The sequence below is a fragment of the Teleopsis dalmanni genome, chromosome 2 (assembly GCF_002237135.1).
Source record: "Teleopsis dalmanni isolate 2A chromosome 2, ASM223713v2, whole genome shotgun sequence".
Taxonomy (NCBI): Eukaryota; Metazoa; Arthropoda; class Insecta; order Diptera; family Diopsidae; genus Teleopsis; species Teleopsis dalmanni.
The window spans coordinates 134838156-134910244 of NC_051847.1; the positions used below are offsets into that span (position 1 = coordinate 134838156).

The 72089-nt window shown below is 28.1% G+C and overlaps 1 protein-coding gene across 2 annotated transcripts; it reads left to right on the forward strand.

The window, feature by feature from the left end:
• The first annotated feature begins 25327 nt into the window (after nucleotides 1–25327).
• Nucleotides 25328–50282, forward strand: LOC119686019 (follicle-stimulating hormone receptor). 2 transcript variants are annotated; one of them, XM_038100468.1, is made up of 17 exons: nucleotides 25328–25915; nucleotides 37430–37581; nucleotides 37646–37720; nucleotides 37960–38037; nucleotides 38574–38648; nucleotides 40347–40412; nucleotides 41137–41205; nucleotides 41317–41388; nucleotides 43238–43355; nucleotides 43466–43719; nucleotides 43889–44074; nucleotides 46939–47091; nucleotides 47178–47323; nucleotides 49210–49438; nucleotides 49501–49696; nucleotides 49763–49959; nucleotides 50022–50282. In XM_038100468.1, exons 1-17 carry the CDS (start codon nucleotides 25526–25528, stop codon nucleotides 50215–50217), a joined length of 2652 nt encoding a protein of 883 aa, XP_037956396.1. In that variant the 5' UTR covers nucleotides 25328–25525; the 3' UTR covers nucleotides 50218–50282. The 2 variants fall into 2 exon arrangements, with proteins under 2 accessions (XP_037956396.1, XP_037956397.1); XM_038100469.1 differs by having other exon boundaries at nucleotides 25329–25915; nucleotides 50040–50282.
• The last annotated feature ends 21807 nt before the right edge of the window (nucleotides 50283–72089 follow it).

The following is a 72089-nucleotide window of genomic DNA, read 5'->3' on the forward strand; positions in this document are numbered from 1 at the left end:
ATTTTTTCGCGTTAGAAATATTTCTTAGAAATTAATAAGTATCACACATATGTGTAATATTATATACACTAGTATATTATAAATAATATTTATATTTGTGTAAAGTAAATTAAGTGTACATTGGGTTTGTGTGCTAACAGGCAGGCCCACGGTTAAAACTTGACAGGTTTAAATCCCTAACACTTATTGTCTAATATATGTTTTAAAAGACCAGTAATGCCGATACTGAAATATTGATATCATCATACCTAAAATTTACTTGTTTTAAAATCAAAAAATTTTTTGGAGTTGAATATCACTACTAACCCCTTTTTTATTTAAAATAGATTTCTTTTAATAGTATAGAAATAGTTTTGAATTTATAATAATATTATTTTATTATTTATTTTTATTTAAAAAATATGTTGGGGAAAAATCCATTTGTTGCATCATATTAGAATTAACTTAAGAACTAACAAATAATAATAATAATAAATATAATATACAATTTTTTTTAAAAAAGTTTATTCTGAATTTTAAATAAAAAATTTCTCTTATATTGAAAACATTTATCTATGAAATCAATTTAATTTTTATTTTTTTTTAAATATTTCAATATTGAAAATGCCTATACAGACCCCTACAGAGATTTATAAGTCTAATAGCTTTTTATTTGATTTCATGCTTCGACCCCTTTCACATGCTTCGCTACATTTTCTTTAACTGCTGGCGTTATTATTGTTGCTGTTTTATTGCTTTTATAATGTGTGCATTTGAAAGTTGAGTGAAGTGAAGGAGTTTATTTTACAATTGATGTCAATTTCTTAGTCTAATTCGTATTGTCTGTTTTAGAATTACTGTTGTTTGTTACTGCATATATTGGAGGTTTTTATTCTTATTATAATCTTTCGTAAAATGAAAATGTATCAAAATTTGGTAGAAAGAAATTTATTTCAATTTTTTTTATAGTATAAATTTTATATACCATTAACGTACATGATACGTTTCTTTTTTTCTTAATTGAGTATGAGGAAAAATATAAAATTGACATAAAAAATAAAATGAAATGCGTTGTCATTACATTTTTCTTAATTATTAGTTAAGATAAACGGCACATACAAATGTCTTTTTCGTCATATAATATTTTATTCGTATCCAATAAAAAAACTATAATAATATTAATTTAATTATATACATATACACTCAAAAGATTTACAATCTGTTAATTTAACTTTAAATTAAAAAATTAAAATAAACGTAATTAAATATTGAATTTTTTCTATCAGTGATTAACCCTTAACCAACTCTACCATTGCTCTTTTCTAAATTTTGCTGTTGAGTTCTTGTATTATATGGAAATGCAAGTATTTAATAAAAGAAGTGTTGATATGTAATAAAGATATTTTCAATAGCTGACTCAATTATATTAGTGATTTTTTTATCACTGCTTGTGATAAAATCACTAATTTTTTTAAACCAAGTGTTTTAAGCTTCAAATTTCAGCGCCCATAGCCCATAGACCAATTATTGCTAACTTTTGGGCTTTATCGCAGAAAATTCATCTGTTATGTTAAATAAGTATATGTTAATTATTACTTCAAGCACGGTTTAATTTCTGATTGCATTTCGAATATGTCTTAATGTTATTGTACTGTTTGTACATATATAAAACAGTAAATGCATACGTATAAAACAATATTAAAGTTGGACTTAATTATACAATTTTTAATTTAAATTTATAAATAAAATATTAATTAAATTTTAATTTCATTTAAGTATTTAAAACTACAAATAGTTTCTTCTGAGCTAGGATTCAACCTGCATCTCGTTCATTAGACCATTGCATTTAGCTCTTTGGTCAATATTATCGTTTAATTCAGCAAATAAATTATTGAATATCACGTTGAGGTAAAATACGAAGAATAGTTAATTTGTAATATGTACATTTTCAATAAAATTTTCATACCAAAGTACAAAAACTTTACGGGTTAGGGTCAGTTGGTTAAGGTGCGCTGACTCTGAGCCTTAAATTTGGCAGTCACGAGTTCGATTCCTGGTACTTGCAGTCTTAAAAAATTATTTACAAATAGTTAAATACAAGAATTATTTCCAAGACCACTGATGATTGGTATTTCGCAATACAGTTGCACGGTCAGCCTAAAATTCCATTAAATAAAATAATACAAAAATTAATTTTTGTTGTTGTAGTTTACTACTATTCGAAAAACCTCATTTTCAATATCTCACATTTTTAAGTAAAAATTTAATTATTTTTTTAATATCTAATAAAAAATATTATAAAATGAGTTTAAATTTCATATATTAAAATATTAACAAAATACTTTAAAGTTAACATATTCACGTGTTTCGTATCAAATAATATAAGAAATTAATTCAAAACAAATGAAATAACAAATAAAATAATTTGGTATTATTATATTAATAAATGAACGAAATCATATGAAATATTTTCAATCACAGATGTTTACTTCACGATATTTTATGATGTAAACGAATAAAATTTTCGTAATATTCGAACTTTGATTTTGTGGGCGCAAGGTAAAACCATTTTACATCATTGTGGGTTATAAAAACATCATAAATCTGTTTTTATACATTTTATATGTAATACAGAATATTATACCGCTATTTGTGGTATAAGTAATTCTTTGGAATAAGGTATTACAGCAAATATATAAAAGGAAAAAAATTTTAAGATAAATATTTAAAAGTATATAAAAAATGAGTTCGAAAGATTTTGCATGAGAAATATTTTAGTGAAAAAATACTAAATAAAGCCAGATGAAAAATTTACACACATTTATTAATAATTATTATTACTATTTGTATTAATATTGTTATGACATGTTCTCAGTTTACAAAATAAATCTTCAAGATTCAATCATGGTCGGTTACTGCTATTCCTTGAGGCTAGTTCTTTAAAATCAACAAAAGGTTGAATCTTGAACAAAATACTAAAAAAATTAAATTATTGCTGTCATAATATTTTTCTCTAAATGATAAAAATTTGATATGTTTTTTCTCCACTTAAGGCATTTCCAAAGACAACAATCCCACAAGAAATGAATTCGAAAAAGTCTATGAAATTTTTTTTGTTGTACAAGAACAAATTGGTGTACCTTACATAAATATTTTCTTTAATTTAATAAAAAAATTTCTAATAACATTGAAACGAATTTCTAATTTTTTCGTGAAAATCCGAAAACATTTATTGACTTCATTTTCTTAATACATCACAAAAACCTTGTCACTTTATGAACATAATTTCGGGTATATTGTTGTCTTTATCGATAAATGTTTAAAAGTCATTAAGCTGTGACATGAAACCTGTCAAAAATTATCATCACACACAATAATTTTATTATATTTCACTACGAGTGATGGATTAGGTGCAAATGTATGACCAATTGATTGCCTAGTAACCAGCAATCTTGAATCAGAATTTCGGAATATGTGAACATCAATTGTTTGGAATTGCTTATTAATGTTATTAACCTATCGGAAAGATAAACAAAACAATTGAGTTATTAAACGCATAGTGTAAAATATGAACTAAAATTAATATATTAATTAAATAAAAAAACGCAATTAAATTTACGACATTTAATTGCTGATTTTTAGATTTTCTGTGAAAAGCATGCAATGTATTTTGTTTTAAAATTCCCAAGCAATTAAAGTACATTTACGTGTGGCATATGAATAAAATGAAATAAATAAATAATTAAATAAATAAGTTTTTATTTAATAATATTACAAATTTTTAAACAAATGCACTTCTAGTTTTTTTATAACTACAGTTTATGAAAGAAAATACAAGCGGATAGACGAATAAAAGGACAGGAGTAAATTAACTCAGGTTGGAGAGTTGTTTAACCTTTATGTGCTCGGGATATTTTTCTTACGTTGACGGTCAAAAATTATTATACAAAATTTAGGTAAAAAAGTTTAAGTTGCTTTTGAGGAACAACATTTACCCAAAGTATATGTGGCTGCATATGCGTCACATACTGGTTTTTTGCACCAACTGCAAATATTTCGCGTTGTTTTTCTCTTTCCAATGTTACTCGACTTTTAGATGATATGAACTATATAGATATATGAACTTTAGAGATAAAATAAGCTTTTAAATGGAATATAATGGGTAAATCCGGTTCTATCACGATATGTAAATAGTTGCTTGTCTGCTGTTACTTCTCCGAAAGATTGATAATATAAGTTAACAATTGTTCTTGTACAATTGTTGTTTTATTTAATTTTCATGTCTTCTATGAAGACTTTATATACAAAATTAAACAAATTTAAGGGCCCCGCGTTGGGCGCCAGTTAACAATTGTCTTAGTACAATTGTTGTATAGTCAATTTTTCTGTCTTCTATGAAGACTTTACCCACAAAATTAAACAAAACACGTTAGCTTACTATAAAGCGCTTTTCTAAAACTGAAAACGCATTTATTGATTTTTTCGTTCGACACGTACTTCAGCATAAGAATGCAAAAAGATATATGATCTTATGCTGACGTAGTGTCTGGAAATTGGTTACATATCACATTTTTTATTATTAATATTTTACAATTGATATGTTAAATAATATGTGATAATATTATATGATAAATAAAATAAATAAATATGATAATATTTATTAAAAAATATATTATCCGCTGACACCAGTAAATCCGCAGTGCTTCAATGTTTACGTTGTTAACTTATATGCGGAGATCTATTCATCTGAGTCCATAACTCAGAGATGAGAGCAGCTTTGTCAATATCAAGTCGAGCAGCTCTAGTACATCGACTGTCAAACATAAAAAAACGTAAAATTTCTTCAAAATGGGTTTTTACATTGCTACACGGTAATAACAAACTTCTTCCCTACTCCACAACACAACACAACACATTCGTATCCTTGTCGTTTGATTTGGTTACACCAGGTAGCAATAGAAGCTCAATTAAAGCTTTTAATTCCATGCCGGTTACAGTATTCCACATTCACTCCTTAGCGTTTGGGTTTCTTTCATTCCACATTTGAAAAGTTTTCTTGATTTTTTCGTTTGGTCCTCTCAAGCATCGAAGGAGTGAATATATGATCGAATACGGCGTACTAAATGAGACCTTATATCGCTCGAATTGCAGCAATAGTAGTGCCATGAAACACATTGTGAGCACTAGTGCGACCTACTTGATTAGGTATAGTTCTGAACTAGATAGTATTATTTTTGCCACAAATGTATCACGATGCTGCACAACCACTGAATTTGAATAATACACCTTATTCTTGCTCATCGTTCTGAATTACCTTCTTCAATAATTATTTCATTCTTGGCGTCAGAGATTCTTCAAAATGGAAACCAATCGCAACACTTACAACACAGAGAATAAAATAAATTTCAAAGAAACATATTTGGAACCAAAAAATATTGAATTGCGTAGGTAGGTAATATGACTTTCCATACAAATTACTTGGTGTCTACAAATGTAGACTACCTGCCAGGAGATGATAATACAATTAATAACTATTGTTTTGATGGTGTTAACAGCAATATTAGACTACAAATTATTTTTAGGAAACTACTAAGAATCTTGCACCCTATCGTTGTGGAAAATTTGTTTTTATTAAACTTTTTCGCACAAAATGCTACAAATGTAGACTACCGAGCACAAAAGGTTAATAATAGTTATGTTTTACTTCTTACAAAATTTGATATATCAATATATATATATGCTATGCTTTACTTCTCGACAAATTTGATATATCAAATATATATATATACATTGTGACCGAAAAGTTTCCGGTAATAAATAAATAAAACGCAAAATTCTTAATCTTCATCAATATTTATTTTATCTCCTTCAAAATATGCTCCATTAGAAGCGATACACAAATGCCAACGTTTCTTCCAATCATCAAAACATTTTTTATAGGCGCTTTCCGGTATGGCTTTGAGTTCCCTCTGCGAATTCTGTTTTACGTCTTCTATGGATTCAAAACGCGTTCCTCTGAGTGGTAATTTGAGGTTGGGAAACAGGAAAAAGTCACACGGTGCAAGATCAGGTGAATACGGTGGCTGTTCGATGGTATTTATTGAATGTTTGGCCTTAAAATCGTTGATAATGTTGAACAAATTGAGGTGAATCGGAACAAGCCGGGCGTTGACACGTCGCATACACAAATTGTCCACCAAAATCAAACGAGCCATCTCACGACCGATGCCTAGCTCTCGTGCTATCTCTCTAACACTCACATGAGGATTTTGGAACACGATTTCCTTTGCCTTTTCAATGTTTTCGTCGGTGGTAGAGGTCGAAGGTCGTCCAGAACGCGGCATGTCTTCGACGGTCGTACGACAGTCCTGAAAGGCTTTGTACCACTCATAAACTTGAGTTTTCGATAAAACTGATTCCCCATAAGCCTTTTGTAGCATTCGCAACGATTCTGCACACGAAAATTCGTTCGAAACACAAAATTTGATGCAAACTCTTTGTTCAATATTTTTTTCCATTGTTTTTTTCGCAACGCACTACTGAGGTGAACTGGTTTCAACAGCTGCCGTAAACGAACTGTCTAACAGATCGCGCTCATTTTTGGCATAGTAATTAAGGACAGTGCTGCCAAACTACATAAACTTAAAATATCGAAAAATATACAGCGCGCGAATTTTAAATGAGAACCTCCGAAAACCTTTCGGTCACAATGTATATATTATCGCTTTTCTAATGACTTGTTTATTGTGGGAGTTTATGAAATTCATGTAATAGTGAAAAGATATTCTTGTTTTCAGACATATTGATATATGAATTATGAGGTAGATCGAAATATTTCAAAAATATATGTTAAAAAATTAATTTCATTTGCCCGTTAAAAGTAAATAATATATAATATATGAAAATAAATTAATTAATAAAAACAAATATTAAATGAGTAGTTAATATTTTGCCTTAAAGAAATATTTTTGGTATTTTTAATATAAATTTGATAATATATATAAATTTGTTTATATATATACTATAACATTTTTATATACTTTTTCAATGTAATAATGACCCTTGATATTTTAAAAACTATTTATCGTTCATATATTTAAACTTTCATTGATTTTGTTTTTTATATTTAAAAACCACATATACAAAACTTTTGATTTGATTTTATTCACGAATAAAATTTTTATATAAAGTTTAAAAAATCAATTAATAATGTAATACAAGTAAAATAATTAAAATAATAATAAAAAAAGCACTATTGTGCTTAATATGCATTAATATATGTTCTATATATATACCTAAGTATATTTAAAATAAATTCTTAAGTATTGTTTGTTAAATTCTCAACAATTTTGTTAAAATTTCATATATGGATTGTAGTGTTAAGAACTAGTCCAGAAAAACGAACGATATATTGATACATATATTGTATATTAAATATATCTATAAAAAGTTTTGAACTTACAAGCTTTTTGTAAATTTAAAAAGGTAAAAGAAGCGGTTTTGATATATATTATACCATCAGTACGAGCAGTCTTAAAAGAAATCATGTTAAAAACTTAAGGTGACAATTAGTAGGGTCTTACGATGAGTGTTGGAACAGATATGTAGAATATAAAAAAAAAAAATAGTTTAGGGCAATCTGTTATAGACTTCATGTAGATCGCTTCAGAAACCTTTCTGTTATTTTAAATTAATGTTTTCAACTTACTTAACGCTATGATTAGGGATGGGCAAAATATTAAATAATTTTTGTATTGAAAAAATATTTAGAAATTGATATGTTTGATAAATTTTTGAAAAAATTTCTTGATAAAACGCAGCACAAACAAAATTTTAAACAACTTTTTAAAATATTTCAATTATATATAAACATTAAATAAATTCATAAGTATTTTTATTTGTTTACACATAAATTATATATATAATATTTTTGCACTGCAGGCGTATGATTTACATTTAAACATTTTATACTCATATAGTATTATACTCGTATATTTAGTATATAGTTAGGTTAATAGAATGGTACAAAATGGTGCATAAGTTGGTTGTGATTTGGATATAGTTGTTATGTAAACCGATATTTGCCTCTAATGTGATGTTGAAGAAGTTAAAACAATAAATAGATTATAAAACATGTCAAGATATTGCTGCAACATAGCTCGATAATACGATTATGACTATTACTTCCTACTGTAAAGTTATAAACCTAATTACAAAAGCTGAGTTATCAACTAAAAACACTACATTCAAGTAGATTTTTTTATTTATTTCGTTTAACTAGAAATTTATTAAAAATTTTATGATAAAAGTTCATTTTGATTATCAATTTGCAGGTTGCATATTATTATAAGCTTTTATTCATGATTCGCTATGGTAGATACCGGTGGCAGGCCGTCTCATAAGAACACGTAACTCACTTATAGTATGTTTCTACTGGCTTCGTTAGACCAGTTAACTTACTTAAGATTGCTTGAATTACTTGAATCTTGAACTTGAGATTCAAGTAATTCAAACAATCTCAAGTAAGTTAACTGGTCTAACGAAGCGAATGGAAACATACTATTAGGCTTTTTATGTGGTCCATTAGTACAAAATCTCACTTTGGAATTTCAAATAGGATTTCGGTTGGTTAGTTGATTGTAGTGACTGAGCGGCAGATACTCTTCCACCTCAAAATTTTGCAATTATTTGCCTTTTTAATACCACATTCCTCGCAAGAAACTTCTGTAGATAAAATTAGATCAATTCAGTTGAATCAATTTTTTACTCATGAGCAGTCTGACAGACTGTTAAGAAAGAACTTCGCTAAAAATCTGTTCTTTCTGTTGGGCAAAGGTGAACAATCATAGAGAAAATGTATGAAAATTGAGAAAAGAGAAAATTGTTGAACGGAAAGCGCAGTTTCTCTACATGTACCTTTTAAGAAAGAGGTTCAGGTATCTTTAAGGAAGCGTTAAGGCAGAACAACTGTTTTCTTTTTCATTTTATTTAATGTTTCTATGACCGGGAATCTATATAGGAGTAATGTCTGAAGTTGATTAGCTCGACAATTTCTTTTCTACGTTCTTCTACTACTTTTAATTGAATGATAAAAGTTACAGTACTTTAATTGCCACTTGGCTGTTAATAAAAGCTGCAATACATAAATTATTTATAAATTTTGTGGTATGAAAATATTAAAACAATATCTTCATATTATAGGAAATTGATTTATCAAACTTTTTATTGGGATTTTCGGATACATCAACTTCAATAGCTCAATAGTTCCATTGTTTTAATTTATTATAAATAATTCATAAAAATTTTATTCGATTTTGAGTTTATTTTTTTTACTGCAAATATTTTCAATTTGTATTGTTGCTGACGAACATTTAGTATTTGTATTTGTATTAAACGTCTGCAAGTGTATTCTTTTAAAATTATTCACATTTGAGTATTTATAATAGAATTTTATTCTTATACGATTAAAATTGAGTAACCCAAATTCATTTTCCTTTCTTTGTGCAAACAAATATTGCTTCGTTTAGTTTGCACGTGATTAGAATAAATGAATTTAACATTGTTTTGATTAAAGCAAATTTTATTACTTTATCATTTATTAAATAATTTTTTTTTCTTGTCGAACACAATTATTGTTCAACAACAACTATTTTATTTAATTATTTGTTGTTGAAATAATTCAATCTAATATCGAAGTATGGTACTACAATTAATTGTATTAAATGTTACAAATGCATGCAGCTGTAAAAGTTTTTGTATTCAATTTATGTGAATTGATATATAAACAAGTGATAATAAATTAGAGATAATAATTATAAGAGACTAGAACAAATTAAAGAAGAAAAAAGTTAAGGTTGATTCGATTCATTCATTAAACACTTAATTGATATATTCACACTCTGCAGTACAGCTGTAATTAGTATTTTGTAATGGAATGTACATTAAGTTTAAATATATAATCAATTGATTCATGTATTGTTTTTTATTTCACAATAAAAATATCTGAATTGTTTTGTACACAAATAGGTTCCAAGGTAATTAGAATACACAGAGAGAGTTGTACGAGTAATACTACAGACTGACCTCAGTCAATGCCAAATGATTATTGTTGATTTTTTGTGGGTATTACTAAGCGAAAACTGAATTCTAACTAAATTAAATAGATTTTGGAATTTTTGTTTTAGATAAATATTATACCACTGTAACATAAATACCAATATGACATAACGGTAATATTACTAATAATGTTAGATTTTGTTTAACTTAACTGTAGTCAACACTTCTTTAAATCTATTTATTCAAATTGCGGATTCTAAAGACCCATCTGTTTACATAATACTAAAAATGATTTTATATAATGAATTTCGTAAAGTTTTCAAATATAGCGTACTTCTGATAATCCGTACACTCATTAATTTGGATATCGAGGCAATCCGTAAACCGTACGTATTTCCATTGTTACCTCATTAAGTACGTAAACCATATTCATTTCCATTGTAACCTTTATAATTCACCAATTTTAAACCTAGATATTATTGTCACCGCCGATAAGCAATTACGGCATTACAGGATCGTTTGAAAGCAGAAATTGTGAAAAAATGACCGCATATGGCGAAGAAAAAATTTTGTTTCGCCATGACAATGGATCAGGTCACAAGTCAATAAAAACGATGACAAAATTGCACGAACTATACTTCGAATTGCTTCCTCATCCACCGTATAGTCCAGGTCTAGCCCCCAGCGTCTACTGGCTATTCACTGATCTCAAAAAAATGCTCGTCGGTAAGAAATTCATCTCAAATGAAGAAATTATTGCTGAAATTGAAGCCTATTTTGAGGTTGGAATGATTGTATTACCCCTGAAAGAGATTATATTGATGAGTAAAATCGATTTTTGGCAGAAAAAATTTGGTTTTTCTTAGTTAGTCACACGACTTGTTGAGTGATGTGTTATATCAGAGTGTTGTTTTCGTATTGACTGATTTCCGTAGCCGCAGTCCGCGCAAATGTTAGGTGTGGGACGCATGAGGCCCGTGGGCTGTACTTTCGACCATCATGTGCTTATTACATTACATTTTTTAACATTAATATATCAAAATTTTATTTATAATGCTAAATTTTTTTACTTGAATGAGTTCGAAAATTATGATATATTTTTGTTTTCGTGGTCGTTTTTTCTGAAAACATAAATCATCTTAAAAATAATTGTAAATTTTTATCTTTAATTTTTGGTACATATTTTTTATTATCTTGAGAATATATTGTGGACGAATTTTCCATATATCACGTACTGTGTTTACGTAACCAATCTTCAAATTACCTTCTAATTTTTCAGAAAAGAAGCATACAATTATTTAAATTTTTGTTTTGCTGACTAGATCAAGTGCAACAATACCTGGCTGAGATCCTATGGAATTCGTGCACGAAATAATTTAAGGCCATGTTATGCAGAGTGTCTCGGGTTTGACATGAGTACAATTGTTGTTGTTTTCAAAGCAAATTTTAAATTTGCTGGCATGAAAGCCGGCGTATTTGTGCCCCGGCACTAAGGCAAAATAGTGTTGTTTAGTAATAAATTTCAGAATTTGTGCCTTTTAGGAGCAAAGTACTACAATTTTAATACGTTTTGGAGAAAAAATGGCAGTAAGCAACACAACCTTTTTCATAAATCTCTAATAATATAATTACTACACTTTCAGATTTTAAAATAAAGCGTAAGTACTGTTAACAATTATTATAAGATAATAAAATAATAAATTAACATTATTATAGCCTCTATGAGTTTTTTCTTGCTAGTGATTTTTGGTGGCTCATTGAAAGCGAGCATATCTAAATTTCTTTTTAAATTTAGGCACAACCAAAAAGTACCAAAACACTGTAAAAATACAAAATTGGCAATACTGATGTGACAGTCTATACATAACATGCATTTTCGGCATAGCCCGAAAGAGCGAATTTTTCCGTGCCTGAGTCACTCTGCATAACATGGTCCTTATAAAAAGCCTTTTTTACACATTTTGTAATTGACTGAGTCAATAAAAACATAATTTCCGATAGCAAAATTTATCCAAATTAACATTCTTAATTTCATTTACTTAGCTTGTTAATTCAGTTTCAGAAGTTCAGCTTAACTCTCCTTTGAATTGCATATTTAAGACACTATTTTTTCATCTGATATATAAATTTTCTTATAATTGATCCTACAATTGGTTTCACACAAAATGTAACCACCTTATATAGAGTTAGGAAAAGTTTTTGGTATCATATTAATTTTCTGCTGAAAGCTTTCTTGTGGTATCAAATGTTTCTTATATTCGTTAAAGGTCATGCCTAGATTTTCCTCAATTTGCAAGTTTTATGTTTCATTTCCCAAATTAAGCTGCATATACCTGAAAAAGTTTGACTTTTATTTTGGTATCCATAGCAGAGTAACAACTTGAAGTAAGGGTTGCAGTCATCATTCCCAGAAGGTGGGGTATGAGAAAAAAACCAATATAAGTAAGTTTTTATACTTCGGTAATTTCTGTGTAATGTGATCCATCTTTATTTCGGGTTATTACTAAAAAAGAAGATTGTAATGGATTTTCGTTGATACAGAAGTTAAGACAAGGAAACAGTTGTTAAATGTACTTGAATCTTTGGGTATATTTTATAAGCAACAGAGAAAATTATTTTGATTGTATTGTACATCTTAGTTTAATTGATGGGAAAGTTTTTTTTTATTTACTTTGAAACTCAATAGAGAAAAACTCAATAGAAATTTTTAATGAAAGCAGGGTTTCTTAAGATATTAATTAACCGAACACATATAATTTATATCAAATAATTTATGTCTGTTGATTGTCTGAAGTCTACTATTTTGGACTATTTATTTATTGAAATGATCTTGTATGAGGAAATAACCTTAAAAACGTTTGAAATAATTTCATTATTATTTTAATATGTTCTATTTATTTGTTTTTAAATGTTCCTTTAAGATTTTATAATTCTCTTTTAAAAACGTATATGAAATTTTAATAAAATACTTACTTGAATTATATAAAATCAATTCGCTGCATAAAGAAAATAGAAATATAAATCTTGATAAAAGTGTTAGTAGCAAATGCTTATTAATAACATAAGTAATTACACTTAAACCCGCAATAATGAAAAAAAATTTCCACAACGTCATAGCTACAATTTTTTGCAGGTGTTAAATTAATATGGATTTTTGTTCATTTACATATATGAAAATCAGTAATGAGAACAAGAAAAAATTGTCTTTGGCTTCACCGAAGCTCCAATACCTTGCAAATTAATTTAAAAGCTATTAAAATAAGAATGGATTTCAACTTTAGATTTAAATTTAAAAAAAATTTATACAATTATAAATAACAGATATTTTGTTCGTAGACTACACTATTTATATACCAATATGTGTACTTTGGCTGGTCATAGGATTTACCATATATACTGATATATTTTTTCGAAGAAGATAAGAAGGAAGAAGAAGGCTTAGAGGTGGACCATATTTCCGGTGGAGTTGGAGTCAAGTTAAGGAAACACTAACCGCACTTGATGTACGAGACTGCAGAAGGCGCGCACGCAACAGAGACGCCCGCAGGAACATGTTGCGTCTGGCCAAAACCCGGTAACGGGTTGTTATGGCCAAATAAGTAATTAACTAAGTAATATAAATTCTAAAAAATTAATTGTAATTAACTAAGATAATACGTGAGTTTTCGTTCGGAGTTGCCATCTTTAAAATTCTATGCTAATGAGAATCTAATTCCATTTGTGCACATTGCAATTTTGATAAGTATTTATAACAGACTGCTGAAAGTGAATTCCACAAGTTAAAATATAAATTTACCTGAACTCCAAATTCAAGCTATAAAAGGAATTAAATATATGTAGGAACAGTAAGAATACTGAGCCAGGCAACATACGTTTCATATATAATACAAATTATATAAAAGTAATAATGTTTGTAATTGCTCTCGAACGAGAGAGGCATCTTAATAGTGTATGGTAATTGCTCTCAATAAAGTATTTTAGTTTAGTATAGTTTAAGACCTCAAACGATAAGCGTGTTGAACTTTACCCTACATATATATATGTGTATAAAGATATTTACCATGACCATACCAAAGCGTTACAAATATCTTGACAAAGTTATTTAACTATTTATAAAGAGCACATATATTATTTGCTACTTAATTATAAATATAAACACAAATGTTGACGTCATAAAAGATACCGCCTTACCAATTTTTGCACATTTGTTCAAATATCATTTCTTCTAATTAATTTACATATAAAATAAAATTTATTAGATAGTAAATAAATGAAACAAAATTAACTTAAATATAAAAATAAAATTCCTTATAGTATATTAATATATAGAACGTATGTACTTGTATTTGCATTCATATAATTGTATCTTATCAATAACCGAAAACATCTTAAATAACAATAAGAAAATTGCATGTTTTTTGTTTGTTTGCAAATTTGCTAAAAAATTAAAAAAACATAAAAATACAAATAACAAAAAATAAAATTAAAGCAGATGAAAATTATATTCATATATGCATAGTTTCACACATTTTTTACCTAAGAAAGCTATAATCAATAATAAAAGCACAAATACAAAAATAATTTGAATTTTCTATATATACGTACATTGGAATGCTTATATTAAATTATAAATTTGTTGATTTAATCAATTAACTTAATTTTGGCAAAAGTACACAAAAAGAACTTAAATTTATTGCACGAGTATCTGAGCTTAAATTATTAACTAATTTTTTACTATAGAAATTGATAAAAGTATACTATTAACATTATTATAGTTACGTATTATATGCGAATTTATACAGATAAGCTACAGTCTTCCCTCGATATATTTTACTATACAAATTGTTTTGCCTTAATAAATTCGTTGAGTGTGAAATCTGTGGGCGTAATTTTTGGACATAATTTTATTGGTTTTCAATTTCCATCTTCATGCTATGCTTAATAAAACCTTAATAGCTATTAATTAATTAATATCTATTTTTATTAATAACAGCATTAAAACAAGAAATAGTGAAGTAGCCGGGATTGCGTTAATGGAGATATGTTGTGTTAAATAATATTTAAGGCCGGACTTTTTTCATTAATCACTGAAGTTGTTTTTATAATAGTAAGAGAAGTATGCTAAAGAGATGAGAGATATGCTAGAATCAATTTTTTGGAGAAGTTGTTTTATTGAACTTAAAAGAATTATATCTGATTTAAAAAATATATTTATTTGCAGTTTTTGCACAGGTCACTAAATAATTTATAATAATAGTTATTAGATGACCCCCACAAAGGGGTGGGGGCATTTACGAGAAATTATTTTCAGTCGAAGTTTTCCAGCAAATCACTTAATTAAAAACAATATATTAAGATTGTAGCAGTTTCATTTAATACTATATATTCATAAAATATTTTTAAATTATAATATTAGAAAGTAATATTCTTTTTTGTTTTATTTTGTGGAACTTTGTTCAAATACACTTTTTGCTTGAAAACTAAATTGACTGCATTATTAAACATAAACGTTATAGAATATAGATGTTTTTGAACGTTGACAAGTTTCCACAATGTATATAATGTTTCTTTATCAGAGTTTCTTGTTAATATTAGTACTAAAATAAAAAATATTAAATAAGTATAATAGTATATAGTATATTAGAATAGTATAGTTTTAAGATTATATTCTAAATACATACATCTAACTTGTATTTATAAAGTTAATTTATTACACGTGGTGGATATGGTATAATATTAAAATTTTAATTTATTAAAATACTCTTACGAATCAGCAAAATTCTAAACCATTTTAACATTTTAAGTCTAGTATTGTTTATTGTAAAAAGCCGAAATCTAAAGAAAACTTGTGGGTGAAGTTATTTTCAGTTTTATATTAATATCTAATGATGTAATTGAGTTATTAAGATAGATCAGTTATTGCACCTAAATTGTCACCTATTTTTTCATTGTGTTGTGTTTATATTAAGGTGTTATGATTTAGCCATGTGGGTCTATCCACTTAGAGAAATAATTCGTTTGATTTAACCTGATTTAACTAAATCCAAGGTTAAAATATTCTTACTCGACTCATCATGTGGGTTCAACCATACCACAAGTAGGTTTTCATATCTTCTTTACCACATGAGTTAAGATTTCTCTAACAAAATATTCCGGCTAATTTAACTAGTATGTGGTTAGAGAATATTTTATGAATGTATGAATGTTTCTTTATTTGTACACATATTAATTTGATAAATATTAGAGCTCGTCGAACAAAATTACTTGACTACATTATTCTTTTAACAAATCAAATCATTTGTCAAAAATGAAGAAAATTATTGAAGTTGTTATTAATAAATAAATTTGTAAGCTATTTTAAAAAAATTATTTCCAAAATGTATTTACCAAAAAAAATTCTGATATATACCTAAGAACTTATTAAAATACTTGCTTAACTTACAAAAACTGTACTAAAGCAGACATACATTGATTAATTATTAAGATGAAAAAAATTGATTGGACTCAAATTCAGCAGGGTTTGCCCAACAAACTAAAAGTTAATGAAGGTTTTTAAAAGCCATTATGAATTATAAGTACACCTATGGGGCACTTTAACCAACCCTAAAAAAAAAAATTCTTTATAGTTTTTGATTTATTTACAGTACATGAATACGTATCGTTTTCAAAATTATATTTATTATGGAAGAGATTAATAGGTTTAGTGAAAGATTCTTAAAAGCCTTAGCAATCATACGAATGCCTCAGCAATTTCAGTGATCATAATCATAAAACTAGAAGACTTTAAACATACAATGTACTCAACCATTACAGAAGTTAAGAATTTTAATCTAGAAATAGAAAAGAGATTAAGAATACTGCACCATGATAACCATATATGTTAAAATTGATATTTCACATAGTACTATATGATATACTACGTATATGTTGCACTTTTTCGAACCACACATATATTTTTCATAAGTAATCCACGAGTTTAAGTGGAGCATATTATACCTATGGCATATAATACCAATTGCATTTAATGCCTATGATACTCCATGGCTTGCATACCGATGGGTATGTATGGATGGGTGTAACTAATATTAATAATCAGCAATATCCCCCGATGATAAATTGTAAAAAAAATCTAACAATAATAAGACAAATTTTTGAGGAAAATTATTAACTAAGATCTCGTTGAGGCTCCCTCTACGTAATCTGGTTTCTTATTCTGAAGTAACCGTTACTGTATTCGATTTATCACAGAGTTACTGTATTCAATTTTTTATTTTAGTATTTTGATAACATTTCCTATCTTTTCACACAGTTGAGTTGTTATAAATTGAACAATACAAAAAACACTCAAAGGTGTTAAAATGATTTACACGATTCGTTCGCGGTTTGTGTGTGAAGGTGTGCGATTTCGGGCGTGAAAAAGTAAACATAGGTACCGGTAGCTGAGCGGTAAGAATACTGAACAGATATGTATCTAAAAATAAATGAAATTATTTCATCTTTTTTTTGGCAAAAATTAACTTATGAATGTGCATATACATGTGAGCATGCAAATATTTATACAAAATTGTTAAAATGTTATTAATTGTCATTTTTAATCCGTGCAAAATATTTACAAAATAATGTACAGATAGCAAATATATATATAAATATCTTACATATATATATATGTATATTTATTTGTGTATGCAATATATATTGGAAGATTTGTAAAACAGCGCACTTGGGAAATGACCGCAGCGAGACTGCACGAATACAATATAAAAAAATTGCATTCGCTTTTGGTTTCAAGTGATCTTCATAAATCTGTACAATATATCATGTGTTTTATTTAAATAACTTAATGAATTCTATCTGTATAATTAATACATGTGGAATGGAAGTTCATATATCAGAAACTAAAAATAAATTAGTTTTATTTTTAAATTAATATTTCTTTTTTTTAAATAATTTAATGATTATGGTGGGAAATTGAATGGAAAGGATATAATTTTGTCGTTTAAGTAAAGAAATTTATGTTACAAATTCATAGGCTAAACATAAGTAGATATAACAGACTACAGCACCAAAGAAGAACTATTATTGTCAACAGATTGGTTAAGTAGGTGAGTGGTATGAATGAAGTGATATCGAAAGTGATATTTTCGATAGACAAAATTTACAGTTTATAATTCACTCATTCTATCCATGATTCCATATGATGCAAAACAATGAATTCTATTCCAAAATAATTTAGGAGACCGGGAGATATCTGAATGATTGACTACAGTAAACGTTTATACATATTAATGCCGACTAATTACTCGAATAAGCCAAATTTGAAAGTATTGTTAAAAATTTTTTATTGTTTATTTCTTAATTGCGAACAACTAATATGGCGCTCCTATTACCATATGTATTACAAGAGATGGGAACACCCGAAGCTTACAATTTTAGCTGAAGTTATTTTACGACTTATTAGTCAATATGTTGAGATATGTTTTCAATTTATAGTGGGAATAAACAACAACTATCAGACTTGTGAATAAGAAATATTCTTTAGCGGTTACTCGAAATATATTTTAAGGTAAACTGTGAACTTATACACAATATTAGATTTGCTCTAGATAAAAAATATTCAATATGTCGTATAATAATTTTTTTATGATTTCATGTTTCAAATGACAGCGCCCTCTGTATTCAGTGTTTTCTTGTTTGGTAATACACTCAAAACTCTAAACATGATATCTTAGAAGTCATCCTCGATATCTTAGATGACGTCTCTGGTTTCTAATGAAAATCAAATTTTTAAACAAACTATAAGTCTTTAGGATGGAGTGTTACACACGACTCCTTGAAAAATTCTAAATAAAGACAGCAAAAGACCAAAAAAAAAACAACAAAAGAACTTCTAATACGGCTAATACGGTTAAAATTAAGTGGTGGCAAATTAAATGAAGGAAACAAATTAATTGGTTCCAAAATACTCCATAGTAGACTGACTTAAAGCGATTTGATAACTTGTATAAGCGGCAGAAAGTCCTAAATTTGTGATATAAAGTACTGCTCAAAAAAATCAAAATAATAAATTTGGTATAAATCATCTACTTCATTTTAGCGCAAAAATCTTTGCTCAGTGACAGATAAAGTTTTTAGAAATTATTTGGATTTATACACGCCATTCCGTCATTCGTTTGAAGAAAGTATGTAGATACTATTTCTAACTGAACCAAATAGTATAAGAATTCTTATAAGGTAGCTCTATCCGATAATATACCTATATTTCCTCGGAGATGGAAAGTAGTACTATTGTAAATAATATTATAGGATTAAAAAAAAATAATTATGAATTTATTATATATTACTGTTTCGATTTGATAAATTAAATTCGATTCGTTTTTATAAAAATTCACCTAGTATGTAATTATCATTTAAGACCAAGATATTTTCTGATACCTTTTTAAAAAGGTTTTTAAAAAATAAATAAAATAAACCGATATATATAAGAAATCTCAAATATATAAATTTAATTCAACAAACAATTTGATTAATAGATTTTTAAATCTTTTGATAAAACCTCAAGTCATCTTTACTTTAAATTTTCGTTCATTGGGCGTATCTTTAGAGAAAGAGAAACGTTCTAAAATTAAAATTTTTTATCCCTTCTGATATTTGCAACAGTTTATGTATTTATTTATTTATTTTCGCTGTTTCTAGCAATTTATCATTTTCAAGTTGTTTTAAACTGAATTCCTTGTTTTTCGAATAATAAATTAATAAATTGTTTACACAATTTTCATACCTTCACCGTGAAGCCATGAAATAAAACTGCGCGTATTTGTAGGAACAGTGACCGCAAGAGACATTGTGGATTCAGATTCAGAAATTTAAACAAATTTTATTGGCCTGACTTTTTGTTTTCAATGAAATGAAATTATGCAAATAATTTTGTTAATAAATGGAACAAATATAATAAAATCATTGTTTTGGTGAGTAGATACTAAAAGAAACGAAATCAACTGTGATTTATTATATATGTGAGTTTGTATTATATTACTTAAGGTTGAGTAAATTGATACGTTAAAACAAATAAAGAAAAATATTTATGTATGTTTTATAAAAGAGTTATACAAACTTTTTCAATATACGTAAATATATCAAATGAAAAATATTATAATAAATGCAAAAATGTTAATATTAATGTCGGTAATTACCAATAAAACAAAATGTTTTTATTAAATAATTGGCATGCATATGTATATTGCATGCTTTTATTAACTTAAGCCAAAAATAGTTTGAAAATCATTGGAAATAAGATTATAATACGATTTTGCTTAGATTTTGTTGTGCACACTCAGAAAAATATGCTCTAATCAAATACTAGTTAAATTAAACTGATCATTAAAAGAATTTAAGCTCATGTGGAAAAGAAGATATGAAAACCTACATGTAGTATGGGTGAATCAATATAATGCGTCGAGTAAAAAAATTTTGAACTTAGATTTAGTTAAATTCTAGTTAATCAACTAAACTATTTTTCTGAGTGTACTATCCGATTTGGTTTGTCAATTTGTTTAAATGTTATTTAAATAAATGCAAATGCTCATATATTTAAAAGTTATTTTTGTAAATTCACTTTTAAAGACACACGCTGTGATAAAGACAGTTAATCAGTAATTAAATCATTGTCCTACTTGATATTCTGCCCGAGAGTTCTGGCGGACTGTTGGGGCTACTGGCAAGCTAAAACCAAGTGTCTTGTTTGACGCCAGCTTAAACTGGGATTGATTAACAGATTCAATTGAGAACAAATTCAGTCAATGCATTTTGACCGAGACTTTTTTTTATAAAATTAGTAAGTTCATAAAAATATTGTAGATAATTGACTGGCTAAACAGCTGTTTTGTACTATAAAAAGATTGTACTATACTATAAAAAAAAGCAGTAAGGTTTTTAACTTTTAGGAAATTATGTTTCGTCATCACACAGAATGCAGATTTATAGAAAAGAAAGCTAACTTTTACTGCAAGTAAACATACAAGAAAATATAATATGATTACACAGGTCAACAAAAAAAAATTTTTTTTTTATCCTAGATATGTTATTGAGTGATCCTAGAGGTATTTTGCGTGCTGATTCCAAATCTGGACTTAGATTTTTTCTATCACGTCTAGTTTTCTTTAGACAACCAGATTAACGGGTGATTCAAGGGGTTTCAGCAAATAAATCGTGAATTTAAAAAATGGTACTTTCTTATGTTTTTCTCGCATATTGAGCATCTGGTAAGTCCCTTTTTAGTGTCCAGCAGTAATCTGCTAACATGTTAGTGAAATTTCCTTTGTGGCGTTTTTCCATGTGTAAAATATCCTGGTAAAATGCTCACCATGTTCATCACTAACGGCGCTAAGATTTGGTGGAAAAAAGTCCAGGTGAGAGTGTAGGAAGTGAAGTTTTAAAGACATATTGCAGCCCATTTTTTGGTATGAATCAATTAGATTAGCCACCAGATCGCGATAATTTTCAGCTAACATATTTCCTAAAAAATGCTCAACTACATTTTTGAATGAGTTCCACGCGTTAATTTCCGTTGAACTCAATTGCTGTTGAAATTCCGAGTCCTTCAGCAGTTCTCTAATCTGTGGCCCAATAAAAATACCTTCCTTAATCTTTGCCTCACTTATTTTAGGAAATTTTTGCTTCAAATAAGTAAAACCACCACCATATTTATCCATGGGCTTAACAAAATTTTTAAAAAGTACTAATTTAATGTGCAGAGGTGGTAAAAGAATATTTTTAGGATCGACCAAAGGCTGGAAGAGAGAGATTCCAGGAACGAGTGCTTTACGTTGTGGCCAATATTTTTTCAAGTAATGCAATTTTCGGTCTCTGCTATCCCACTCGCAGATGAAGCAACAATATTTCGTGTAACCAAGTTGTAAGCCTAGTAAAATTGCAATAACTTTTAGGTCACCACAAATTTTCCACTTATATCTTTCGTATTGAATTTTTTTTAAGAGAAACTGCATATTCTCGTAAGTTTCTTTCATATCAGTTCCATGGGCTAACGGTATTGAGGGAATTTCATTTCCATTATGTAAGAGAACAGCCTTTAAACTGACCTTAGAAGAATCAATGAACAAACGCCAATCATCATCGTTGTATTCAAAATTAAGAGTATCCATAACAGATAGAACATCATTGCAAAAAATAAGGTTGTTTTCTTGAGAAAAGAATAATTTAAATTCGTCATGGCGAGATCGATACATAGAAATTTTAGTTTTTGAATCCAACAATTTCCAACCCTTTAATCGTGATCCTAAGATTTCACTCTTCTTTTTGCACAACTTTAAATCGCGCACTAGATCGTTTAAATCGTCTTGCGTTATAAGATGAGGTCCATCAGATTTATTAATTCGTAATATTATTATTTATACATATTTATTAACCACGTTATTTATATACATATATTTACATCACGAAAATAATGTATACTATATATATCATATATAAATGAAATACCCAACGCTTAACCCAATCTTTCATACACTTTTCAAAGGCCCGTGAAGGTATGGCTTTTAGTTCCTTCGGCGAATTTTCTTTTACCGATTCAATCGACTCAAAACGCTTACCACGAAGGGGCAATTTGAGTTTCGGGAACAGAAAAAACTCGCACGGATCCAGATCTGGCGAATATGGTGCCTGAGCGATGACAGTGGTGCCGTGTTGCTGTAAACAAACTAATTGTTAGATGGCGCTGAAATTTGTATCAATTTGTATTGTCAAGAAAGGGTGTACCAACATAACAAAAAAAAAATTTTTGAAAAAGGTCTATTACTTAAAAAGTAGTTAACAAACAACAAAATCCGGATACTTTTTGAGCAGTAGGTAAATTACGACTTTATAGCAAAAATATACATTCAACTGTTTTGAAGAACCTAGACGTGATAGAAAGAATCTAAATACAGATTCGGAATCAGCACGAAAAACACGCCTAGGATCTCTTAACAACGTCTCTAGGATAAAATCTTTGTTGACCAGTGTTATCATATTTATCTGATCGATAATACCTTATATCACTGTCACAGTTTTTCAATGTTACTGATCAAGACAGATATCTAGACGCCATTATCTTGAAAGACGAGGTGATTCGGTTCTCAAGCAGCGCAGCAGTTGCGACAAATTGTAAGACACTTTGTCTGACTATTGGAAATAAAGCTAACATTAATTGCAAGCTTCTTAATATTTGTATAGTTTAGTAATGAAATTAATAAATTTTCTTGTTGTAATTTATTATTGTTTGAATAACAAAAACAATTATTCAATTTAATGACTACCCATTGTTTGAATCAAGAATATTTCAAAATCGTTTTGAAAAGTGACCATCTTCAAAAACTTCAATCCCATAATGTGTGGGCTGCATGTTCTTTAATTAATTATTATAAGACAGTCTTTTAATATTATGATTTTAGAAAAAAAATAACAGATAAATAACAGATTTAAAATGACACATACATACTGCCTTATTGTCTTTCCAAATGGAATTCATATTAATTATAGAGCAAATCACTTCATTTTTACCGCCCTATGCTTCAATAGGAGCGATACTTAAACACACATCTGTGTATAAAAATCACTTCATTCAATCACTAATGCAGGCAAATTAGTGATTGATCACTAATATGATTAGATTATGTATGTTATTTTTAATGTTCTTTTCTATTTCAATATTTTATACCATATTTTTACTTTGATTTTTGTTTCCGAAGTTATATGGATTCATTTTTTAACGATATCAACTCGTTTTAATCCTTAAAGATAACCTGAAGTAGCGGTTATGGCTTATACCATTTTCGATTCTGATGTAACCCATAAATAAAAACAAAACAACAACACATAACATCCCTAAAGCAGTGAACGCATAATAATTTTCGCATATATACATTTCTTAAACCAATTCCCGCAGTAAAACTGAGTAATAATATGCAACATGAGAAGCAATGCTCTGCAAAATTGTACGAGGAACTTTGGTTCCAAAATAAAATCAATCGGAGCTTCGGTAGTTCATATGAACTTCCTTTTAATGTTGCAGAATTTGAATATGCTGACAAAATTTTATTTTTGCTATTTGTGTTTTTTTGATAGATTTTCGTCTGTAGTGATCACAATTAATTGATAAATAACTTTAATAGGAACTTAAAGATTTTTTTAAATAATTTTTCCTTAAATTTAAATTAAATAAAAATTTAAGAATTTTTTAGTATTAACCGAATTATTAATCTAATTTTATTTGGAAACTTCAGAAGTATTCATACAAACTTTTTTATCAATACTATTTATTGACTTAATATTTATTTTCCAATTATTTTTCCATTTTTTTTGTTTATTTTATTTCAAAATCAAATTATTTAGGTCAAAGCTGTATTTACAGTTAATTAATTAATAATTAATTAATTGTTGAACGAAAGAATCATATATAGTTATTTTTATAAATACATTTATATGAATGCCATAACTTCTGCTAATCTACAGTTAAAGTGCATTGCAATGAATTATTAAATTACTGTCACATTGTTTAATAATTTATTGTTTTAGCTTTAAATAAATGCGTAGATATATTTGACTTTGACGTTAACATAAATAAACTTGTCAAATTGACAGCTAACAGCACCAAACAAGCGCAATATAAAACAAAAGTTAGTATTAGTTGATTTTACAAAAAATTTTGCTGCAAAATGATTGTATAAACATTTCCAAATAAAATTTCTGAAAGAACAAAAGTTTTTAAAAATCAGTATACTGCATTAAATTAACTGTAGAAATAATTAAATGAAAAAAATTTAAATTTAATTTTACAATTGATAATTTTTTTGTCATATTTAGATATTTAAATGTGAATATATCTCACATTTAAATATCCATTTAGAGCAATTAAGAGTAGCAAATCAACTGCATTTAAGTGGTTTCCCAAAAATTATTTCGGAAAACAATTTTCACTCATTTCACTTTTCTGTTGTATTGCAAATTAAATAAAATTTCTCTGCATATTTAAATAATATTGTGGGAATACTGATTAAATGTAATTTTACTTACCGATGGTAATGAAATTTGCAATGATTGGTTGGTAATTCACCGCATTGAAATGAGAATCCTTAACTTATATTTATGTGCAAAAGTAAATAAATGGAAAATTTAATTAAAAAACATTTTTAAAATTAAAATTAATCGTAACAAAATTAATTGTGTAACTTTAATTCTCTTTTCTCGTACAGTTTTCCAAGCTTCACAACACAAACATGGATAAAAGCTTTTTAAGCAAAACAATTGCTAAAAGTTATATAAAAATACTTTTCAAATTTAATGCAATAATAAACTAATAATTGCACAAATATTTGAAAAAAAGAAAAATATTGTTGAGTATAATTTCTAACTTCCGCACCAGAAAATTTGTTTACCAAACCAACAATAAAGCGCCTCGAGCGGTACCTTTCAACAAACAAGTTAAAAACAATAAACAATGTATGCCAAACACAAACAATTGCATAGAAAAATGCTGAACAATTGTAAAAGAGCTATAGGCAACGACTCGCGGCGACATCTACTGAAATTTGCATATGGATTTCTCATATTTTTAGCAACAATGTCTTGTCAGAATACGTACGCCATTGACTTGTCCAGCTTCAACAATTGCTATGACATCAAAAAACAAGGCTTTGATGAACGCTGGAACGCCACGGCACCCCGACAGTTCATAGCAGGAAATAAGACAGCCACGATAGCGACAATAGTAGAGAAATACCATCAAGATGCCATATTTCATGTTGCAAACGCAACGTCAACGGAAACAGTGCCGCAAACTTCAACGACTTCCGGTTGGAATTGTTGTTGTTGGAATTCAACTAATCAGGTAAGTGCTTATTATAAAAAGGAAATTATTTGTAAAAAATATTTTATCTTAAATTTACATAATCTGAATATATTTGTTTAGTTTTTGTACATGAAAACTTAAGCTTAGCTGTGAAATTAGCTTTTAAATAGTGTATTGGTTGCAGAGAGGTTTCGAAAAGTAATGTACTACAACAACAAAATTTATTTTTATATTATTTTAATTAAACGAATTTTTGGCTGACCATACAGCTGTTTCAAGTATTGCCAAATACTCATTATCAGTGTTCTTGAAATTATTTATTATATATTATTATTCGTAAATAATTTTTTGAAACTGCAAGTACTAAGAGTTGAACTCGTGCCCTGTCAACTCGTTCTTTTAGTTGTCTAATGGTCTAATGGGTAATAGTAACTAGATTTTATTGCTATTTTCTTCTTGTAGTATTAGTAATTAATTTTGTAGTCTATTAAAAAAAACTTGATACATATTAATTAAAATCTTACTTATCTTATCTATGGGTATTTTATGATAAAAGGGTTCGATAATAGCAGGGTTCCTTCTTTGATAAGTTAAAGGCTAAATTTATATATTTTGTATGTTTTTTATACGACGTGGTTATTGAATTTACGTCTTCAAATTATTTATGGTCATTAATAATGAAAAATAATTTTATAAATGTTTATTAAGATTCTTTCGAGACATGAATTGTGCAACATTCATGAAAAGTTTCTTAAATATGATCCAAAATTGGCCACTATTATATGTTTATGTATGTATATGATAAACTGAAGAGTTGTAAAGTCAGTGCAATGAGTTCACATTTAATAAATTTTTACAAAAACTTGATATTTCCGACTACAACAATTAAGATATTATAATCTTGCCTCCGATTCAAATAAAATAGAGAGAAAACCAATTTTGGTTCTGATTCAACTTTTCTTCCCTTGATCATATTAATACGATACAATTCATACTTCTTTAATATATATCTTTAATATCAATATCAATTTTCGTGCCCGATCAAGTCGTACTATGGTTATAAAAATTCAGGAGCATAAATGGGGCTGGATAGCATACACCTTCAGACGACTAAATGTCAATATTATCAAACATGTACAGAGCTAGAACCCCTAATGTTTTGGGCGCCACAATGTGTTGCTTATGAGGTGGAGGATAATATCGAATTAAAAATGCAAATTATTCATAGGATGACATTATAACTTATTTTCATAACTTAGTTCTATTCAAACTGATAACACATGTGCCTAACTCCACCTTAAAGATATATAATAATCACATACGTATATACATACACGATTTCTTGTCCATAAATAATTCAATAGTTATATCACTTTATACCTAAGGACAGAGGGTGTTTGTCATTAATCATAAGCATGATTGCATTTACAGTATAGATCTACTTTCATCGTATCCACTTATTTCCTGCCATCCTTAATTCCTAGTAAACCATAAGCTCAATAATCTTTTTAAATCGAGTCCAGTTATGAATTTTACAATATATCAAAGTATATAAAAAGTTGTTTAAATAATAATGACTGCTAAAGGTTATATCATATAATTTAGAACTAAAGAAGCTTATAAAATTCCTATAGTTTACTACAACAGTATCTTATTCGAAAATGAATAACCCCATAATTGGGATTGCATATTGTTGCCTCAGATAAATCTTTATGTAGGGTAACAACTATCATAATCAACCTTTCATAGAAAGGTTACGATTACTTTTTGCGTTGTTTTGTTATGAGTCACTCTATGACTGCATTTATTAAAGTATCAACATTTTATCTGCAACCAAAAATAATTAACAAAATAAATATTTATAATGTGTAAATGCTTAAAGGATGTTATTAAAATAACTTGCTTCGCAGAAACGATTATAAAAACTTCAAAACGTCGACAATATTAATCCAAAATATATATTAAACATTTGTTTCTAATTGTTAGCGTAAGCCTTTAGATATTATCAATAAACTATAATAAATAATAAAATAATTATTTTAGAAGTAATTTTTTGCAAAGTTCAGTTCTAAGTACAGATCCAGGAAACTTCAAAAATATTCGTATTTAAAACATTTGGAACATTGCTAAAGAGACTAATTAGATAGTTTTGGAAATTTCTTTTTTAACTAAGTCGAAAGATAAATATAGAAGCTTTTTTATTTGCTTAGTAAATATAAGAGTTTGAAAGCTAGTATATTTCGTTAAAAACGTATCATTGACAGCTTATAAAGTCTAATATTTCCAGATTCATTATGCTCTTCTAATAAAATGATATGCTTGCTGCTAACATATCATGAAGCAAAAATTATTGCTTAGAATATTGATGCAACTCTTTTGGCTACCATTGATGATTGCCGCCATACGACCACATGTCTTAATATGTCAATTATCATAGTTAAAACTTGGACTGATCGAATAGACCATGTAATTCTTAGTCATGGCAATATATGCTGGAAATCTTATTCAAAAATAAATACTATGAAATTATTGAGTTTCATTCCAGTTTCATTTCAAAAATATTTCAGTCTTGTGTTATCATTTTAAGTTCTCGTGCAGCAAAAAACACTCTATAATTTCATTTTCGATTTTTGCATAATGTGATCATAATAATAGTCTCGAATAATTTATAGGGCTATAAATTTTTATAATATTTTTTTTTAAATCATTCTACACTGTTTGAAGTCTTCATCCCTGTGGTCCTATATCTCTCAGGCATTTGCTAAAAATGGACGGTAAAGAGTTTCAAATATTTTAAATTTGGTATCCCTTGTTAATAACTGGATTTTAAATACCAGAAGATATACAATATAGTGTGTTAAATAATTCCACTGAAATATTAAAATTTCCACTTTTATTTGAAAGGGTATGTACTACCCCTTCAATCTTAAGGAATCTTAATTTTGCTTTGAGTGTCTGTCTAACTTATGAGCAAATAAATGACTAAAATCAAATATTATACTGTAATAAATATATTTTGTTAATGATACTTTACCGTTATTGTAAGAATTTATTATTTCTTTTTATTATTTTAAATGCTATTGAAAATATATATTTTACTGTTAGAATCGTTGAAATAATTAATATAAATTTGTATTTCAATAGTGAAATATTGTATTTTTACAAACATTAAATTATTCATTTTATGAGTATGAAAAATTATCGGATATATTATGTAAGATAAAGAAGTGATATATTTTTCTATACTTTTTGATAATATTGTTCACATTCAATATAAAATAAAGGATGTAGATAATCTACTTAAGCACATCGTTTAATCAATTAAACACTTTGGAAAATTGTTCTCACTTTTATTTGTTTTTAAGTATTGATTTCATTAATTTCCGTAAAAAGCTGAATGCATTCGTTGTCTGTAATTATGTCTAACCACCTCTATTTGAAACTAATCTTACAAGGACATCCCCTCCAATTCACGCTTTCAGTAAATGACATTAAGATAAAAAGCAGCAATTATTATAAATGAAATGGAAGACAATTAAAGTAAGTGGAGTGAATAAATGTTTTAATGTTTAATGCTTAAGTGAACTTGTCTCTTAAGAAAAACAATAAATTAAGTTAATTTGATAAAAAAGATGCACGTGTCTAATATATTATTTATTTGATTTCTTTAAATGCTTAGCAATATATTTTTTATCACTTCTTTAATGCTAATTTTATAATAAAAAATTAGTGGTCACTAATAGAAACACATAAGACTGAACCATGTTTAATTAATTGTTGTTAATTAAATTTATGTTTGTTAATTTTTGCAAATTCACTTTATTCTTATAAGTCCTATGAGGCTAAAATCAATATTTGTCGTTGTGTACTAATTTAACTCCTGCTTTTAAGTTGATGGTATTGAGTTACTTTTAAAATATTTAACTTTTCCGAATGACTTTGCTTGTTGACTTTAGTAAAACGTAACCCTCTGATGTCACAATGTAAATCCGTTCGATTGTTAGCCTTATGTCACTGCATGCTAAAACAAACAATTGGTTTAAAACATTTTAGATATTTTTTTAGTATTGTCACCCTTTAATGTGATGACAGTGAACGCTGGTACGAAAATAGTGCAGCTTACAATGTTTGCTTTAAGTATTAGCAGCAAAATGCATTATTAGATGGAAACAAGTCCAGTGTTATGGTGCACACAAGTTCAAACAGTGGTTCATAACAGTATATATATGCACTTCTATTTAAATATATTATTTAAATTACTAATTAATCATCACTATTGCTATTTAAATTACTATTGTTTTAGTTATTTAAATTACCTTGACTTTGCACGAACGCAAATTAAGAGTAGTTTACAACTTAAATGTTCTCTTGTTACGAATTGAAATATTTTTACTACTTAATACACTGTATATGAAATAGGATAAACTAATTAAAATACAAAACTATTAACACTAATTTGGTCTTTTAAAGTTCATTTAAAAACGCAGCGCCTTAAATTTAAGAGATTAATTTTTATTTTATCTTTAAAAATAATCTTCTTAATTCTCCTAAAATGAAAGTTGTCGGAATCAGTGCTTCGAAATGAAAATAAACCTTAAACCGAAAAACCGATATTTTGACCGGATCCAAAAGAATATAATAATTTAGAATATTATTTGACAGGCACGAGTTCTAAGCCTGGCACTTGCAGTCCGAACAAATTATATACGGACTATAAACAAATTAAAATAAAATTCGATTATTTCCAAAGACCACTGATGAAGAGTACTTGGCAATACTCGAAACAGCGTTGTATGGTCAGCCAAATTTCAATAAATTAAAAATAAAAAATTTTTGTCTTTGTCTTTTCTTTGCTATTCGAATCCATCTAACTTTTAAATAGTTTCTTTCGTCATAAAGAGACACGCCATTATCGGCAAGAAAAAATTAACCTTAAAAATTATAATATTATTGTTTAGTACCTCTTTATATACACATATGTACCTATTCCTTTTCAGTTGTTGATTAGTTAAATTCAAAAGTTTAAAACCCGTTTTAATTTATAAAACTAAAATTGATAAATTTGATATTAACGCCTTTTCAAAAAAAATAATTGACGAAATATATCATGACAAAAAAATTAATTTGTAATCGATCTCATTTGAAAATTTTCACTCGCAACTGAACCGGAAATAGAAAAAAACTAACATTTTTAGTTGTCGAATTAATAGTAATTCACACTTATCAATAGTGTTAGCTTACTAGCTAACCTCGATGTGAAAGTAACTAGGCGTGTCACTGTCCAACTCATATGAGTACTTGGACCCACGGACTTATCAGGCAACTGTAGTGCACATGAGCTTTTTAAGACAGATACTCTGGGTTTTGATATTAAGCTACAAGATTAATGAGTAATATTGGTATTACTCTTACAACGGTCAAGCTGAGAGTTAAACAAAAATATCTAAGTATAGCTAACAATACCTGAGCAAGGGATTAAAATTATTTTCAAATGTCAAGATGTTATTAAATGTAAACTGCACAAGAAATGCACCAGTCAGCTGCTTTTATTAAAGCTGAATGTGTTTAGTACTATGTTTGTGGTATATTAGGAACAAATAATATAAGACGTGATCGAGTTTTGTCTGTACAATGACTTTAGTCGTATTTGTAGCTCTAAAGAAGAGGAGAGAAGAGAAAAGGAGAGAAAGATATGCTATAAGACTTAGTGGACTCTATAATTACTTTAGTCGTATTTGTGGCTCTGAAGAGGAGCAGAATTTTCTTGTTTCAAATTCTTTGTCAATGCTTATCTTATGACAACCGAAGATTAAAAATCTTTAATCTTTTTTAAGTTCCTTTTTTTAAAATTAGGGATTTTAAGTTTATAGACTTTAAGGGTGTGTGTGTTTTAACTTGAATTGAAGAGTTAAGCCTTTCAGAGTTGTTCGTACGCTACGATGGTTGTAAGAGTTTGAACAGTGGTAGTCCGTGGTATTACAACGTGTCCTTATTTGAGTTCAAGTGGGTTTCGGTGTAAAAGATCGCTTCTTTAACCAAAACCTAAACTAATCATTTAGGATACAGGGTTATAGACGAAATCCGTCTAAAGTATTGATTCTATTATAAGCCAGTATTTTAAATAACGCTCTTCCCAATATACCGCATATATATATAACCAAATATATCGGTTAATATTAAACGTTAGTAGCAATTCATGTACGAAATTTTTTGTTGCATATGCTATTTTTGGATTGGTGAGAATTGCGTTTTTGAGAATTTTTACAATAAATAAATAAATACGATATACATATGTTAGTCTAATATGGCGATCTGTATAGTTGTTTCTTCCCAATGGGGTCTTATTATGTTGTATATCATCATCTCAATGCAGTACAGTTGTGTATAATATTATGTATAAATTTAACAATTTAAAAATTCTGAGTATTATTATTATTATTTTGTAGTTTATTGTGCATGTTAGAAAAATTTAGTTCAACATAACATTATAATTAAGTTTTATTTTAAAATTATAACTTTTAATTTTATTAACATGTAGTGTTCTTGTATGTTCTTCAGTTTATTTCTTCTTTGCTTTAGTATTATACAACGTAGGGGATCTATTAAAAATAAAGCAGCAATCCATGGTTATCATTATCCATCTTTTAGCTATTTTTGATGAGTGTCACTTTAGAGTTTTCTAGCTCATTTCGCTTCCGTTCTCATACGGTATCATTTTTTTTAATTTGCACATATACAATATCAACTTTAAAAATACACAGAATTGTGTTGCTTAATTGTACTAATATATATTTTTTTAATTTAATTATATTTTAAATATCTTTTAATAAGAAAAAATTTGAATACGAACAGTTTTAAATAGAATAACTTTTACTAATTAATCTAATTTTGAGTAGACAATGAATAATTTATACAAAGTTAGGGATTACTTGTATGTTGTGATTCCCAAAATAAAGTCACTAATTAAATATGTCCATATCTTTAATTCACAAAATTAATTATAAGTTTTAAAAATAAAATTTTATTTATATTTTGCTCTAATTTTTATTATTTAATTAGCAAGACTTATGCCATAAAATTCTGCAAAATATATTAAAACTTTTTTTACATTTTACATGTACTCAATTTTATAAATAGTTTCGTAATTCATCTGTCCATGAAATGAAGTAACGTATGTACTTATGTGTGTCATATTAAATTGCTTGGAAAATGGAACGATTTCTTACTCATTAATTTAATTAAAATAGCAAAATAATTTGGATGTTACTTCAAATGTGCATCAAAATATAAAATTCAACATATGGAAAACGTTACTTGATAGAAAACTATTTAAAAAAATGCACTCTGCATTTGCTATAAATTTAAAATGTCCACTTGAGATACGAAAATTTAAGAAAATGTAAGTTAAATGCAATTTTTGGCATTTTTGCAGTATTATAACATAAATGTCAGGGTTTATGTTCGAAAATTGAATGTTTTTTTACGAATTTATTGTCGTGTTCAATATGTCAAAAACAGAGACCGCAGTTATCACTTTAGACCACTTTAGACAACTTTGGTATGTAGTATACCAGAGCTTTAGTCTGGATTTTGTGACAAGGGATGACGTTATAGGAAATTATAAAATATATTATAATATATATATATATATATACATATATATATATATATATATATATATATTAGTTTTTTAATTATTCGAACTATTCACCTATAATGCAGGCGAATCCGAAGTGATTGGATCAAACGTTGCGACTTAGATCCTAAACAAATAAATGTGCTTATTACTTAAGTTAACTCAGTCTTTAGTAGCGGGGATACTACTTTTGGGAACTTTGATGTAATATTTGAATGTAAGTGGTTTTGGTTTCATCATAGTTGTTAATAATATATAAATGTATCGTCATAATTTAAGTTTGTCAAGAGGTTTTTTGAAAAGTAACAACAACAAGGTTTGAAGTAAAGTAACAACAACAAGATTATTTTATATTATTTTAATTAATTGATTTTTTGACTGATCATACAACTGTTTCGGGTATTGCCATCATCAGTGGTCTTGGAAATAGTTCTTGTATTTAATTATTCGTAATTAATTTTTTGAGACTGCAAGTACCAGATATTGAACTCGTGCCCTGTCAAATTTGAGTTTGTTATAAAAAATTCAATAAATCACTTAGGTTTTTTCTAACTTATGGGAGTAAGTATATTACTTCGACATTCCTACATGAGTGAATAACACGAATTTAAACGTTTTGGCCTTAAGCTTTCTTTATTATTCCACGCCACTGATATGCACACATGGAATATGTTAAAGGGGCATAGGAAGTCCTTTTTGTGCAGCAATGTCTTTCAATAACAGCAAGACGTGTATAATAGTACATACACAATATTTTTATTTTTTTATTGTGAAGTTTTCTTTGAACAAACCCATCAGCGATTGACACTTTTATTATATGTTCTTGACAATTACTACACTTTTACGAAAATGTTATATTTAGTGTAGTGCTTCTTTGACTGAGTGTATTCGATGACTTTAATCTAATTAACTTCCTCATATTGCTACAAAATTGACACATTGGGTTGCAAAGTTAATATGACAGACATAAAGAGCTTTATTATATGATTAAGTATTTTTTAACTTTGTGTTATTACATATTTTATTTGCGATAGCTTATTGTATTATTGTAGTAAAAATAGAAAAAAGATATCAAGCTTTAACATTTAGATTGAGACATTTTATTATAATTTTCCTAATGCATGTAAAAAGAGAGGACGCAAATAAAAGAACTATAAAATTTTATTTTAAGTACCAAAATTTAAATTCAGTTAAGGAGTGAATTATACTTACATTCTTGCTATAGTGAAATTCAATTTTTGTTTTTCATTCATTTAAAGTTTAGTAGTAATCATAAATAAATTTGTTACTTCTGACATTATCACATTTATTATTTGTCACTCATACGCTATGTTGCACATTCATTTAAAATTAAATTCATTTCGAGGCAATTATTAAATTAAAATTTTATGTAGCATTTTACTTAAATAAACGCAAAGTTAGAATAAATAATAAATAAATAAATGTTGGAAATAATTAAGTCGATTTAATGTTGTTTTAAAGTTTATTTATTGTCTCCTTGGAGCAATTGAATTAAAGAAATAAATTAGAAAACTCAATTGCAAAAACACAACTAAGGTGTACAGGACTTTCAAATACAGAGTACACAAAAATATAATAAGGTTTTATAGAAAAAACAAATAACGAATAGAAGCATTAAAAAATAATAATTTGCTGGATAATAGATAATTAGTTAATTTTTTTTTGCTTTCTTGCAGTGCATTATTCAATGAGAAAGACAAGGGTATATTATTTAAAATATTTACTTCTGAGCCTTGCAAGATGTGATTTAAGATTTTTAACGGATAGAAATTATTGTTTTATTACTCCAAAAATTTCTTTTCAATATTTTTGATGCAAAATTTCAATATATCTCATCAGCACACACTCAACTGTTGGTTTACTGCCACCATTGTTGCAAAACTCGGGTCAAAATAAAAGTTCAGAAATTGCATTGAAGAACCTTTTATATTGCTTATATTGCTATAGATTGTAAGATTTTTATTGTAGGTAAGGTAGCAATTTAAGGATGCTATTACCAAACGTCAGATTGTTTAACTCACTGAAACCATTGTTTACTTACTAACACGGATGTATACTTAACATAACAAGTACGAGATGAGATCTGTTTTTCTTTTTATCTGGATAAGGTTGTTTTGTTTAAGTGGGGACTCAATCCATGATTGCAGTCAGAATTATTAGAAGAGAATTAAATATAATAAAATTATTTATCATTAGTTGAAGTGTGCAGAATAATGAGAATAAATTGTGAGGAAGTGAATGCATTATTATACATTTTTGATATCTAGAAAGTAAATAGACAATAATATTAACAATGATAGGAAAGATGATAATGTTAGTAGAATTTAAATTGAATTTTAGATGGTACAGTAAATTTTATTGGTATTCTGCACAATACTTGCAGAGATGTTCATTATTTCATAAAAAGTTGCTGCTTTTTAACATTATTTTGTTTCTTCCATTTGCTTGAATCAGTAAGACTGATGATTCGGTACTACCTTTTTTTTGTCAAGATAGTTTTCAAGATCACTATTGTGAACGTACACAAGCGTATTTATAGCAATCTCAGAATTTTGTTTTGGAATTTTGAATTCTCATAATATTTTTAGAAGTTGAACAACTTTGTTGGATTCAAAAAGTCTATATTGGTTCAAGCAATTGGTTGGAAGAAGAGCAAGTACCTATTTCTTAATTTCAATATTTTAAACGTTTAGATTCAATTAGATACCAGTCTGTAGTTTTGTGATTTTTTCATTAGTCTCAAATATATAATTTTTGATTTTCATTTTGAAAGATATGTGACAATTAATAAATGACTTTGTATTTTAAGTCATTAGCTCTAAAGATTCGACAATTAGCTGTTTTTGGTTAAAATATACGTAGTCGTTAGAGAAACTAACACTTTTTTAAGAGGTTGAATAATATCATGTGAAAAGTATAAATCAACTTAAAGCTGCAATGTAAGATAGATTTATAAACATATGTATATATTTCTTTATATTTATTCTTTGTATTTATTTATTTTTCAAATAATAATATATTCAAATATACACTCAGAAAAATAGTTTAATTGATTTCATCAGACTTTAACTAAGTCTAAGGTCAAAATATTTTCACTCTACGCATCATGTTGGTTCAACCATACCATATGTTGGTTCTCATATCGTCTTTACCACATGAGTTAAGATTTCTCTAACAAAATAATTAGGTCAATTTAACTTGAATGTGGCTAGAGCATATTTTTCTGAGTGTAGTTATATTTCTTTTCAAATTCATCTAAATTAATGTAGAAAGTGTGTAGAATTTTCAGTATATTTAATTAACTTTCTTTACTTTCGACTTTTTCTATATTTTCAAATTCTAAACTTAATAAAGAAATGTTCACATACAAAATAGATTTAACTTCAACACCTAATAAAGTATCTCGAAAGTCAATTGATATCAACACATACTTAACCAAGTAATTTGCATGAGATTGTTACTGCTGATATACAAGTGGCAATTTCGTTGGCACTAGACAGCAAAGTACTTCGCCCTTTAATTAAGTACACTTACCACCAAGTGAGAAAGGAGCTTGATTATATGCTCTTTATAAAAATATGGTATGTTGTTATTGTATTCGTATCCATGATTACAGTCTTGAGTTTTATTAATGAAAGGGGAGGAAATTATGCATACTGTTACTAGGATTCTTGAAGATAAAAGTAAAAAGTAACATTTTTACCGTGAGTTTAATACACTCGTAAGAGTATTTATTTTATTTCGCATATTTGCACGTTTCGTAGCTCATCAAAGATTATAATAATCTATAGTGTGAAAATGTTTAAAAACCATAAAACTACATAAAGTATTCTATAGGCAGATGTGCATCGTATGATTAAAATGCAAAATCACATTTTCTCTTCTGTTTTCTGTAGGATGAAGTTGAATGCAGATGCGAAGGCGAAGCACTCACGCGTGTACCACAAACGCTTACAGTATCAATGCAAAGGTTGACAATTGCCTCGGCGGGATTACCTAGACTACGAAATACAGGACTAAAAGTTTACGCAGAAAGTCTGTTGGATGTGTAAGTACAGAAAATATGTTAAGCGTGTGAATTGTTCAGTTTAACAAAAGTTTTACGTTTGCAGTGTCCTGATTGATTTACAACAGTTGGAAACAATCCAGGATGGCGCATTCGCCACCTTAAAATTACTGCGTACCATGTAAGTGGAACTATTTGTATATCGTATTTCAGCTTGTAATGTTTTATACTCGTATATGCCAAAGTGCACAACGCTAATGATACTATTAATTACTTCAGCGCGGAATACGACGAAGTTGAAATATTTATTGCTGCAATCTTTCATTAAATCAAAAAGCTTTAATTACTTTTCCTAGTAGAATTTTATTTGCACTACAAGTTATTTATAGTTTTTAACATTTACTCTTTTTTGAAACGCAGCTATATTTCCCATGCACCAATGTTAACGTATCTGTCAAAGGATGTTTTCCAAGGCATTTCAGACACCATAAAAATAATGTGAGTATGTTTAAATACTAAAATTGATTTTTTTGCAACGAGAAAAATATATTTCATAAATGTCATAGTGAAGTTGTGTTACTAATATTGAGGACATATACGAGAATATTCTTATTAAAAAAAAGTACACAAAAAAATGAATAACAAACGTTATTAACACTTTATTAAGTAAGGTTTTAATATACAACATCATAAAAGAGTATTGTACTATATGAGACATTGAAAGTGCCGGTATGGCACTTTCATTTAATAAATTTTAAACTGTTGAAAATTATCAATGAAAAAATAATATAAAAAATCTATTTAAATTTTTTTAACTAGTGCATTACTTTTAAAGTTTATTGATTAACTTAAAAATATATTTAATATTAAAATGCATAGATATATATATAATTCTGTGAAATATATGAGAGTGCAGAGCGATGTATATTATATTTAAAATATTTTTTGGTTTTTATATTATAAATACTATGTTTGTTGTGTAATACTAATAATATTTACTGCAAAAGTGATTTTAATTAATGTTTTTTTTATAGCCGAATAATAAATAGCGGCTTAATGACTGTGCCGGATTTAATACATTTACCACCTCAAAATATTTTACAAATGATGTGAGTATTAGTGCAGTAATTTAAATTAATAAAGTCAAAACAAGCCACATGTCATCCATTGATAAAAAAAGAGGATTATTGCGCTGGCAATTTCATTGTTTTTTGTATTGAAAATACTATCTACATCATATTCCAATTAAGTCTTCTACTAAACTATCGGTGAACTTTATTATCTAGATAGGCTTCTGCTTACGCTTAATCCTTATAGGTAACTAATACCATTTAAAATTATGTATATCTTTAGTTCTATTTATACTAGTTTATATTTATACTAGCTCAAGTTATCTTAATTATAATTGCAAACAATATAGGGTTGTTTTCGTTTATTTCGCTTGTCTTCGAGTTTAAGATGGTCTTAAGTGTAAACCACCAAGTACTGCATTTTTATGTGCATTGTGAATGTAGAATGAATTTTTAAAAATGGTGGTGGATTTTTTTTTAAATAGGTGAATCCTTAACAATTATTGTTTTGATTGAGTATAGGAGTTGATTATAAATGCATCAGTATTTTATAAGCATTTGCTTATTGCCCTTATTGACTAATTAAGCACATTTATAAAGCAATTAGGAAATAGTTTTTAATTTATTTTACTTATTTACTTTTGTATAAGAGCATCATAAAAATCATATAGATTTATGATATCCAGCTATTTGGTAAACTTGTGCTTCAAATATTGAAATTATTGAATGAGCTCATTCAAAAATATTGAGAATAATCACTGGTGTCTGATGGTATATTAAAACGAAAGCATCCGTTGAGATCTACAAGTTCCCTTAGTTAAAACTGAATTTGGGAATATAAGAAAAGAATACAATAAAAGGCTGACAGAACATGTTAGCTTATTTTGTTTCCTTAGCTAGGAAACTCGCACTTTTATTCACTACTTCCCGTCTAAAAAGAGCTAACCGTGTAATTGTCATTTCTTGGTGATTTGATAAAGTTCAATTATTTTCTTAATAAGCTATCTAACATTCAGTCCAATGTAATTTCATCCATTGTTCTAAGTGAGATCCGCAATGTAAGCATTTCTTATTTTATTTCATATTGTACTAGTGTGTAGTTGAAATTAAAATGGAAATATTATCATATTATATTAGTGGAAAGATTTAAAATCTTGTTAAATTAAATCTTACTCAGATTTAATTTATATTTTGCAATAAATTCTTTTAAGTCAATATCAGCTCTATAGCCATATCACACTAATATTATATAGTTCACATTGTGCTATTTACTATAGTAAATCTTATTATAGAAAGTATATAGATAGACAGATATAGATAGATAGTTATAGCTAGTAAAATGAAAGATATAATTTCATGGAATATGCCACTCTTTTGCCTATACAGAAGATGTGATATGCTTATAGTTGTAGTTATGAAATATTAATTTTATCAACATAAAATTTTAGTTCTTACTATTATTATATAAGAAAAAGTTTTTATTGACACCTAAACTTATCAAAGGTGCCTGACATTATATTGAAAACTCCATATAATTTAATTAATTATAATTAAATTACTGTCATACAGTTGCTACAATAAATTTCAGGCTTCTTAAATTCAGTATTTAAAGTAATTACTTTTCCTACTTCTTATTACTTAAGATCATTAACTATCTTCATTAAATATTTATCATTTTTTCATTTGAATTAATTTCATTAAAATTATTAAATAAATACTATTTTAAATGTTTTCTAGAGATCTCGATAACAATCACATTACTCGAATTGGTATAAAATCTATTAATATAAAGACTGAACAATTGTAAGTATAGATGCATACCTAATTAGAGAATATCTATATACACTACTATAGTGTAATATAGTGAAAATAGTCTATTATTTATTACAAAAGCATATAGAGTATTTTCTAACTAAATATCTCATTCATTATATCTCATATCTCATTGAGGCAATAATACAACCTATAGACAATTTATTTTATAGGCCAAAACAATTGCTTGGCATAAGTCTAAGATAATGGATAATGGAAAATAGAGAAAAATATAAGAAAATATTTTTATATATGATCTTATCAAAAAAAAAAAAATTAATGAAAATCTATTAAAATAACTAATTAAATAATTTCAAAATCTATTAAACAAAATTTAATAAATTTCACAAAAACTGTAAGTTCATTATCTTAAAAGTGGATTTGACTTAAGCACCGTTTCAGAGAGACTTTTTTTGACAGTTTACGTATCAAGACATAAGACTTTTCAAACAATGATTTTACGAACATTTCGTGATATAAAAAATTAAAACTACATCTTTTGAATTTATACAATTCAGTTGTGAAATATCTTAAATTTAAGTTAGAAAGGGTTCGAACAGTAATGAAGCAACAACAACAAAAATTTGGCTGACGATACAACGCTGCTGTATTACTGTTCGAACCTTTCCTAACTTTAAATAGTTCTAAAATAGTTCCTTTTCATAAAATTAATTTAAAAACTTTTAAATAATTTTATTCTTTTTTATATTCTTAGAATTTTAGCAAATAATGATATAAATTTTGTAGATGATTCTGCATTTTATGGCTCGCAAATAGCAAAACTGTAAGTATATTTCAGATAAATAGTTGAGCTTATGTTCATATATATATAGCAAATATACGTATAAATAAAATTAATAAAACAAAAATATTTCTTTTTAATAATTAATTCCAGAACCCTAAAAGAGAATCTAAAATTGAAAGAAGTCCATCCAAATGCATTTTATGGCATTAGCATGCAAGAGTTGTAAGTATTGTAATTAAATATTTTCATATAAATTGAAATATAGAAATATTGAAGAACTAATTAAGTAGAAATTCAGAATTAAAATGATATTATTTTGACTACAATATGAAACAGGTAGAAAAATGGAAGTGGATTTTGAATGTGTTGCTCTTTTCTATTTGCTTCTCAAATATATTATAATAAACCTACATCAAGTTTGCAGTGATTTTTTTTGTTTTTCTTTTAGAAAAAAGAAAGAAACCGACGGGTGCTCTCTCCAAAGAACACCATATGTTGCTGGACGAATATTTTCGATCTGTTAGAACTTAATGAGGTTGTTCGTCTTTCAGTAGTGTGAACGGGTGCATTATCGTGATGTGAAAGGTGTAGGTGTAATTTTTTTTCCTAGTATTTTGGAAAATTTTCGAAAACTTGTGGTACACTGATTTCAGTATATCATTCGATTTTACTAGGTATTTGTATACTATCCGTTATGCAGATAGTATAGGTGTAGTTTTTTTTCCTAGTATTTTGGAAAATTTTCGAAAACTTGTGATAAGCGGATACGAAGTGTACGAAGTAACAGTGACCACTTGTCCAGTTTTCAATGGAAAAACACCTATAAATTCTATTTAAGAGATGTAAATTGACATCATTGCTTCTTTTGATTTCTTTTACGGATGCTTTCTAATCCCTTTCCTATCATCGATTGTTGCATACTTTCTGGATCGTACTTTTAGGGTCGACCAAGCCTAAACTATAATTATATTTTGCAGAATAGGCAGAACTTTCATTTTATATTTAAATTATAATGTTAGGAACTTATGATGCTGTTATAGTAAATATTTTGTTAAGAACATAACAAAATGAGTATTCATTATTACTAAAAATAAAATTGATATGTTTATATTTGGAAATAATTGTTATGTGCCTTAATGGTTCAATTTTCTTATAAGAAAAATACATAATTTTTAGAATTAATGCGTATAATAAACTTGTTTTTAATAAAACTTATTGTTAACGATTTTCGAATTTCATTGAAGCCAAGGCTAAGCATTTTGCTTTGCCCTGCAATTGCGTATATAAATTGGAAATGAGTCAGATATTTAAAATTATAAGGAAAACTGAAATTGATTTTCAAAAAATTTTTCCATTAACATAAACATATCCTGCTGTTTCACATAAATAGATTGATTGCCACACTTTTCCATATCACAGCATTTTACCTTCAGTTTTGTAAATATTTTGGCTAAAGCAAACTATTGACATTTGGCATATTCTGCATTCAAAATGCTTTTGATTTTATGCTCCTATTATGTGAGTAAAAATTGACGGAAATAACTAAATACTGTTTTTCAAACTTGAAAATTCAAAGCAAAATAAATCACACTTCTGGGAAAATTTTTGAAAAACAAAAATTTAAATTTATGTGAAGTACTATAGCCCAACATTTTAATTAGAATTGTTGTATTGCGTACTTTCTGAAGTTTCTTCATATTCACCAATTGATAGAAAAATTCATCACAAAAAACTTTTTGACAAAAAGTTTTCACAGATTATTACTCCAATTAATTTTAAGCTAATTCTGCATTCTGCCATAACTTGGTACTAATATTATCACAAAATATCCGTAGAATGTGGTATATTGCCACATTTTTTTAGTTAGTTAAGTTGACCAAAGTATTGAGATTGAATTACCTCCACATATCAAAAACAACAACTTTCACAATACTCTCTGTAACATGAGAGGAACAGAAGCTCATATATTATTTTCATATAATTTGTTTAATAAAATACTCAAGTTTTAATAATCACTTAGATATTAGCAGGCTATACCTATATTCCTAACAATAGTTTCAAAATTTTATAGAGATCTCTCCAGTACTTCGCTTGTACGTTTACCGTCCGTTGGCCTGCAGGATATAGAGATACTACGCATTGCAAATACACATACTTTAAAGACGATACCGTCTATTTATAATTTTAAGGTAACTCTATTAAATAAATTCCACAAAATAAAATTTTTTTCTCTTATTTTTATGTACAATAAAAGATTTTATAAAAAGTTACATTTACTTCATTTGTATTTTATTTATAGAATTTACAAAAAGCATATTTGACGCATTCCTTTCATTGCTGTGCATTTAAGTTTCCATCCAGACATGATCCTCGCCGTCACGCTGAGCGTATGGATGAAATTGCAAAGTGGCAAAAACAGTGCATCAAGACAGGAAATGACATGGAAAGTAGTGAAAGTAAGGATAACTTACGTTATACGAGAGCTAAAGAGACTGATATAAGTAGTGAGTATGTTGGAACACAAACATTGCAACCAGATGGAGTGTTTTATAGGTAAAGGATTATATTTAGATTAAATAAAAAAAGCAAGTAAGCAAGTAAGACTTAGAAACAAGAAATAAGTTCTACAATTGCTTTTGATATATATGCAAGTATATGTACTACTTAAGCTATTTTTAATATTCACTTTAAATATATTTACACTATTTCTTTTTTTAAACAGTCGAGTGATGAACTCAGACTTAATCGTGAATAATGAATCAAAATCGACTGATGATGCAGATTATATAGATGGTGGTGATTATATGTCAGAATCAATGATTAAGGAGATTGGCATATTTCATGAAGAGATAACAATTGATCCTGACGAGAGTCAACTTGATGAATATTGCGGAAATTTTACTTTTAGGTAAGCGAAAGCTTAGTTAATATATTGTATATTTTAACTCAGGAGTATACAAATTATAATAATAACATTATTATATCATCGGTTTCGCAAGCATCCTAATTGATTTCTTTTGCTTTTCTTTAAAATGAAGTTTGTTTTAATTTAAGTGCTGAAAGCCAGTAGCATATACAAGTAACATTTTTGAGGTTCAAACCCTTCGTAGGTATTGTGGATTATTTTACAGAAGACATGTTTTTTTTAACAAATATTTTTATTTGAACTTAGATCTCCTTAAATCGGTTTCTGTATACGAAGCAGTTAATATGAATATGAACTTGTACCTCACTATATGATATTTATTATTATGTTTTGCATTTTTGCAGAATTACCTTGAATGTGTCAAACAAACGATAATTTTTCCAAACATAGAAAACAATGAATGCAACAATGATTTGCGATCATTGATTTCCAACCCCACAGTTAAAAATGCCATTATGGCCCTTGTAGAGATATTGCCTGTTTTCATTACAAGTGGATAGACAGTTGATAAGTACCGAAGTCTGAGTGTGGCAAGACTATCACAATGACACAGAATGTGTTCTGCCGTTTCCTATACTTCGTGACAAAATCTGCAGCAATTATCACTTGTAATACCTAGATTCAATAGATGTTTTTTTACTCCGTAATATCCAGTGAGAAATCCTGTGACAAATCGTATGCCTTTTCTGTTCAGCATTAGTAGCTTCCTATAGCTCCCATTAGTTGCTTCTGGCTTTTAATCGATTTGGCATGGAGTTTTTAGTTTGTATACAGACAATTACATTATCCCAATCAGTTTGACCTGTTCTTGGCAGTTATTCGTTAATTTTAAGTTCAATAATGCTTCATGTAGGACCGCAGAATGGTTTTGACGCAATACAATATGAGTTTGTCCCTTTACTGACTAGTTCATCGGCTTTCTTGTTTCCCCTCAAATGCACTGTGTCCTGAGACACACATTGAGCGGACCCTATTCGTTTCAGTAAGCTGTTTGAGAAACTGAAGACAGAACAACTTTAAATCTAATAAAAACGCGAAAATTCGAGATATACTCAATAGTGATAATGTTCATGGAGTTGCTTAGATAAGCCAAGCGCGAACCTAATAATCAATACACAGTGTTTTCTTCATTATGAAAGAATTATATTCAAGCAATACCTTTTATCCAAACTAAAGAAGTATAGTATTAAAATGAGTTAACATCAACTTTATTTATTTAAAGAAGAATAGTATATTTGGAAAAATAATTTGGTTGATTTAAACTCATTTTAGCTAAATCTCAGGTCAAAATATTAATACTCAACGCATCATGTTGGTTCATCCATACCAGTATGTCGTTAGAGCATGTTTTTCTGACTGTATACAGGCTAACTAACAATTGGATATAAAATCAATCATAATGTAGGAATAATAAGATATAGTTCAGATAACTATGGATAAGTTTTTTTTGTATCTGTTGTCTGTTGATATTTTGATTGTGAGAATTCCAAATTGTAAAATCCTTTCAAAATAAAGTTTATGAAAGGAATGCTATACCATATATGGTGCTACATTGCTTCGATTTTACAACAATATGGGAATTTGTACATATGTGCCAAGAGAGGACAAAAATGTTGTGTTGGTGTCTATTGTTCATAACGATAGTGGTTTTGAAAATAATGGTAATTTCAACATTAAACTATTTTAAAATAAGCAGCTGTAGATACTATTCAATATTATTCATTGGAAGCGATATACTCCATACATATACATATGTATGATATACTCAAAAGAAATTATTGTTATTGCAATTGTTTTTACAAAATTTGAGATATAAGTATTCTTACTACATAGACTATTTCCTCAAAAACCCAATGATTTCACATAAATACATTTAACTAGAATTTTATCTATGATAGTTTAGAAAAGAGATGTTGTATTGATGAATAGTGAGCTACACACAGCGAATAATAAGGCATTTAAATACTAGAATTGATATATAAAGCTATTTAGGAAAGCCAATTAATTCTATGTTAAACCCGCAAAATCCCTTTCTGTTTAACGTTATAAATATAAGTTAGAAAAGTAGTAAAATAATGTTTATTGCTAGCAGAAAGAAGAGAAGGGAAACCTCGAAACAAAAATATTGAAGAGTATGTGGAAAATTATCTGCCCATCTATCAAAAAATATATGATAATGTAATTAATGTAGTTATACCTTCTGCTCAAAAAGATTTTTGGTCTTTGTTAACTACTCCTTAAGTAATAGACCTTTTTCGCAGGATCTGGCGCCGTGCGACCTTTTCCTGTTCCCGAAACTGAAATTACCCCTTCGTGGTAAATGTTTTGAGTCGATTGAATCGGAAAAAGAGAATTCGCTGAAGGAACTAAAAGCCATACCTGCACGGGCCTACGAAAAGTGTATGGAAGATTGAGTTAAGCGTTGGCATATGTGTATCGCTTCAGAAGGAGCATATTTTGAAGAAGATAAAATAAATTTGGAATAAAATTTAAATTTGTGTTTTATTTACAAAATCCGAATACTTTTTGAGCAGAAGGTACGACTTCAAGTATTATAGAGTTTTCATGTTATGATAATTTAAAGTGCATTTTAAGTACACGACTACCTGCTTGCCTCCTCTAGGGTTAAGCAAAAAAATTATTATTCAAAACATTAAATTAATATTTGATTACTTATAAGTGCGTAAACTTATAGTGAAAGGTTAAAGGGAAACCCTTTGGTTGTTTATCTTTGTAAAAGTAGTCAATTTGCAAGCAAAGCACTTACCACATAACTTATTTTTTATTTTAATAAATACAATGAAATAAAAAGTGAGAAATAATACAATTTAATTTTTCTTTCACAGAAAACGTGATGTTGAATGTTATCCAATGCCAGATGCACTTAATCCCTGTGAAGATGTGATGGGCTACCAATGGCTGCGTATATCGGTTTGGATTGTTGTTGCTTTGGCTGTTATTGGCAACGTAGCGGTTTTAGTTGTAATTTTGTCCATTAAGTAAGTCAATAGTGCTACGGGCAAACTTAATTATTTTTCTTATCAAATTTGAGTTTGCTTACAATGTTCATTTACTTTTCCATTAGATCTGAAACTGCCTCAGTGCCAAGGTTTTTAATGTGCCATTTGGCTTTCGCGGACTTATGCTTGGGACTATATTTGCTTTTGATTGCTTGCATTGATGCACACTCGATGGGAGAATATTTTAATTATGCATACGACTGGCAATATGGTAAGTATGAAAAAGGCAATGAATTCCTTAATCACAGTGGGAATTTTGTATGTAAAGGAGTTGTTCATGTATTCAGGGAGATTTTATAACTTATAGTCAGACATAAGTTCTTTTAGTAATGGATTAAGTTTAATAAATATTTTATAGAGGGATGAAATAGCTAGCAGTTATTAAATGTTCAGAGTTGTTAATTAAATATCCCATTAAATATTTTTTGAGTAGAACTTTAATGGTTTTCTAAATACGAATTATTTTAATTCACTTTGATTTCATATGAAAGCGGTTAGGCGTAGCGAATCTAGTATTTGAGAAGATGATTTCAAAATCAACAAATCACTTATGTAGTAATGTAAGGAAAATGTACATTAGTAATGAATTTATTGAGGTCTCAATATTCTTCACAGTAATGTAACAGGGCAGATTAAAAATGAGTTACTTACTCTAATGCAATATAATATCTTTTGATCTATACCTCAAAAAGAAATTTCAATGAAAATATTAAAACTTGAGCGGTACATGATATATATGATATAATTTCATTTGTATTTCAACCAGAATATATGTTATTTTGTCTTGTAACCAATATCTATGCATCGGTGTAGGTCAGTAGGGAAGCAGGCTGCTAATAAATTAACTCTATTGGTTACCCAAAAAGGACCCAAAAAGTGATACGTAATTAGTCAGTTTAATATTAATTTGTATGAATATCTTTTCTATGTGGATAGACTTTAACATGTGATGAAATAAGCTATAAAAATATAATTTTTATCGAACTATTTTATAGCATAAATGAGAAACTTGTGATGCTTTATATGAAAATATAGGTACTACTGTACACAAGTCATGCTGAGTTTAAATAAAATATGATACAGTATCATAATTATTTCACTAAGACATTTTAAGAGTCTAAGTAAGCACATATGTTAAGTTATTCATTTAGTTGATTAAAGCAAATATTTTTGCAGATTATTATTTGGAATATTATATGTTGAAAGTATGAAAGTTAACAACCTAATACAATTCCTGAGCTTCCTTTAACAATCATAAGCTTAAAAGGTTGAAACCGTACAGGGAACAGTGTTTCGAATGTAAATTAAAGTGATCTGCTATATAGCGCTATATGTATAGTAATCAAATAACTGCTAAATACTCAAGTGCTGAAAGTAGTAAATAATAATTGTAGTTTCTTAATTTAACGATCTTTGTATATATATCTACAAAATAGCCCCCTCCGACCACTTCTACGAATTTGTTTAATAAAAATCGTTTCCTCTAAGAAGCTTTCTGAGGTCTAGTAGTAGTATAAGAGGCTCTGGTGGTTGCATGATTTGTTGTAATTCACTTATTTTAGTGATGGTTATCTAAGTCATATGAGCATTATCTTCATTGATACAATTTTTTTCTTTTAAAAAATAGAATATTTTCATATATTTTTCCATTCCAAAATTTGTTTAAAGCATCGTGACGAGTATAATAACCAGCGCCTATTGTTTTACCAGTTTGGAGATGATCTACCAACAAAATTCCTTTTGTATCAAACGGATGTTCAAATCTTCTTAAACGTTTTTTGGATATTATGTATATGAAAGGCAAAGCTCATATGTTAGTCGTGCTTCCTACAGTGTTTTTCGGTTAATTTAATCTGACTATTCTATTAAAGTCTTAATAGAATATGCCATTTGATATCTATCATTGATAACTTATTTTACCTAATTAGCATAATATGATAGCACTCATGATACAAAACTTAGTGGTATCAGTTGAATATCTGCCATTATATGTCAATATTACCATCACACAATAACTTAGATAACTTAAATTAAAATCCTTTGCTCAAATTTCTTTAGTGAATCACATCAATTTATATGCTTTCTTTTTGCCCTTAGGTGCCGGCTGCAAAATAGCCGGCTTTCTGACAGTATTTGCTAGTCACTTATCGGTTTTTACATTAACCGTGATTACCTTGGAACGTTGGTTGGCTATAACAAGAGCGATGTACCTAAACAAACGTATCAAAATAAAACCCGCAGCATTTATCATGTTTGGTGGTTGGATTTACGCAGTTGTCATGTCACTCCTACCACTTTTTGGTATCAGCAATTATTCCTCTACAAGGTAAGATGAATTGACTCCAAGTATGTCATATTACTTTCATTAATATTTATTAATATTTTTAGTATATGTTTGCCTATGGAAATACGTGAACCCATAGACACAGTTTATTTGGTAACAATATTTGGTATGAGTAGTTTGGCGTTCTTCATAATAGCCATTTGTTATGCACAAATTTATATGTCACTTGGTGAGGAGACACGTCACTCTCGTAATGCGCATCCCGGGGATATGAGCATTGCAAAGAAAATGGCTTTATTGGTAAATAAACTCATAAATAATTATGTGTGTAGCGGAAAGTGATGACATATTTTCTTTGATTTTTAGGTTTTTACAAATTTCTCTTGCTGGGCACCGATAGCTTTCTTTGGACTTACTGCTTTGGCTGGCTATCCATTGATAAATGTGACAAAATCTAAAATTTTGCTTGTATTTTTTTATCCTATGAACTCATGTGCCGATCCATATTTGTATGCCATATTAACATCTCAATACCGACAGGATTTATACACGCTGCTTTCAAAGTAAGTCGTTTTCAGCTGCTACTTTAACATTGCTGGTATATTTTTGTTAATTATTTCTGAAGATATAAAATAATTTACAGATTTGGCATTTGCAAGAAGAAGGCTTTACTGTACAAAAACAGTTTCTCAATACCGGCAACAACTAATGTGACTTTGCATGGCTCGTCTATACATCGCCGCAGTTTAACAATCAAAGCCGCTGACGGTAAAGTACCGGAGGCGCAAATAATGCTTAAGAAGCAGGAGGACTTCGTTTAGATTAAAACTATTTATGTAATAATTTAAATTATTTTAAAAATGTGTAATATTATATAAGTATACATAATTATGAATATTACTGTATCAGTCCCACTACGCATTCAATGCGTCTATTTCTTGTTAAAAATATGTTAAAATCTCTTAAATATTAAACAAATTATTTATTTTAAATATTTCTCAACAATTATGTGGTAAGTCAAAAATTTATATTTAATATTTTGTTAATTAGAAAAAGCTATTGTTAAGTTTTAGATACTTTCTTTCTGAGAAGGAAAGTGCTTTATTATCTTTATTTAAAGATTTTGTACATTTTTTATATAAATTAGTTTAACTATTTAAACTGTGAGTATCCATTACATTTTTGTTGTATACGAATATTTTTTAAGCAGTATTTTCCTTAAATCAAATTTAAGTTTTAGTGAGAATATGTAACAAGTTGTGATTTTAAATTTAATACTTTTAAGCTTTAAATCTGCTGACATTAATTTTAAGCGAATAAAAAATCTTAACATTCTTTGTACATTCTTCGCGTTTGGAACGCCTCATTCTCTTCAATTAATTAAAGATTTACTTGCAATGCTCCTCAGGGCTGATGCTGAGAATACTTTAAAGTCATTAATTCTAAACTCATTTAACTTCTATGCAAAGAAAATGTTTTTCCATTATTTATATTCATATTTATGTTATTACTTAAATATATATTTATAACAAGTATATAATGAATGTATAATAAATAATGTATAATAAAACTATAAAAAAATTAAATAATAATTAAAAATTAAATAATAATGAAAGAATTGTGAAGTTAGACAGTACGTAGTCAAAGAAATTGATAACATAAGAAATATATTAGTACTTTTATATAATTAATGTTCATAAATGTATATATGTGCATATATGGAGGACATATAAACAAATTGTGCTTACTATTGTGCTACATTTATAAATATATTCTCAAATTGCGATATCTATATCTAAAACATTTTTCATATTTTACATACTTCGGCAAAATTGTGACCACCCTACCACTTCAAAATAATAAAGTTTAAGATAAAGTCGGAACAAACCAACTCCTTTTGCAAGGGAATGTTAATTCCCTTGATTTCAACACACATTTTCTAATTTTTTTATAAGTATTTTTTATTATTTTCTTGATGAAACCTACTTTATATATTATGCATACATTTTTAATTCTACTAACTATGAGTTAGGCGGATTATACCGGCGATCCCTAAGGGATCCACTTAGGGCTATTCTTCCATTGCGTTACCGTAGATAGAGGAAACCTCAGGGTTTAAAACCTCCTAGAATCTTAAGAGAAGCTCAAAATTTTTACTAAGTGCGTAGATACTGTAAATAACTTTTTTCAAATAGATAGAAATACAGTTTTCTTAAATAATTCTTAGATAGATGCTAAAGCAGTATCTACATAATTGTGAAATTACTAAAAAAATTTTATCAAATACATTATTACATTTCTGTTCATAATTATGACTCGTTTGTAAGTGTACAATGACATATTGCCGAGTATTCACTTTTAGTCAGATTATATTCCATATTAATTCAGAAAAATATTTTACTATTATAAGGTTAAAGAATAAAATTTAGTAAGAAATGTACGATATGGTTGCAGTTGTCTGTTGTCGACTATATCAGTGTTGTTTAATCTACAAATAGTTTAGATACAAAAAACAGGCTTCCTTTTAACTAATTCTGTGAATTACTCCTTGCAATAATTTCCAATGATTTTTTAATACATAAGTTACACAAAGAATATATCTAGCCTATATAATATGCATAGCATTTCTTCAAACAATTATAAACTAAAAACTTTGTCTATACCATTGCCAATTAAAGGTTATAATTGTTATATTTATAAGAAAGTTGCAAGGATTTTCGATTTTTTGTCTAGAAAAAGACAATTACGTACAGGCGAAATATTGAATACAAGAGTATCTTTTAAAAAATTCGTACTGCATGAAATTTTAATTTTCTTATATATACTATAAGAAGAATAAATACTAAACACTAAGTTCATTTATTATACAAATTTATCACTAACAAAGCCATTGATCTTGCTTTTAGTTCTTGATCATCAATTGTTTCCAGGTTACATTGTGGTAATTCCAAATGATACTTTGATCTATCTTTTACTGCTAGTAATTATTATCCAATCATTATTAGTCAAAAGTCTTGTTTTAGTTTCTCATATATCCAAGTTTGCGTGTCTCATACGTATATAACGATTATTTGAGCCAGAAATGCAGTTGCAATTCCTTTTATTGTTTGTTCTTCAATTATTTTTTTGCATCAAAATCGGTATATCCTGGCAGTCACAACATAAGCATTTATTATTACTTAAATGTACATTTAAGTATGAATACTTAAAATATTTTTTATAATAATTTAATAGAATTAAAATATTCAAAATATATTAAATGAATTTTAGTTTTTATCAAATGAAGAAAATGAAGTCTTTATTAAATAAAAAATATTAATAAACGATAAATAATAAAACGATAATAGTAAAACGATAAATGTTTAGCAGATGCTTCAACATGCGACATGTGATATGTCTCTAAATATTCAATATAAATATTTTCATGGTATTGCGTTCAAAGTGATATATGTCGCATGCAACTGCAATATCTGAGTAATTCTCTATGTTATGTGGTTTAACGTAATGTGCTTTGTTTCTGTGTATGTACATCGTGTAGTTCAGATGAAAAAATTTAAATCTTGCCCCGCATTTAAATTCTAACAATGCAAATAAAAATAACAATATAGGCATTTTATTATACATGCCAAAAACTATAAATAACAATTTATCAATTTTGGCAGCATATAAACTTGGACGTAAAGCTGTACTTACTGAGTTTAACTATTAAGGACAAAATATATTGCGGGCATATACAATCATATTAGGGGCAACTATGAAGAACTGTATTCGGTATACTTAATATAGCTTAAAGAACAAGACACAACTATGAGGAATAGCATATTATGACCGTACTATAACGATTTAATTATGACGTTAAAAATAGTCTGATTTTACTCAACATACTATTATGTTGCATATGTTCTACAAGGAATGGCTATTTGGATTAGACAACTCCAATTATTGCTATATTCCGGTCTTTAAAATAATTTACAAGGTTTCATAGAGGTCGTTATTGTTTTCTCACTCCTTGTGCTTTTTTTTTCTTCGTTTTTATTAATTCTTTCGTATTCTTTTCAATAAAGGAAATCACATTTTCCCTTTAGACTAGATGGTCCTCTTTTTCCATATTTTGATTCCTGGTGTTTGAATTTAATGAAAAGACCGCTACCATATTTTTTTTGCACTAGACTATATCTCATTGAAAACGGATTTTCTATACTCAGCCCAAGTTATATGCAGAAATTTGCTCTTATTGAAATATTAACTGACAATTTAAATTTAAGTTGCGGTAGTTATCCTCTTCGTTGATGAAAAGTTTAGTTTAGTTGCAATGTTTTACTAGATTTATAGTAGTATGTGTGTATTTAAAAACTCTAAAATCATCTTTACTATCTCCATTGCTACGATAAGCTTAACAAAGACGTCTAAGACTAAGACTATGTCTAGATAACTACATTTGGAGTATTTACGATCTTGAGTAATAATTTCGGTAACAGAGTAACAGTGAAAAGTAGTGACAACAAAATTTATTTGTTGTAACTGCGTTGTACTATTTCCAGATTACAGATTTCCAATACCCCAAAAAAAATGTGGTTTCTTTTAGAGGATAACTGGATGGAAACTGGAATTTCAACTGTAGGATATATATAGATTGCAAAGTAATATCAGTTTAAAATACTAATTTGTAGGTTGTTGCAATTATAACATTGTGCAGAAAATCCTTTAAGCTATGAATGAATATATTTTAATATCTGCATCTTCTAATCTTTTATTGAAGCTTATTATTATTAACCCAAAGTTAGGATACAATTAAAAATTGTCGCATAATATAGTTTACTTAGTAATGAGTAAGGTACATATATGTATTGGACATATTTATTTCACATGAAGTCGATGAGAATATAATTATTAATGTATTATATATGCAACATATCTCTGTATTCATATTTATTATTCGAGGTAACATCAATGTAATATAATTTATTGAAATGTAATAAATGACAGTATGTAAACCTGATGTAATTGAAATTTTACATATCTAATTACAGTTACTATTTTCCTTATTACAATAATCAAAAAAAAAAAAAATAAAAAAAAGGCCAAAACAGAAAAAACATTATTTTATTTTGTGATTTAGTTCTACTTTAAATGTGAAAAGATGATATATTAATAAAAATAAAAACAGTCATAATTAATTTAGATTTCAATAAATTTAAACAAATCGTAAAATAACTCCTAAAGAACTATGTCATACCTGATTTCGAAACTTATATGTACTTATGAGATTAAAGCTTAAGCCACAAAAATTTATACAAATCAAATTTTTTAATAGTTTAAAAAAACAGTGTGTCATACAAATATATATTGATATATTAAAATAGATATATACAAATAAATTAATTTATAGGTGTCCTATATTAAATTTTTAAATGTACTTCCTAAAACTTATAACATTTTCTGTATATGAAAATTATTTTTGAGTGTATATAAATTATAAATAATAAATCTTATTGATATAAAATAAACGCATGATGGATTTAATTATTTTTAAAAACCAGTTTTTTACAGATAAATGTTTAAATTATTAAATCTATATATTAATCAATTAAGGTCGGTCAATATTCCATTGCCATTTTAGTTAAATTATTACAACTGTCGAAGTTATTTAATAACCCTGATAGAAAATTTTTTTCTTATGTTAGATGTCGAGGTTTCTATAGGCACTTCAATTTCTATCTGTATTTTTTTTTTTGATTTTTTGACTACAATTAATAGACCATCATTATGAACTGATCAGATATTAATTTTTCATCAGCAGATAATATAACTTTTAGTCTCTTTTTGGTGTCAACTTCTGTGGTGTTAGATAATTTACGTATTACGTAGGTTTTTACGAAATGAGGAGTAGTTTATTGCGGTTGTCTATGTATATGTCTAAAGCTTTTCCTACTCTATTTCTGAAATTATTTGTTCATTTTATATTGTAGGCGTTTATGTGTGTTCTTATGAAAGTTGTATAACCTACTTTTAATGGTCTGTGAACTGATGATATTGCGAAGACCAAGTTTTTGCTTCTCATTTTAATAATGTTTCTAATTATATTTGTAATTATATGTGATGGTATTATCGAAACTGTTTCTACTTAATTTATCTGCCTTTAATCGTTTCTTCAAATTTTATACATCTTCAATTAATTTAAGTTTAAGAAATTTGCAGGCTATATAATCATTTTAGAGTCCATTCGAGGTAAAGTCCTAAAATCAATTATTTAAACTACTTTATAGTAACGATTAGCATTAAAAATATTTTTGATATAACAACTGTTTTTGTAGAGTTTATATAGGCAATGATTTTAAGACAAAACTATTTAGTGCTCATAGAAAGCATTATTGTGACAAATAGTTTTGTTCTGCTTTAGTTATTATTGTAATTGCACTTTAATGTGATAGAATGCAATAAATAATGATCACATTCAAACATCATCTTATATTTATATTGTTTTTAACAAAAATATATCGTTTACTGAAGGAAATTAAAATATATGAGAATAAATACATATCTAATATATTATTTAAAAATAAAAAGAACATTCGGGGCATTCCTTTTTAAGACGACGGGCAGATGATGTTTAGAAATAAATAATATGACTAAATTTTACCTGAAGATGATTATATAGTCGAAAAATTGGTGTATTGCTACTGGTTTTTTCAATTTTTGTATATAATAATTTATTTACATTTTATATACATTTTGGCTTTGAACTTACTGCAACGACTGGTGGAGTCATCTGCCGGAATTATTTTAATAAATTTGATTTTATTGAAATTCGAATAAATACTATTATTTATTATTTTTATATTACCATTAAAAGCGATAATGCTTGAAAATCTAAAGTTAATAACTAAATAATCTCTGTGTCGAATATAACCGTAGTTAGCTCTAGTGTCTAATGTAAATAAGATTATTACATATGTCAAGATATACAATCAAGACCATAAAATATATTTTTTGTATATTTATTTTTAAAAAACTTTTTATTATTCAATTTTCCGCGCATTGCCAGCATTTAAGCAAATAAAATACATTTAAATAAAAATTAATATAAATAAACCGTATGAATTTCGGTTCATATAGTGTTCCAAAATCGCTATATTTAGTTCTTGTAAATAAATTTAGTTAACCCAAATTTAGAATGACTTAAGAAGGGATTCAGAAGGGATTTACTTTAGCGAATAATCATAGAACGAGTTGACAACTAAAGTAAATTACTTATAAGCTGGTTTGTTTGAGAAGTAAAGTTTCAGCATTAAAAACTAACGAAAATAAAACAAACTAAATTATATTTAACACAATCACTTTAAACTAAATTAAATGATTCCCTAAAATTTTATTTAACAATTATGTTTATTATGTTACGTTGGCAATTTTTTCTCAATTCGTTAATTATTCGTTTGGTTTGCTGGGTATGAAAAATATTTCCAACACATTAAATTCCTTGTGTTGGTATAATTTCTATTAAAAATGGTTTGCGTACATAGTAAGTCATTCGGTATAAAAGCTTACTTCTATCACCGATATTTATATCGTATTAATAAAATATTACGAGATTTCTTTACAATAATACGGTATGTGACTAAGTTATTCAAGCTTTTATCTATCCATCCTAAAGCTTAAAGTTAATTTTGTGTAATACAAAAATCTTTAACATTTTATTATATTAAATCAAAAAAATATATATAAGATTAAAATTTTATTTAAACAAATTAATTATAATTATAATTATAATTCAATTATAACACACATTAATTATAAATTTAATTATTACTTGTATATAATAAAATAAAGGAATTTAATATATTTAATTGTTATTTGTAGATAAAAAAAGTAGATAAACAACTCGAATATATTTCAAGAATGCTTTATACCATGGTCAGACAGCCAAATTTTCTTAATTTCGTAAAAATGAAATTAAGTTAATTTCGAAAGTGTTCACACTGCTCCAAATTAAAGAAAAAATATGTTTTTTGTTTTTAAATCGAATGTTAAAAATGATATGCTTCAAACGCCATTTGTATCTGTATGTGAATTATTATTTTTCATTTTATTTTAAATTAATAAAGCACTTACATTTTTTTTCTTTACTCAAATTTAAAAATTGGCACTAGTTTCAAAATATTTTCCAGGTTTTATTAAAGTTAACTGGGATTGACATTAACTAAAAAAAAATGTCAATTTTTCATTATCTCAACTTTATCTTTTGCTTAAAATATATCTTATGCATAGTTGCATTTGAAATGTTCCTTAATTTCAGTCTTCGTTTCTACGAAATTAAGGCAATTTTCTTTCATTGCGTTCTAACCTTAAAACTGAATTTTGTATGAAAAAACAACTTAATTCGCTGAAACGGAGAAGAAATTGAGGTGTGTCTGAACATACTAGTATTAAGCTAAATTTTTTTAATCAAAGCTTATACAGTGTTGTGTGGGAGTTTTAATGTCTTCTAATATGGCGTTCGATTAGATCTGATATGATTGACAATTTTTTTAGGAAACAATTATATAATCTCTTCTTTTATAATATAGTAAAACATTGTAGCATAAAGTTGGGAAGAGCTAGTGAGATAGTCTTTGATACTGTCATCAAAAGATGGCAGATATGCTAGATATAAAACACCGAATGGAAACCCAATAGATTAACGCAGAAAGAAATGCATATACATTGTGAGTTCAAATTAAAAATATTATAATTTAACATGAATGTAATATAATAGTTACAATAATATTGAAAAGAGAACAGAGCCAGTTAGTATTATACGCACAAACCTAGTTATATAAAAATAAAGTAATCAGCTTGGTTAACATAAGACTTTAAAATTGTCTGTGAAATGCACTTTAATTGATTAGTAGTTGCTTTACTTTATTGCTAGTGTGAGAAAGGAATCACATAGTATGCTCTGTACTGCATTTACCTAATACTTTCATAATTTGGTCCATCTTCAATCCACTAAAATCGTTTGATTATATAAGTAATTCTTAGTATTTTGGATTGTATATATATATTATGGTTATTTATATATTATAATGGCTAGAATTTTACTATCAATCAAACCCAAATCTATAGTTATGAGATAATAATAACACTGTAGGTTAATAATTTTATTGAGCGGAGTTTCGACATAGCGACATAGCGATTTATTGCAAAGTTTCAATGGCTTTTTTATGTATTTTATGATTGCTTAGGTATCTTGCCAGCCCTTAGACAGGAGCGGTTTAAGGAGTGAAGTAGATAATTTTTTTTTAAATTATTAAAATTATTTGAAGAACATCCATAACAAACCGTTCCTCCCGAATTAAATTTAATTATTTAATTTATAAAGAGGTTTTTTTCGAACAGTAGTGAACTACAACAATAAAAATTTTATTTACTTTTTTTTTATATTATTTTAATTAATTGGATTTTTATTTTTTTTGAGTCTGCAAGTACCAGGATTCGAACTCGGGTGCTGCCAAATGTGAAGCTCAGAAGCAGCGCACCTTAACCAACTGATTCAAAACCGTATTTGACTTATTTGTTCGCATCTTTTTCTGGAGTTTTGTTACTTTTTCTATGAAAGTTTTTATTAACAATTTTATTTGCTGTTTATATATATTAGAACGAAATCATAAACCAGCTGTAGAATAATTATATATATATATATGTATATATATATTTTTTTTTTGTTTTTTTTTTGTATTGTAATGCCTTACTATTCTATGCATCTGTTGAATTTCAGAATATTACTCTCCGAATAGTACTCTCCGATAGTAGTGGTTAAGCATAAAACGGAGTATGGAATTCTGAATCGAGTTATATTATTTTTATTATCGAATCGTTATCGTTAAAAGTTATACAAAAAATAATATATTTCTATCGTTCACATAAACTTAAGAGACAAGTTATTGTTAGTGAGACATAAAGCAAAATGATTGTGACCTCTGTCAGGGTATTTAATGATTATGCACTTCCATTGATTTTAGCTGGCCTATTAAATCGATACCGTCTAAAATAATGGTATTTATTTTATATTTAGACTCCGAAAGCAGGTGTGAAATTCTAGAAGTTTTTAGTTCTGTAAGCAGTTTATCCGCTTCTACTTCTTACGGGCTTGATTTTTGTAATGAATATTAATTTTTTAAAGATAAGGTATTTTTCAGTGGCACCATCTCTTCTGTAGTTAAACTGATTAAGCTCTGAATATTTAAACGCTATTAACTTATGAATCAGATATAAACAATTGCGCTCAATAATTATAATTAGCGATATTGTTTGTAACAAATTTAAGATATCACGTATTTGTAATCATGGATAAACGATTACAAGTTAAATATTTTCTCACTTCTATAAACGTAATATCGAAAAGGTTCTTCTAGGATTCCATTTGAATATTTTAAAGGTCAACGTGAGGTCAGACTCAACTTAATTATGTTTGATGTTTTCGACAATAAAATTCGAAGCTTTTGGTCAGTGAAAATCAAAGCATTAGAGCACTTGCTCTTGGCATATAAAACCTATTCTTACATGGTGTTGTTATGTTTCCACATAAATTCTAAGACAACAAGCCCCAAACTCTACGAAAATTTATAAAAAATTTTAACTTATGGGGTTAAATTAATAATAACAAATGTTTAAAATTGAACAATATTGAGTGATTTCTCCTCTCTCATACTGACATCAAACTGCATCGCTGAGGGACAATAAGTCTTATAGTTTCCATTACTTCTGCTCAACATAATTTACAAATCCATCTTAATTTAATTTCTTTACTATGTTTAAAGTGAATTCAATATTCTTCCCGTCGAGTTATTAAAAAATAATTTTTCTGCGATTTCGCAGGATGTGCAATCGATTTCACAGAAATGTTATTTAATTTGTTCTCATCGCAGTACGTGTTTCAGTGATTTTCATTTGATTTGTTTTCGCTTCATCAAGCTTTCCTTTTCAAGGATAATTATAAATGATGGAAGTTTGAAATCATAAAACCAAAATCTCCATGATTTGTTCCATTCCTTCCATTTATTATTATTTTTTAATATTTTTACAGTAAAATGAAATCCAATCACATTTTGATATGTTCGGTTTGTGTGAATATTTTATATATATAATTTTATATATAATTTAAATGTATGTAATTATGAATATTTTGGGAAAAATAAATATATATGTTGCATTTTTTTCATGGAAAGGAAAAATTGAATTTTTGATTCAGTTATATACATAAAATTAAAAAATCCATTAAATGGTTAGGTATTAATTAGAATCTTTTCTTTGAAAATTAGCTGACATTTGACAGCGGCAAGGAATAAGATCAAGAAAGTCATTAGATTGTAGAAATTAAAGATTAAATGTCATTTGGATAGATATTCTAATATCTTTATTGGCTTAAAAATTTGTTTACAATAAAAGACAAGCAGATTAAAATTTTTTTATAAGAGCTTTCTAACATTGACGGTAAGACAGTTAAATCTAAGGATGCAGGCAGAAGGCAAAATGGAATATTACAATTAGTCTTTGTAAGGTTCACAATATATACATATATGTGACTCCTTTGATGAAGAAATAATTAACATATAGAACTATACTGGAAATGTTGTCAATTTTAACCCAAATATGAGTTAACTGCAACGAATCGAAAAAAATTGCAATTTCACGCAGAGGTTGCACATAAGGTAGATTTAATGATTCAGAAATTAGCATTTTAGTGCTGCATATTAGCACTATCAGTACTCTGGTTACAAACGGTTAAGGCATATAAGGAAGCCAAAGTGCACTCTAATTTAACGAGAATTACTATCTAGAGAATATTAATTTAATGAAATAAGTACACATAATTAGGTTGATTTGTGCGTATGTGATAAACCTATTAATTAATTTAAGAGAAGTAGGAAAGTGAATTTTTGTAGTTTATGTTGACCGTTGTTGTTTATGGCGTTCGGGTAATTTCATCGGTACATAACCTTTGTGATTTATCGGCGAAAAATTTGCCCAAGTGATTGGTCAAAGGCTCTTCGGTCAGCCAATTTTTACAATTAACAGAGTTTTGCACATATTGATGTAAAATATCCATAGTTGGGTCAGACTAATATTAAATTAGAGTTAAGTTAGTTGACCAATTCACTTAGACTCTAAGGATCCTTTGTGACACAACTACTTAACACGGAATTTAATTCTTTTATTTTTAGGCACTTATGGGCTGCATAAGGTTTTTAATATTAGCATATCTGCTAAAGATATGCTTGCCTTTACCAAGCATAGAATACAATATTTTGATTAAGCCAATTAAATTAATACGATGTTTACTCTAAATACATAATTAAATTTTTTTATTTTATTTGGTTTTCTTCAACTTTTGTTTCATATATTATATTATTTGTATTATAATTTTTCCATTATTCATGTCTTCATGAATAAAAGCGCTAAACAAAAACCACGTTTTTCCACATTTTCCACACATTCTATACTTTTTTTAAATAAAAAATTTTAAATATTAATTAATTCTTTTCAGCAGAGGACAAACTAACTTAAAATATTGGCTGTCTCCAATTACCTCGAGATTACAAAGTAGTCGGTTTGCATTTATTTGAATTTTATATCGAATATATGTCAGCCGCGTTTGACTCACGTTTTGAATATTCTTGTAATATCTTGAAGTTTGTATCTCTGTAGTTGACATTGAAATAGTTATTTTCATTCATGTCAAATTTTATCCCACTGAATTCTATGGAAGGAATTCTGTTCATGGCTACCAAATAATCAGTTACCATTTAATAAACCACAATCTTAACAATATCCTCTCTTGAATGATTGAGTAGATCATGAAACATTGCTTACCATATCCTTTACATCGCATAAGTGTCTTTATATGGATGCATACATTTTCTATTATTCTTGGACTTCCAGATATCAATATATTGGATAATAATTAAATTTTCTCCAGATTCTTTAACAAGATATAAGAATGAAAATTTGCTTACAATAAATGTTTAAAAGTTACTCACTCCATAACTAAGATTGCGTTTTTCTAAGTGCTACATTCAATCCAATATGTTATATGAATCTGAGTCTTACACGCTAACAGCCCAAATATGCTAAAACCGATAAAATATGGGTATACAGAAAAATTTTGAAGATATCAATGGTAGTTCACATTTCTAACGAAATAGTTTTTAGAAGACTGGTAATAACAGTAAAAGCAGTCTATTTTCGATAAGTAATGACGTGGTTCAAGGTATAGATTTTCTCACATAATCATTTTATTAATTATTAAAGTTGGTTGTAGTAGAGGTACAAAAATCAAAGAAGAAAACAATTCTTTCTAAATTGGACTAAACTTAGAATCTCACAAATAGTTTATTTAATTTAAATAGTGGTTTCTTTTATTACAATTAGACGATTGCTATACTACAAGGAAAACATGATAATTATTGATCATTAATTACATGCAATCGCTAACATTGTATTTCAGACAACTTTGAAAATAATTTTTCAGGAATTGACAATCGGTTTGAAATAATTTTCCCTCTCCTCGGTTTACCTATTGATCTTTTGCTAGTGAAATGATATGACAGAATCGAAAACGATTGATCATCTGGAAAAAATCACCACTGAAATGGAATAAATGTAAGTCAGATTATGATTTGAGGAAATAACTGGGGAATATTACCAATGAGAAAGAATAATAATTAGGCTTATTTTTATCTCTGACATCAACTGTTGATTAATATATTAATCAAATAACTACAACACCAGGTTATCAAATTAGTATAGTATGACCTTTTTTGAAACAAAAAATATAGACTAAACTGTTTTTAATATTATATGTGGTTATAAGCTTGAGATTAAGATTAATTGGGCCCTAAAGCTATTATATGCATACTTAGTATAAAATCGAAACTGTTCCTTATCGTTTGAAAGGTTATAGCATCTAATTTTTATAGGTATAGAGATTTCGGTGCTATTAAAATGGCAAGTATTTTTAACAAAGCACATTCTCGAATTTTTCAAACAGGTAATTTGATTGGTGAAAGATATTTTCTTATAGAGATAGGGGATCGAGTCAAATTCACAATTGATTACTTGAAGACAATTGATAGTTAATGTTCTCAAAAATAACTATATTCTGTAATGATTCCCATCATAACTAAGAACTACTTTGTATTGGTAAAACTAACTTTTTATATGATGTGAAAAAAATATAGGCATTCTAAAGTTAAATATTCTATACTGATAATAATCAGTTTGTAAAATAGGAATTTCGATTTACGACAGAGATTATTTGATTAATAATTGAACATTTAATTGCATTTCATATAGTAAACATGTTGTAATTATGATCATTTAATATCTTCAAGGTGCTTTAGTTTCCTGGGATTCCTAACGTTTATTTTTGGTTTAGATTCTGATTTTTCCGTGGCACTTTCATTTTGTTTTAAATTAGGTGCACATGGTGGATTCTCTACAATTAATAAGATTTTTTGACAAAGGCTTTCTTTTATAATATTAGCGTAACATTTTCTGATGTTTACGGGTGTTTAGATATTTTCGCTTCCTTAAATTTCCAATCTTTTATTTGTTTATTGATCTTTGGATCCGTTAATTACCTGATTGTATTGCTATATACATATAGGTATATGCAATTTTATGCATATAGTCTGACATGACATGTTGGACATAATGGATGAAAGTCCTTTTTTTTATGGGATCCTTTATTGGGAATCATTTTGTACCCATCCATTTTAAATTAAATAAAAAATATCCAGTAAAGATGTCGTCTTATTATTATGTGAATTTTTCAAATGTATGTAAACCGATGCATATCAGAATAAAATAACAGATTTAAGAATTAGATCAGATTTTTTTTTAATAGAGTAAATAATTAGGTATATGGCGAAAAGAGGAAATTCAGATGAAATGCCCTAATCACAACTATGAGTTAAAATATTAATTTTCGTACTAAGAATATAAAAACACACATCACCTCAATCGCAAGCAGAGTTGTCGTTTTAGCACTTTTGCTGCTAGATTTAGCATTTTTTTTGTGTGCAATAGCTGCAAAATTTGATTTTAGCATTTTATTTAGCATTTCAGTAAAAATTTTTTTTTAGAAAATAGTTTAAAAATTAATAGAAGTAATATATTTGGCACTTTTCAAGAGAAACAGATAAGAATGAGTGATGAGGAAATCACCAATATAGGACTTCAGTGGCAAAATTTAACACTTCATACTTGAAATAATATAAACTCAACCATTGATTTTTGGATTTGTGTGCTTGAATACAAGAATGCAATATATGAAAATCCCTTTAATGAATTGACGATGTTTGTCATGAAATATGTAGTGTTACCTTTTAGTAATGCGGAGGTTGAACGTGTGTTTAGTGCAATAAATTTAGTAAAAACTTAACTTGGAAACAGAAAACGAATTACATTTTTGTATTAGTTACGTTGTTTCAACTATCATTAGTTTATTGTGTATTTTATGTATTGGAGAGTCTTTTATTGGCTTATGCCAATAAAATATAAAATTTAATATAATGTTTTTTTCTTTATAAATTCCTTTTCCATAAATTTATTTTAAAAAAATGTAGAATCCCAATAATTTCAGTCACTCTAATAAATGAGATGAATTAATATTATGCGGCGTTAACTCATATTAACCAACGATGAACATTTCTTTCCCTTTTATACCCTAAGCACTGACAATCAATACATATATAGTGCTAATATGCAGCACTACTGGAGAACACCAATAAAAATTGCATCTTTTTCCGATTTTTGTTCTGGAAGCTGGCCACAGTCATAGTCTTCCCAAAACCGGATAAGAATCCAGAATTCCCGCAGAACTGGCGCCCCATAAGCCTGCTATCAACCATAGGAAAGCTTGCCGAAAGGGTAATTCTTAGCAGATTAAATGATGTAGTGGCTTCACGCAATATACTCCCTGACGAACAATTTGGCTTTAGGAGTGACCTGTCCACGGAGCTTCAACTGGCTAGGACGACCCAAATAATCCAAACAGCACTTAGTAGAAGAGAGTCAACTGGAATGATCATTTTTGATATTTCTAAAGCTTTTGACAAGGTCTGGTATGATGGTCTGATAGTTAAAATGTCTCATCTAGGTGTTCCAGCCAGACCAACTAAGATCATTGGCAGCTTCCTACGTGGGAGGTCCTTTCGCACGAAAATCAACAGCGCTCTCTCGTCAGTCCGATCTATAGAAGCAGGGGTTCCTCAGGGATCGCCACTTTCCCCCACTCTCTACAACATTTATACATCTGATATTCCAATGTTAGGTCCCTCAACTCTAGCGTTATATGCTGACGATACGTGTATGCTATACTCAGATAAATATGCTCTCAACATAACGAACACACTTCAAGAGTATATAAACCTCATTCTGGAGTATTTTCAGAAATGGAAAATAAAAATCAATAATGAAAAAACTAAGGCTCTGTTTATAACGCGTAAGTGGAGACAGAATCCGTCGAGAGTGAGAGTGGGTGATATGGTGATAAACTGGGACGATAGCGTTAAATATCTCGGCATCACGTTGGACAAACGATTCACATGGCTTAAACATGTTCAACTGAAAAGAATTAGCTGTGCCAAAATTCTTCATTACCTCCAACCGCTATTTAGAAAAGAAAACCTCAATGCTAAGCACAGAAAACTGATATATAACCAAATAATTTGTCCGTCATTTCTATATGGTTGTGTAGCGTTTAGCAAAGCTTCAAACACTACTATTCACCAATTAGAAATTGCACAAAGCCAGGCTCTGAGAAGACTTTTCAAAGTTCCTTAGTATATTAGGACGAATGACATCCTTAGGGACCTCAAGATTGATCCCATCAAAAAATACATAAAGGATAGAGCCTTGAAATTATTTGCGAAATCTGACAGACTTACTAACACCGCATTATCAAATCTCAGAATGGTTACAGGCTCCTCAGGGAGGTATGCAGATCTGAGGTCAATTATTACTTAGCCTGATGATGTGATAAATAATAATCCAGTCAAGACGCAAAGAGGGGTTTTGAAGACACCTTGCAGTTAATATAGAGTAAAAGTGCTCTGGTGCACTGACGCAACTTCCCTCAACATAATAATAATATTATATGCATTAATTTACATATTATGTACAGGAATTTAAGCAATCAGTACACATATTTATGGAATAGAAGACTAAACATTTTTGTTTTTATATTAAATAATCACCTATGTATTATAAAAGACTTTTAACGAGTATACATTTAATCAACCTAATCGTTTATTGGCTCAAAGTACATATGTATATGTTATATATATAAATAGATATATATTTGGTACGAAAACCCGGATTTTGTTAACTACTTCTTAAGTAATAGACCTTTTTCAAAAAAATTTTTTGTTATATTGGTTCACCCTTTATTGACATATGGTACAAATATGAGCGCCATCTGTCAATTAGTTTGTTTACAGCTGCTGTTAATGTAAGACTACCTCAAGTGCATTTAGCGATTTTTTGCCTCGAAAACGTACCAAAAATCAAGAAAATTGTGCTGGAAGATCGTCGAATGACTGAAAGGGAGATTGCTCGTGACTTAAACATCTCAAATGGATCCGTTCACCGCATTCTACATGATATATTGCAGCTCGACTTGTACCGAAACACCTTGATTTTTTGCAAAAAATACCGAAAGAACGTGTGTGAAGAAATGATTTTTGAGCATAGAAACGACTCTACATTCATGAAGCGCATCATAACAGGTGATGAGGCATGGGTTTATGAGTACGACGTCGAAACTAGTCAACAATCGACCGAATGGCGCTTCGAAAACGAGCCAAAACCCAAAAAACCGCGCAAATGTCACTCGAAAATTAAAGTTATGCTGACTGTTTTTTCGACTACTGCGGTGTTGGTAATCACGAATTTTTGCCAGAGGGTCATAGGTTGTACCGGTGATCCCAGGGGGATCCACTTAGGCCTATAGGCCCATTGTGATACGCCAGAGGATCATACTATCAATAAAGAATATTACCTCGGTGTTATGCGACATTTGCGTGAGTCCATCCGTAAGAAAAGACCAGATTTGTGGATTCAGACAATTGGATTCTTTACCCCGACAATGCTCCACTGAACACGGCTCTTGCTGTACGCGATTTTTTGACCAAACATGGCACCACTGTCATCGCTCATCGCACCATATTCGCCAGATCTGGCGCCGTGCGACTTTTTCCTGTTCCCGAAACTCAAATTGCGTGGTAAGTGTTTTGAGTCGATTGAATCAGTAAAAGGGAATTCGCTGAAGGAACTAAAAGCCATATCTGCACGGGCCTACGAAAAGTGTATGGAAGATTGGGTTAAGCGTTGGCATATGTGTATCGCTTCAAAAGGAGCATATTTTGAAGAAGATAAAACAAATTTGGAATAAAATTTAAATTTGTGTGTTTTATTTACAAAATTCGGGTACTTTTTGAGCAGAAGGTATATGCTATTCACATGCATGATAAATATTAGCAAAAGTCACCTTAAAAATATTCATTACGAATGAAATTTAATTTTCTTTCCTTTGAGATAAATATATTGTAGTATTTAAATGAGGTACGCCCATATTTTTCTATTATTCAAAAGAATTAAAATTTTCCATTTTTTTATTGTTCAGTATTTTTCATCCATTCTTTTTATTTAGCTAATTTTTTACTACTTTCCACCCAGAAGTGCGATAAATACTTTCAATTTATTGTTTCGATATCGGCGCAATAAATTTTTTATTGAACTACAATAAATGAAATGAATTTAATATGCTAGGATTCAACACATATCCTTTTGGTGCGAACTCTTTTTTGTTATAAAATTCGAACCAATTTTTTATAGGTTAGTACAGGCGCAAAGGATATTTATATGTACGATATCGAAAATGTTCAACTCGGACATATGAATTATCCTCCAGTGTGCAATTATATTGTAAAAATGTGGTCCCACACTGCATTTTTTGCGATGTTTTGGAAGGCGTGGCTGCGGTGAGGGAAATGGATTTCAACTGATTTGGCACCTATGAGCAAATATTACGCTGAAAGTTATGTTTTTAATTTTTATTAAAAATATTTTAATATAAATAAATATATATAAATGTATATATATTAGTGTATTTATTTTTAGCTTTGTATAATATATTTATTCATTTTTTTTTTAATTTTTAATATAAATAAATAATTAAAAATATATATATTAGTATATTTTGTTTGTTGACTTGCGAAATTTTGTTTGTTGCATATTTAGAATTTTCCTTCGCATTTAAATATTTTAGCACTTTTAGAATTCTCTGTAAATCCAAAAGAGCCATAAGGACTTCCTGTAAGGAATACTTAATCATGCTTGTTGCGTTTGTCGTTAACATTTTATGACATGATTAGTTAAGCTTTTAATAACTTTAAATGATTTCCGAGAAATTTTCTTCGCTCCGGTGCGTGAACTATGAATCCTTTTCCGACACTTCGTGCCAAAGGTCAGTGGAATGTTTGACATTCGAATCAAGTGCTGGCACAAGTTTAATTACAGTTAATTACAATTATGGAAGAGGGAAGTGTCTTATTAAAATATTGTTAATGGATGGGGTAATTAGATACATAAAGACTTAAAAGCGGCGATTTTATGAATAAATAGTTACGCATATATTTATGTAAGATATTAACAAAATTGGAGTTATTTGGGGATTGGAGTTAATTTGTATTTAATGTCAACGTGACACATAATTGGATTAAAAAAAATTTCTTTTAACTTGAAGAAGTTTGAAATATTTGTCATTTATAAGATACAGATGTTTATCTATCTATAAAATTCAAGTGAATAAATTTGTTTGTAAAGTAACAATAGTGGTCAAATACAGAACTAAATATTAATTTTAAATTAATGATTAGGGGTATAACAGAGAGAGAGTAATAGGGAATATTTTTAAATTCAACAAGTTCTTCAGTTTTTAAGGAAAAGAAGTTTTGGGTTAACCATACAGGTGTTTTAGATACCGTCAAATTATCATTATTAGTGGTTTTTACTAACATTTATTGGTTTAATTTTCCATATATAAAGTTTGAACTGCAAATGTTAGGAACTAAAATTTGAAAAATTTGGAGTTGTAGACTCGAGTGTTACATTGAAAATTTTTTCCTATAACGTCAGATAAAAAAAAAAATTAATTAATTACTGTAAAATAAGACTAGTTTTTAATTTAAACTAAAACTTTTAATTTTGAATTTAATACGCGAAACATTTCTTGCAATTTTAAAAATGTTTTTGTTCTTTAACTGGATATTGATACCAAAAATCTACCGGCAGTGGTCTTTGGAAATTGCTATTAGTTAATTTGTTTATAAATTTCGGACAGCAAATGTCAGTATGAAAAGAGAGGAATAGATTTGACAGTTAACCAACACCTTGAAGATCTGCACTACGCTGACGACATAGTGTTCGACTCTCGCAAAGAGGGCACCTACAAGCATAAATCAATGATCTAGTAAAAATCGCCACTAAAGTTGGACTATGTATTAATATTGCTAAAACTAAAGTACGCATCGCCAAGTGTACATCAACAACCTTTTTCACAATCAAGCGTAGATCCATCGGGTACTCTATTTGTGTAGATATGTTACATTAATATATATGGAGGTACACACGGAGAGATGTAAATAGATGTGAATATCAAAAGCCAGAATAGCGTTCAATTATTTTCGTAGTGTATGGAATTGAAATGAAATATCACTTCAAACAAAAACCCAGGTTTCCAATACCTCTGTAAAATGCATTCCATTGTATGGATCAGAAACTTAGTTGGGCAACAGTCAAATACTGGAATACTGGAAATAAAACTTCAAAGCTTTACCAACAGATGTCTGCGGATGATTTTAAGACACGTAGAATTTCAAATATGGAACTAGTAGACATCAAGAAGATAGAAGAAGAAGAAACAAATCAAGCGTCGGATATATAAATGGCTAAGCCACACTCTTCAAAAGCAATACAATGAAATATGCTACGCAACACTTCAATGGAACCCCCAGGGTAACAGACATGGAGGAAGACCATGTAACATCTGGAGATGAAACATAACAAATGAAACCGGCAATCCTTAAATTTATTACGTTATATTGCAAGAGATAGAAATAGTTGAAGATTCTATCTGACAAGTCTATGCTTCTGATGGAGTACGGCTACTAATAATAACAATAATTGTCAGCAACTGAATTATATATACATTCCTGTGATTTTTAAAAATATTTAGGATTATTGCTAGCAAAAGAATCAAGCATAAGAATTTCAATAATATAACTAAACACATATGCAATATGTATCTCAAATCTTATTTACGCAATAATTTCTGAAGTAATAACTCATAAAGTTTAGAAAAAATACTATGACTTAAAATTTTTTACCATTCATACTTTTTATAAAAAATAGAACTCATACTTTTGTGGTTTTGTTGCCAGTAATTAGTTGGCTATTAAGTCAAGTCGGTATACTGTTAATACAGTAGTCAAGACAAATTACCTGACTGTATTGCTATATATTGTATTGTGCGCTCTGTTCTACGGTTCTGAGATCTGGCTCGTGACTGCTGAAACTAAAACCGTGCTGCTAACGTTTAAAAACTAATGTCTGCGAAATATATTTCGGATAGCAAACGAAGTCTCATGGAGGCTCACAGGCCAAATAAATTCAAACGATAACATAGGTACGTAAATCCTATGATGACATCAGTACACTGCGCGAACCTGGAACCCTCAAGGCATCGACGCAGGGGGGAGATCTAAAATGACCTGGAGACAAATAGCAAAAATTAAAAAACGTTGGAATACTTTTGTTAAGTCCTTAAGATCCTAATAGAGACATGCAAATTTTATGCATATAGTGTGATCAGACTATACTGGATGGAATTATAAGGTTTTTCCGATAGTAATTTCGTTCCTTTCATAAAAATGAAAGACGATATTGTTATAGTTCATAAATATTTTACTGAACTATATACCATATTGCCCATTCTGGCCAAATATGTTTTGCTATCTTTTTAGCAGTTGAAAATCTGTAATACACAATTTTTTAATATTGACAAAACTTTTTATAAAAAATTGGACTCAGGGCGCCACTCATACTTATGTGGTTTTGTTGTCGTCTAAGCATAATGAGGACATCATTGTCATTTAACTTTTTAGTTGATAATTAAACGTTTAATACGATAATAAAACTAAAATTAATGTTTGCAATTTACGTAATGCTCAGAACTTTCCCACAAATAGGTTCGTCTAAGCGTCCGTTCATGTCCTTAAAATTTTGTACACACAAAAGTAACTGTCAGGTTTTTATCGCTGACGTGTAGCAGATGACATAAACACTATTTCACGTATCCTTAGAACAATTCGTATCCTCACATACTGAGCGGCATGAAATGGAAACAATGTGTGCATTGGATATTGAGGTCAATATTTATTACCTCAGCATATTTCACTATAGAATTTTATTAATTGTGTTAAAGATTAATTATTTCTTTAGTTCTTTCAAATTGAATTCTATGAGTTTTAGCTTAAGTTACAAAAAAAAGTAACAACTTCAGTAATAAAATGAAAAAATATAATTTTGGTAAATGGCCTTCGAAATTCTTAAGGGATTCATTCACATGCGTCAATTAGAAAAATAAATATAA

Coding starts and splice junctions, on each gene's coding strand:
- LOC119686019 (XM_038100468.1), top strand. CDS start 25,526: ATGTATGCCAAACACAAACAATTGCATAGAAAAATGCTGAACAATTGT. Junction 38,649..40,346: donor CAAAATATTTTACAAATGAT/GTGAGTATTAGT, acceptor AATGTTTTCTAG/AGATCTCGATAACAATCACA. Junction 41,389..43,237: donor GGCATTAGCATGCAAGAGTT/GTAAGTATTGTA, acceptor AAAATTTTATAG/AGATCTCTCCAGTACTTCGC.